This window comes from Cajanus cajan, chromosome 1 (genome assembly GCF_000230855.2).
Source record: "Cajanus cajan strain Asha chromosome 1, NIPB_CcT2T_4, whole genome shotgun sequence".
NCBI classification, from domain to species: Eukaryota; Viridiplantae; Streptophyta; class Magnoliopsida; order Fabales; family Fabaceae; genus Cajanus; species Cajanus cajan.
Genome location: NC_138517.1, coordinates 84826090 through 84898178, shown reverse-complemented (window position 1 = coordinate 84898178; position 72089 = coordinate 84826090). Strand labels below are relative to the sequence as shown.

Below are 72089 nucleotides of genomic sequence, written 5' to 3'. Positions count from 1 at the left end.
AATAAAAATTGCACACAAACCTTTGCACACAACAGTTCCCTCTATACCCGGGGGCATGAGTGGTAATCCATAGGGAGTGGATGTTAGTACGGCCGGTTGAATGGGTCTATAGGAGCCTACGAGACCATTGTCGGAAAAACATCACTCAAGGTGATAACCATGAACTCGAGTCCGACAGTGCGTTGGAGCTTTCCATCGACTTACGACGAGAGGAATTGGGTCCCTATAATGGGGGCACCTTGGGGGCCTTTGACCAAGTGAGAACAGTTAGATCCTCCTTGAATATGCACTTTTCTGCAGGAGACCCCTACCTCGTGATTCGCTCGTGACTGTTCGTGGATGAGTGAATTGTGTGTGCATTTTTATGTGACATTGTATGAGCATACATTGCACCTTTTAAACATGCAATATTCTTTTTAAATAAAAAAAATATATAATAAATAGGAATAAGGATCTTCTAAGTACATGGTGTTAACATCTACCTTCATTGCATTCATATAGGTAGTTTCCCTTTTCACCCAAAAATACAAAAAGATACAAAATATCAAAAAAATAATGATATTTACCCAAACCAAGCAATATCATGCATCATGTTAGGAAAATCCCAAAAACATGATAATGCTTAGTTAAATAAACACTATGCATGCATATTCATCTCCATCATCTCATATCATGCATTTTATTGTAGATCATGGAGGGATCTAGGGGAGTGCAAGGGCAATTGAAGAAAGTGGACTTCTTATTGTACCGTGCCGAGAGGTTGGATCACCTCTGTACCTTGATGCCACGAGAGGCTCGTTTGGAGTTCGAAAAATCCTATGGACGAGTTCTCGACTTGATGAAGATTTGTGTGGATCCATCCTTTCTGAGAGCATTGGTCCACTTTTGGAGTCTCGATCTACATTGTTTCGAGTTCCCCCAGTTTGACCTAGTTCCTACTCTCGAGGAGTACGAGCTCATGCTACGATGGCCCAAATCAACTGGGGTCTATATCTTTCATGATAACCATGTGGCCGTGGAGAGAGTTGCCACTCAGGTCAAATTACCATCACGATCAGCTGCCTTAGTGGGGAACGGCAGTATTAAAGGTTGGAAGCTTGCTATGATTGAAGACCACCTTTCTTCCTTGGCTGGTGAGGGAGATTGGTTAGCTTTCAACAAAACTCTAGCGTTAGCTGTATTTGGGATGATCCTTTTCCCCTTTTACGCTAACACAGTGGACCATGCTGCGATGGACGCTTTCTTCGCTTGGGACGTGCACATGAAGAGTCCCGTGCCTGCCATTCTTGCCGACACCTTGCTCTCTGTTCATTTGTCTCAACAGAAGCAAGGAAAAATCATCCGATGCTGCACCTCCTTGTTGTATGTGTGGGGCATCACACACTTTTATGCCTTTAGTCATATGGGGACTTTGCCCGATCCGTTGAGAAGCTTTTCGAAGATCCCCGTACGCCGCCGATATGCTTCCGAGTGGAAGGAGGAGATGGAACAGTGGAGTATTGAGCACTTCACGTGGGTTTGCCCTTGGTTCCGTCCAAGCAATGTATTGATGAGATGCGGCAGTTATCCAAGCATACCATTGATGGGCCTCAGAGGTTGCATAGCCTACTCACCAAGATTGGTTATGAGGCAACTGATGAGGACTCAGATCATTCCTACTATAGAGGAGCTTGGAGGGTTGTGTTTCTCTTTCGATTATGAGCATCAGAAGGACATGCACGCTGTCATGAGAGCGTGGGAGAGACCAACCTATGAGGGAGATCTCGAGCTTGGAAAGCCTCGGGTATCCGTCTCCATTGATTATGAGGAATGGAGGAGCAAGAGGGGGGTGCCTCAACCATCCACTTCTTGTGCAACCACAGCAACAAGGAAGGCATTGCAAGAACAAGTCGACGCCTTGACCAAGAAACTGGAAATCCAAGGAGCTCAAATGAGAGTTCTTGAAGAGAAAAATGAAGAATCCAGTTTCCTCATTGATGGTCTTCAAAGGCAATGCAAGAAGAAAGACCACGAGATAGAGCGGCTCAAGGATGAGTGTGCTAACTACAGTGAGGAGGCTACTCGGATATCCAAAATGCCAAAGGTTGAACCGAGTAGTCAACTCCAAGATGTCAACGCAAGAATAGCACCCCTTGAAGCCGAATATGCAAGGCAGGCACAGTTGATCAAGGACATGCAAGAAGATTTGCTTTTGACCCGATCCGATGCGCAACAATGGCAGGAAGTTGCTCAACGACAAGCCGCAAACCTTTCCAACTTCCGCAAAAAGGAAAGGGAAGGATTGGCACAAATGGCCAAACTCCAAGAGGAGAAAGATCGGGCCGAAGACGAGCTTAATGAGCTGCAGGCCATGATCAACTATCATATACAAAAAGCGAAAGATGCTCAGAAAATCAGCGATGATATGAGCCAAGCGGTCCATACTCAGATTGAAGCAATGGGCCGCCATGTTGAGGAAGCCGAAGATGAATGGCGAAGACATATGAACCCGCCTGTGGGTTTTTACCGGCTTTTCTCTTTTTGTAAAAAGTTGCTTCAAAGCATTGTATAAAAGTTGTACACTTTCTTCAATTAATAAAAATCGTATTTTTGAGATTTATTGCCTTTGCATCTCATTAGTCATTCATTTGCATTTATCTCTCCTGGTAATTTAATAATAAATATTAATAAAAAGAAAGAATTAATCGATGCGTATGTTCAGAATGGATCGCACACCATTGGTTATTCAATGCAAGCCAACAACTGCGCCAAGCGAAAACGTAACAACTCCGTTGTTGGTAATCAAGACAAACAAAGGGGAAGGTCCAACACCGTTAAGGATCATCGCTCCAAGGCCTTTCCCCTACGAATCAAATAAGGCTGTGCCATGGATATACGACATCCATTCTTCTGCCGACAGCGACATCTCCAACATCGCTGGACTTGGGGGCATGACTAGGAGTGGTAGGATCTACACTCCCGAAAATCTGCACGATAAAGCTCCCAAGAATAAAGAAAAAGAAAAGGATAAAACCAAGGAAAATAAAGAATCCGAGGAGGAGACTGATGAGCTGTTAAAGTTTATCCGACAGAGCGAGTATTCCATCGTGGATCAACTTCATAGGACGCCAGCAAAGATTACGCTGTTGTCGTTGATCCTAAGCTCCGAACCGCATCGGCAAGCTCTGTTGAAAGTCTTGAACGAGGCGTATGTGTCGCATACCATCTCCCAAGACAAGTTTGAGGGGATTGTTAGTCACATCACGGCTAGTGATCACCTCTCTTTCACCGATGAAGAGATCCCCGCTGAGGGACCAAATCATAACAAGCCCTTGCACATCTCTGTAAAGTGCAAGGAGTATCACATCGCGAAAGTCTTGGTGGATAATGGATCTTCCTTGAATGTGATGCCAAAAAGAACTCTTGATCAAGTGACAATCAAGGGAGTCCAAATGCGCCCGAGCAACATGATCGTTCGAGCTTTTGACGGTTCAAAAAGAGAAGTGGTGGGAGAAGTCAATCTCCCAATCCAAATTGGGCCCACTATCTTTAACGTCGAATTTCAAATAATGGACATTACTCCTGCATACAGCTGTCTCCTCGGCCGACCTTGGATTCATGATGCGAAAGTTGTACCCTCTACGCTCCACCAGAAAGTCAAGTTCATCGTGGGTGACAAACTGGTGACCGTGCAAGCTGAAGATGACATACTCATCAGCAAGCCATCCACCATACCTTATGTGGATGCAGCAGAGGAAGCTTTGGAAACCGCCTTCCAAGCATTGGAAATTGCCAATGTTGAAACGTTTCCCCGAGAAATGAAGAAGGTAGCTCATATGCTCACAAGGAACGGATACTTGCCAGGACAAGGATTAGGCAAGGACTCCCAAGGAATCCCGGAGCTACCCATTATCAAGGATAATCCGGGGAAACAAGGGTTAGGATACAACCCTGTTAAAGATCAAAGAACGAAGAGGAATCAAGATCCTTCTCGACGTTCTTTAAGCCAGATCTTTAGGAAGGCTGGTTCACAAACGTCAAGGCCAGCTGTCGTCATCAAGTGTCCTTTTCCTTCTAATAGGGATGTGTAAATTCAGTGACTATTAGAGATCACTCCTCGGGGACAGCCCGACCCCCGAGCCTCGATAGGGCACATGTTTCCATTATGATTATAATAAAATCATTCTTCATTATTTCTTTATTGCTTCTTTTCTTGCTTGCAATAAAAATCTAAACCACGTTATTTAACCCTGTTTGAATAAACATGAATGAGGTTAAAATCATCTTGATAATAATAAACCCGTATCATTTTTATGTGGAAATGTGCATAACGACTTGGAGCACCTTTTCTTGGCCTCAATAAGTGCCGTCATGGATAAAGGAAATCCATTCAGGACAAAAATCCTAAAAAATAAAAAGCTCGGCAGGAAACCCAAAAAGGGGGCTGCACAAAAATAAGAGCAAAAGACCCGCTAGGAATCCCACAAAAGGGTGACCTAGGCAAAAATTAGGGTTACAAAATAATGAACAAAAACAAAAGCCTGCTAAGACATCACAAATGGGTGTTTTAGGCAAAAGTTAGGGCCGTCAAAAAAAGAAAAAACAAAATAAATCCATGATGGTACCATCAATTGAATTCAACAAGGGGCTCAAGAAAAGCTATCCAAGTTGACAATCATTAATAACAAAGATGTGCTTAACCTCATAAGTGTTTAATCGAACAAGCCTAAACACATAAGCCTACCATGGCCAGACATTCTTACAAAAACCATTTTTCAAAAATAAAATAATCCCCTCTAAAACACAAACTTGTGAAAAATATACCCTTTCCTTCTTTTCTCTCTTGTCCCAACGATTTTTGAATAATCTAGTGGAAACATGGAGATATAGTGGTCAATAGGAGGGTTGACACATCTTCTAAAGAAAGGGAAGAATCATTTGGTTGATGACACCAAAATCAAATATGCATCATTCCTCGGTAACAGAAATCGGCAGAGCACAGTCCGTCTGGAGGAATGGCAAAATCCAAACACAAAAACGCATCGGTTAATTCTTTTGAAAAAAGAATCAAATAGAATTAGGTGCATCATACTGCATACATGCATACAGATGATAGGTGTACTAGAAGATCACTTATTCTCTGTTTATCTTCAAAAAAAAAAAAAAAAAAAAATCAAAAATCAAAAATCAAAAGTCAGAAAAATCCAATACGCCCGTATTGGTATTAATACGGTCGTATTGGAGTTAACGTTAAGTACAACGTTTCAACTCCAATACGGGCGTATTAAAATCCAGTACGCCCGTATTGAACCCCAATACGGTCGTATTGAATCCAATACGGTCCATATTGATTGTAAACTTTGTACATCAACGGAAAGGCCAATACGGCCGTATTGAATCCAATACGGGCCGTATTGGCGGAATTTTGCCTATAAATAAGACCTCCCCTCCCTCATTTTGCATACCTTTCTTCTTTCTCCACATTCCTTGCTTGTGAGTGCATTCCTACAAAGATTATCAGAAATGGCAGAATCTTCTCGCAAAAGGCAGAGAGCCCCGGCCAGACGTGTAATGACAGATCGACACCGGGACCGGCTACAGCTTATAGAGACGTTCACCATCGAGCCGTCAAGGGTGCTCGACTTTGAGCTTCTCCGAGCAGTGGGCTTGGAGAATGATGTCAGGAGCTACTTCGACGCCATAGGATGGGGATTTCTCCTTAATCCACCATCCCAGCTATATTTGACGGCCACGAAGGAGTTCTTGGCTACAGTCGGCGTCACGGAGTCGACTAACAGCTATGGGGAGGATGTTTGCGCGGTGGATTTCTGGATGAATGAAGGATACCGCTCGCTGACGTTGGACGAGTTCAACGTCCAGGCAGGGTTTTTCAGCCGCACTGATCAGCTGGCATTCCGAGATGCCATATGCGAGTGGCCTGATCAGTGGACTCCGGTTGAGATGTGGAGTTTGCTCACTGGCCGACGGGATTATCATTCAGGGGTGAAGGGCTCCCGGCTCCCGACTGCTCTTAGGATCTGTCACAAGATCCTCACCAGTACTATTCATGGCAGGTCCAAGAGTCCGGAGTCGATTACACGGCCGGATCTGCTGGCCTTATATTGCATGGCCACCGGCCGGAAGGCCAATCCTGGATATTTCTTCCTCGAGAACGTGAAGAAGCTTGGGGTACGAGAGGGAGGAGAGTCCAGACAGGGGTACATCTTGGTTGCCCCACTCCTCTCACAGCTGGCGGAGACATGGGGATGTCCCGATGGTGCAGAGCCAGGGGCATTGGCGCCGAAGCTGATTGGTGCCTCCACCCTGATTAACATGAAGATCATCGCTAGATCGCCAGGAGGGGGGTTTGTGCGAGTAGATAGTCTCGAGACCTTCGACGACCTCCTCAACAACCTCGACTTTGAGGGAGGCGACGCCCCGCAGCCAGAGGCTAGCACATCACGGTCGGACAGGGGATACTTTGACGCCCGCTTCGACACACTACAGCAAAGCATTGACACGCGATTCGATGCTTTTCAGCAGAGCATCGACACACGATTCGATGCTTTTCAGCATAGTATCGGTGCATGGCAGCAGAGTACCGATACTCGACTAGACAGCTTGGTGCAGGGGTTCGACAACCTCTTAGTCTGGCTCCATAGCCACTACCCCACTCCTCCTCAGGATCCGCCGGCCGATGAGTGAAGACCGGATTGCTTCCTTTAATTTTTATGTATTTAGTTTGTTTGGGTTGTGTCCCATCTTTTGATTTCTTTTGATTTCTCTCGTACAAACTTATTTTCTATTTAATGAAAATTTCCACTGTTTGATTTTAAATTCTCTAGCAATTTGAATTCTGTACAGCAAAAGCCAAAAACATAAAAAAGGCAAAATACAGAAAAAGCCAAATCAGAAGAAAAGGCAAAATACAGAAAAAGCCGAAAATGAAAAAAGGCAAGGATATAGAAAATCCAACAAAAAGATTGCACAAAATAACTGAGCCTGGAGAGGCTTGCCGAAACAATACTCCTCAGTAAACAGAATAATTGAGCCTGGAGAGGCTCGCAGAAATAATACTCCCCAGAGGGAACCTCAGCTCAAGCTCACAGAAAAATCCCCAGCGAGAGCTATCAAAGCAAAATCGACGCAATCCCCAATGGAAGTGCGATCATCCAAAACAGTATATACAAGTCAAAGGACTTAACACTTCCTCAGTGGAAGATAGCTCTCCGACTCAAAGTGCTGAGCGAGGCTAAGCCTGTAGAGGCTTCCTAAATAATACTCTGGGATACATAAGATCCCTCATTCCCCAGTCGCCTACTCAGAGGCATCCCTACAAAAGGAGAAAGATCAAAAATATCAATAAGTATTCCCCAAGCGGAATCTGGCACTCAGCCGAACACTGAACTAATCCCCAATCGCCTACTCAAGAGGCATCCCTACAAAAGGAGAAAAAATAAAAAAAATCTCAATAAATATTCCCCAAGCGGAATGCGGCATCCAGCCAAGCATCAAACATCAAGATTATTTGCCTAACAGAAGAGGCCAGTCAAGAAATGAATGACAAAATCCCCAGTGGATAAACAGCCTACACAGAGGCTACAAAATCAGAAAATTGAAAAGAGTCACCCAAATAAGGACAACCGGGATACTCCACCAACGTCAAAGGACGTCAGCCAAACAAAAGGCATCGCTCAACTCAAAGAGAGAGCATCTGTGTCCACACCCCAAGGATTCAGAAATTCCCCATGGGTACCAACAATGCAATGCAAGTTGGGGCACAGAAACCTATGAATGACTGCACATCCCCTAGACGGATCCCTGCGTTATCCAGCCCTCAGCGGCACAAAATCAGAAAAAACTGTCAAAGCAGCATAGTGGACTGTGGAGACAAAAATTATCTCAAATCCCTGGAGAGGGTAAACTCACCTGCCGATGTTAAGACGCAGTCCCTGGAGAGGGTAAACTCAGCTGCCGATGTTAAGACGCAGTCCCTGGAGAGGGTAAACTCGCATTGCCGAAGTGATCAGAAGACACGGACGCAGTCCCTGGAGAGGGTAAACTCAGCTGCCGATGTTAAGACGCAGTCCCTGGAGAGGGTAAACTCAGCTGCCGATGTTAAGACGCAGTCCCTGGAGAGGGTAAACTCAGCTGCCGATGTTAAGACGCAGTCCCTGGAGAGGGTAAACTCAGCTGCCGATGTTAAGACGCAGTCCCTGGAGAGGGTAAACTCAGCTGCCGATGTTAAGACGCAGTCCCTGGAGAGGGTAAACTCACCTGCCGATGTTAAGACGCAGACCCTGGAGAGGGCAAACTCAACTGCCAAATGTTAAGCGGCAGAGCCTGGAGAGGCGGGTACTCAATCATCAGGGTGATGTTAACACACTGGTGTCTAGCTTCCGGCTCGGGCGTCGAGTGAGGCTAGGTCTGGAGAGACGGTACTCAACCATCAGCGTCATCAGAGGTGCGTTGATGTCCAACTTCCGGCTCGGGCGTCGAGTGAAGTTGACCCTGGAGAGGGTAAACTCAGCTACCGAGGATGTCAGAAGCGCCGAGGTATGCACCCACCTGGAGAGGCTACTCAACAATTTTCCGCCGGAAGACATTACAAGTCAGAAGGTCGGCACATCACCCGGACAATTGGGTCAACTCCTTTACTTGTCAGCCGGTACACCAAAAGGCCGTCCGACTAAGTAAAGGGGGGGGCAGCTGTAGACCCCTAAAATTGTCCGGGTCGGAAATAAAGCTTGAAGACTCTCGAAGACTGAAGGAAGATCAGCCAGAAGGACTCCTGGAAGGCCCTAGGAGGGTTCTCTGTAGGTCTAGAGGTCTTAGAATAGCTTAAAATAAGGAAGTGGAGGGAATGAAGCCCAATACGGCCGTACTAAACTTAATACGGCCGTATTGAAGCTTCAATATGGTCGCAGTGAACTCAATACGGCGTATTGAAGTTTCTGAAACTTCAATACGGTCGTACTGAAATCAATACGGCCGTATTGAAGCTTCAATACAGCCGCAGTGAACTCAATACGGCCATATTGAAATTTCTGAGCTTCAATACGGCCGTATTGAACTCAATACGGCCGTATTGAAGTTCAAAAATTTCAATACGGCCGTATTGCTCCTGTAGGCCGTATTGTGCCTATTCCCTATAAATATGACGTCAATTGGACGTCATTCCACACTTTTTGAGATAGTTTCAACCCTCTCCTTGAGTATTCTGGGGTTTTTGAGCAGTGTTCTGCCCTAGAAATCACTCGGAGAGTTGATCCGACAAAGTTCTTGAGCCCCGAGCCATTTTGCTTGAGGATCGAACCTAGTCGAAGGGAAATCCTCCGGATTTCCATAGTTAAAAGTTTTTTTAGGAAGGAGCGAGCGAGCTTGTAGAGCGAGGGAATGCCAAAAAGCTTCCCAGTTTTACTCAATATATAAAAGCACGCTTCAAGAGGTTTCTTCTTAAATCCTTCCTTTTACTGCTTTCTGTGTGCATATTTAAACTGTCATCATGTAGATAGTTAATTTATAATCGCTTATAATAAATAGGGGTAATTTAGTAATTTTACGCTATTATTTTAGAAATAATCTGTCATAGGGAACCCGAAAGGGGCGCTGTGGGGTGCTAACACCTTCCCCACGCGTAACCGACTCCCTTACCCGACTCTGGTTGTAATGGCCAAAGTTGATTTATAAAATCAATTGCCTTATCTCTTTTTCCAATGTTTTGAGTAAAACATTGGTGGCGACTCCACGAACCCTTCTACTACGAAAACCACTAATCCATGGAGGGTCCCGCTTGGGATTAACATGGATTGGTGAGACTTTTAATAAATAAATTGGATAAGATCGACAAGATCTCAGTTTGAGAATAAGTCGTTCTAATAATCCAATACATTTTCAAAACTAAAATAAAAAGCGAGCTCGACCGTCTTCGCGACCGCCGAGGCCCGTTTGGGCCGGTGGCGACACCGATATTGCTTTTGTTGTTAATGCTTTAGGGAGATACTTGAGTGACCCCGGTTTGGGTCATTGGAAAGCCGTTAAAAAGGTCTTTCGATATTTGCAGGGAACTAAGGATTGTCGCCACCCGTCGAAACGGACATTGGCATTCGCGACGATGGTTGGACTCTTTTTTAGTTTTGAAAAATGATGGATTGTTAGAACGACTTATTCTCAAACTGAGACCTCATCGAACTAACAATTTTGTTAAATGATTCTCACCAATCCGTGTTAATCCCAAACGGGACCCTCCATGGATTAGTGGTTTTCGCAAAAAGGGGTTCTTGGAGTCGCCACCAATGTTTTACTGAGAACATTGGAAAAAGACATAAGGCAATTGATTTTCGCAAATCAACTTTGGCCATTACAACCAGAGTTGGGTAAGGGAGTCGATTACGTGTGGGGAAGGTGTTAGCACCCCACAACGCCCCTTTCGGGTTCCCTATGACGGATTATTTCATAAATAATAGCGTAAAATTACTAAACTACCCCTATTTATTAGAACGATTATAAGTAAACTATCTACATGATGAAAGCTTTAAACGTGCAATGCAACAATCAAAAAGCGATAAATGAAAGCGGTAAAAGAAAGGATTTGGAAAGAAACCTTCGAAGCGGGCTTTTATATATTCAAAAAGGAGTTAGGAGGCTTTTTGGCGCTCCTTCCCACTACACGTTCGCTCGCTCCTTTCCCTAAAAATAAATATTAACTATGGAAATCAAAGAGATTTCCCTTCGACTTGTTCGAGTCTCAAGCTAAAGGCTCGTGAACTCAAGAACTTAGTCGGATCAGCTCTCGGAGAGATTTCTAGGGCAGAGAATAGCTCAAAAACCCAAAAATACTCAGCCAGAGGGTGGAGAAATGCTCCAAATGTGTGTAAGGACGAGCCAATGACGTCCTATTTATAGGATTGAGGCGCAGTACGGCCTAAGGAGTCAATACGGCCCGTACTGAGTTTTTGAACTACAGTACGGCCGTACTGAATTCAGTACGGCCGTACTGAAGTTCAAAAACTTCAGTACGGCCGTATTGATTTCATTATGGCCGTATTGATTTCATTATGGCCGTATTGTAGTTCAAATGGCTCAGTACGGCCGTACTGAACCTCTAAGAGGGCGTATTGAGCTCCAATCCTCACACACTCTTATTCTAAGCTACTCTAAGACTTCTAGACCTACAAAGAATCATCCTAGGGTCTTCCAGGAGTCCTTCCGGCTGACTTTCCTTCGGTCTTCGAGAGTCTTTGAGTCTTATTTCCGACCCGGACAATTTTAGGGGTCTACAGCTGCCCCGCCCCCTTTACTTAGTCGAACGGCTTTTTTTGGTGTACCGGTTGACAAGTAAAGGAGTTGACCCAATTGTCCGGGGAGTAAGCCATCCTTCCGACTTGTAGTGTCTTCAGGTGGGAAAATTGTTGAGTAGCCTCTCCAGGTTGAGTTTGCCCTCTCCAGGGTGAGTATTAGTCGTCGCCTCTCCAGGCTCGTGCATACCTCGGTGTTTCTGACGACCTCGGTAGCGTGAGTTTGCCCTCTCCAGGGTCTGCATGCCTCCGTGTTTCTGACGACGTTGGTAGCTGCATACCTCCGTGTTTCTGACGACGTCGGTAGCTGAGTATTAGTCGTCGCCTCTCTAGGCTCGTGCATACCTCGGTGTTTCTGACGACCTCGGTAGCGTGAGTTTGCCCTCTCCAGGGTCTGCATGCCTCCGTGTTTCTGACGACGTTGGCAGCTGCATACCTCCGTGTTTCTGACGACGTCGGTAGCTGAGTATTAGTCGTCGCCTCTCCAGGCTCGTGCATACCTCGGTGTTTCTGACGACCTCGGTAGCGTGAGTTTGCCCTCTCCAGGGTGAGTATTAGTCGTCGCCTCTCCAGGCTCGTGCATACCTCGGTGTTTCTGACGACCTCGGTAGCGTGAGTTTGCCCTCTCCAGGGTCTGCATGCCTCCGTGTTTCTGACGACATTGGCAGCTGCATACCTCCGTGTTTCTGACGACGTCGGTAGCTGAGTATTAGTCGTCACCTCTCTAGGCTCGTGCATACCTCAGTGTTTCTGACGACCTCAGTAGCGTGAGTTTGCCCTCTCCAGGGTCTGCATGCCTCCGTGTTTCTGACGACGTTGGCAGCTACATACCTCCGTGTTTCTGACGACGTCAGTAGCTGAGTATTAGTCGTCGCCTCTCCAGGCTCGTGCATACCTCGGTGTTTCTGACGACCTCGGTAGCGTGAGTTTGCCTTCTCCAGGGTCTGCATGCCTCCGTGTTTCTGACGACGTTGGCAGCTGCATACCTCCGTGTTTCTGACGACGTCGGTAGCTGAGTATTAGTCGTCGCCTCTCCAGGCTCGTGCATACCTCGGTGTTTCTGACGACCTCGGTAGCATGAGTTTGCCCTCTCCAGGGTCTGCGGTTTGCCCTCCCCAGGGTTGCATACCTCTGTGCTTCTGGTCACTTTGGTAGCGTGAGTTTGCCCTTTCCAGGGATTTGTGATGATTTTGTCTCCACAGTCCACGATGTTGCTTCGACGGTTATTTTTGATTTTGGTGCCGCTGAGGGCTGGATATCGCAGGGATCCGTCTAGGGGATGTGCAGTTACTCATAGGTTCTTGTGTCCCAACTTTCCATTGCGTAGTTGGTGCCCACTGGGGAAATTCTGATTCCTTGGGGATGCAGACACAAAGATGCTCTTTCTGAGGTGAGCGATGCCTTATGATTGGCTGACGTCCTTTCGACGTTGGTGGAGTATCCCGGTTATCCTTATTCGGGTGACTTTTTTGATTTTCTGGTTTTGTTGCCTCTGCGTAGGCTGTTATCCGCTGGGGGATTCTGTCGTATTGATCTTGATTGGCCTCTTCTGTTAGGCGGATTATCTTGACGTTCGGTGTTTAGCTGAATACCGAATTCCGCTTGGGGAATGGTTATTGATCTTTTCGGATTTTCTCTTTTTGAAGGAGTGCCTCTGAGTAGGCGAATGGGGATTGAGGATCTTATGTATCCCAGAGTATTATTTAGAAAGCCTCTTCAGGCTTAGCTTCACTCGTCGCTCGAGTTGGAAAGCTATCTTCCACTGAGGAAGTCTAAGTCCTTTGACTCTGATATTTTGTTTGGATGATCATGCTTCCATTGGGGAATCTTGCTGATCTTGCTCTGATAGCTTTCACTGGGAATTCGGCCCAAGAGTGCAAGCTGAGATGTCTCTGGGGAGTATTATTTCGGCAAGCCTCTCCAGGCTCAGTTATTCTGTACGATTGTTGGATTTTCTGAATTTTTTGCCTTTTTTGTCGATTTCGGCTTTTTCGGCTTTTTCTGTACAGAAATTAAAGTGCTAAAGAATTTTGAACTCGAAAGTGGAAAATTTCATTAATCAAACGGAATGAAATTTGTACAATGATGATAAAAAGAGTGGGGCACAGCCCGATCAATCAAAATAAACAAAAAGCAGGAAAACATAGCAAATGGCCGGTCTTCATTCCTCTGCCGGCGGATCCTGTGGAGGGTCTGGGAAGCGACGATGCAGCCAGACTGACAGGTTGTCAAAATCCTGTCTCAGGGCGTCAATGCTGTGCTGCGCATTGTCGAATCGGGCGTCGATGCTCTGCTGCAACGCGTCAAAACGAGCATCAAAGTAGGCCCTGTCTTGCTGCGAGGTGTCGGCCTCTGTCTGCGGGTCCCCTTCACCCGGGAGCTCGATGTTCTCGAAAAGCTCACTGAAGGTGTCGTGGGTGGTCGCACGTACATATTGCCTCCCTGCCTTAGCAATGATCTTCATATTGAGCAGGGTGGCAGCATTGATAGGCTTGGGCGCCAACTCCCCCGCATCTACGCCATCAGGGCACCCCCAAGTCTCGGCGAGTCGTGAAAGAAACGTAGAGACCAAAATGTATCCTCGCCGAGCGTCGCTGCCCTCTCTTGCCCCCAGATTCTTTATATGCTCGAGAAAAAAGAATCTGGGGTTGGCCTTCTGCCTGGTGGCCATGCAGTAAAGAGCTAGCAGATCCTGCCGCGTTACTGACTCTGGACTCTTCAGTCTGGCGTGGATGGAGCCGGTGATCAGCTTGTGGCAAATCCGGAGCGCAGTCGGGAGCCGGGTACCCTTTACTCCAGCGTGATAATCCATCTGACCCGTGACCTCTCTCCACATCTCGGTCGGGGTCAGATTATCAGGGCACTCACAGACGGTGTCCCGATATTCCAACTGATCGGCTCGCCGAAAGAAACCAGCCTGGACGTTGAATTCATCCAGTGTCAGGGAGCGGTATCCTCCCTTCATCCAGAAGTCTACAGAGTAGACCGTTGCGCCGTAGCTATTCGTCGACTCTGTGACACCGACGGTAGCCAGAAATTCCTTTGTCGCGGTCGGATAGATCTTAGGGTGGGGATCAAGGAGGAACCCCCATCCTATGGCATCGATGTAGCCTCTGACCTCATCTTCCCATTCCATTGCCCGAAGGATGCTGAAGTCGAGCACCTTCGACGGCTGGAAGACGAATGACTCGAGGAAATCCAACCTCTCTTGGTGCCGCGCGGTCATTTCAAGTTGCGCAGGGACCCTCTGCCTCTTCCTTGAAGACTCGGCCATTTTTTCGGAATCGGAGGGATCTCAAACACACTCACAGATAAAGTATGCAGAGGAATGAAGATGTTGTGATGAATGAGAGGAGGAGGGACGTATTTATAGAAAAAATTAGGTCAGTACGGCCCGTACTGAATTCAGTACGGCCGTACTGATCTTACTGTTGATGTACAAAAGAATGGGCCAATACGGGCCGTATTGAATTCAATACGCCCGTATTGGTGTGGACGTTATGGCCAATACGGCCGTATTCATTTCAGTATGCCCGTATTGAGTTGAAAATTTGTTCATAACCCTAATTTTAGTACGGGCGTACTGAACATGGTACGGGCGCATTGTTTTTTCTGAAGTTCTTTTTTTTTTTTTCAATAAACAGAGAATAAGTGATCTTCCAGTACACCTATCATTTGTATGCATGTATGCGGTATGATGCACCTAATTCTATTTGATTTATTTTTCAAAAGAATTAACCGATGCGTTTCTTTGCTTGGATTTTTGTCATTCCTCTAGACGGGCTGTGCGCTGCCGATTTCTGTAACCGAGGAATGATGCGTGTTATATCGAGATTGGTGTCATCAACCCAGTGATCCTTCCCTTCCTTTAGAAGACGTATCAACCCTCCTATTGACCACTATATCTCCATGTTTCCACTAGATTATTCTAAAATCGTTTGGGACAAGAGAAAAGAAAGGAAAGATATTTTTGTTCAAAAGTTTGTGTTTTAGAAGGGATTATTATTGTTTTGAAAACGGTTTTTGTAAGAATGGCTGGCCAAGGTAGGCTCATGTGTTTAGGCTTGTTTGATTAAACACTTATGAAGTTAAGAAAGTCTTGTTATTGACGTTGTGATTCGACAACTTAGATAGCTTCCCTTGAACCTTTCTTTTTGAATTCAGCTCATGGTACCATCATGGATTTCTTTTGCTTTTTTTTATTGTCCTTATTTTTGCCTAAAACACCCCTTTGTGGCGTCTCAGCGGACCTTTGTTTCATTTTTGCAACCCTAATTTTTGCCTAGGTCACCCTTTTGTGGGATTCTTAGCGGGTTCTTTGCTCTTATTTTTGCGCAGCCCCCTTTGTGGGTTTCCTGTCGAGCTTTTTTGTTTTTAGGATTTTGTCCTTAAAGGATTTCTTTTTTATCCATGATGGCACTTATCGAGGCCAAGGAAAGGTGCTCCAAGTTGTCACACACACTTCCACATAAAAATGATGCGGGTTTATTGTTATTAAGACGATTTTAACCTCATTCATGCTTTTTCAAATAGGGTTAAAAATAATGTGGTCTAGAAATTTATTGCAAGCAAGAAAAGAAGCAATAAGAACTAATAAAGAATGATTTTATTATAATTCTAGCGGAAACATGTGCCCTATCGAGGCTCGGGGGTCGGGCTGTCCCCGAGGAGTGATCTCTAACAGTCATCAGGTCTATACATCCCTATCGGAAGAAGAAGAGCACTTGATGACGACGACCGGCCTTGACACTTGTGAACCGACCTTCCTAAAGATCTGGCTTAAAGAATGTCGAGAAGGATCTTGGTTCCTCTTCGTCCTTTGATCTTTATTAGGGTTGTATCCTAACCCTTGTTTCCCCGGATTATCCTTAATAATGGGTAGCTCGGGAATTCCTTGGGAATCCTTGCCAAGTCCTTGTCCAGGCAAGTATCCGTTCTTGGTGAGCATGTAGGCTGCCTTCTTCATTTCTCGGGGAAACGTTTCGACATTGGCAATCTCCAATGCTTGGAAGGCGGTCTCTAGAGCTTCCTCTGCTGCATCCACGTAAGGTATGGCAGATGGCTTGCTGATGAGTATGTCATCTTCGGCTTGTACGGTCACCAGCTTGTCACCCACTATGAATTTGACTTTCTGGTGGAGCGTAGAGGGAACAGCTTTCGCATCATGAATCCAAGGTCGGCCGAGGAGACAGCTGTACGCGGGAGTAATGTCCATCACTTGAAATTCGACATTAAAGATGGTGGCTCCAATTTGGATTGGAAGATTGATTTCTCCCACCACTTCTCTTTTAGAACCGTCGAAAGCTCGGACGATCATGTTGCTCGGGCGCATTTGGATTCCCTTGTTTGCCACTTGATCAAACGTTCTTTTTGGCATCACATTCAAGGAAGATCCATTATCCACCAAGACTTTAGCGATGTGATATTCCTTGCACTTTACAGAGATGTGCAAGGGCTTGTTGTGATTCGGTCCCTCAACGGGGATTTCTTCATCGGTGAAAGTGAGGTGATCATTAGCCGTGATGTGACTAACAATCCCCTCAAACTTGTCTTGGGAGATAGTGTGCGACACGTACGCCTCGTTCAAGACTTTCAATAGAGCTTGCCGATGCGGTTCGGAGCTTAGGATCAACGACAACAGAGTAATCTTTGCTAGCGTCCTATGAAGTTGATCCACGATGGAGTACTCGCTCTGTCAGATATATTTTAACAGCTCGTCAGTCTCCTCCTCGGATTCTTTATTTTCCTCGGTTTTCTCTTTTTCTTTTTCCCTTCCTTTATTCTTGGGAGCTTTATCATGAAGATCTTCGGGAGTGTAGATCCTGCCACTCCTAGTCATGCCCCCAAGTCCAGCGATGTTAGAGATATCGCTGTCGGCAGAAGAATGGATGTCGTATATCCATGGCACAACTTTATTCGATTCGTAGGGAAAAGGTCTTGGAGCAGTGATCTTCAACGGTGTCGGACCTTCCCCTTTATTCGTCTTGATTACCAACAACGGAGTTGATGTGCGTTCGCTTGGCTCGGTTGTTGGCTTACACTTAATAACAAACGGAGTGCGATCCATTCTGAACACACGCATCGATTAATCCTTTCTTTTTATTACTATTATTAATGAATTACTAGGAGAGATGTATGCAAATGAATGACTGTGAAATGCACCTAGATCCCTCCATGATCTTCGATAAGAATGCATGATATGAGATGATGGCGTTGAATATGCATGCATTGTGTTTATTCAACTAAGCATTATCATGTTTTCAGGATGCTCCTAAGATGATGCATGATATTGCTTGGTTTGGATAAATAACTTTTTTTGGGTATTTTGTTTTTTTGTATTTCTTGGGTGAAAAGGGAAACTACCTACATGAATGTGATGAGGGTAGATGTTAACACCATGTAATGGAAGATTCTTATCCCTATTTATTCTTATTCTAAAAGGGGAATGTTGTATGTTTAAAGAATGCAATGTATGCTCAAACAATGTCACATAAACAATGCACAAACAATTCACTCATCCACGAACAGTCACGAGCGAATCACGAGGTAGGGGTATCCTGCAGACAAGTGCATATTCAAGGAGGTTCTAACTGTTCTCACCGGTCTAAGGCCCCCCAAGGTGCCCCCATTATAGGGACCCAATCCCTCTCGTCGTAAGTCGATGGAAAGCTCCAACGCACTGTCGGACTTGAGTTCATGGTTTTCACCTTGAGTGATGTTTTCCGACAACGGTCTACGGGCACCTATAGACCCATTCGACAACCGGTCGTACTAACATCCACTCCCTATGGCTTTCCACTCATGCCCCCGGGTATAGAGGGAACTGTTGTGTGCAAAGGTTCGTGTGCAGTTTATATTTCAAACAATTGCGAAAATTTAAACATCCAACAGTTATTAAAGCCAATTAGGTAAAACATATTGTCATACAAGCGAGGGGTAATGAAGTAATTTTAAACTATCATTTTAGAAATAATCCATCACTAAATGGGACTGGCTCTCGAGGCTTCCCCAGTGAAGTCGCCATCTGTCGCCACCCGCCGAAACGGACATTGGCATTCGCGACGATGGTTGGACTCTTTTTTAGTTTTGAAAAATGATGGATTGTTAGAACGACTTATTCTCAAACTGAGACCTCATCGAACTAACAATTTTGTTAAATGATTCTCACCAATCCGTGTTAATCCCAAACGGGACCCTCCATGGATTAGTGGTTTTCGCAAAAAGGGGTTCTTGGAGTCGCCACCAATGTTTTACTCAGAACATTGGAAAAAGACATAAGGCAATTGATTTTCGCAAATCAACTTTGGCCATTACAACCAGAGTTGGGTAAGGGAGTCGATTACGTGTGGGGAAGGTGTTAGCACCCCACAACGCCCCTTTCGGGTTCCCTATGACGGATTATTTCATAAATAATAGCGTAAAATTACTAAACTACCCCTATTTATTAGAACGATTATAAGTAAACTATCTACATGATGAAAGCTTTAAACGTGCAATGCAACAATCAAAAAGCGATAAATGAAAGCGGTAAAAGAAAGGATTTGGAAAGAAACCTTCGAAGCGGGCTTTTATATATCAAAAAGGAGTTAGGAGACTTTTTGGCGCTCCTTCCCACTACACGTTCGCTCGCTCCTTTCCCTAAAAATAAATATTAACTATGGAAATCAAAGAGATTTCCCTTCGACTTGTTCGAGTCTCAAGCTAAAGGCTCGTGAACTCAAGAACTTAGTCGGATCAGCTCTCGGAGAGATTTCTAGGGCAGAGAATAGCTCAAAAACCCAAAAATACTCAGCCAGAGGGTGGAGAAATGCTCCAAATGTGTGTAAGGACGAGCCAATGACGTCCTATTTATAGGATTGAGGCGCAGTACGGCCTAAGGAGTCAATACGGCCCGTACTGAGTTTTTGAACTACAGTACGGCCGTACTGAATTCAATACGGCCGTACTGAAGTTCAAAAACTTCAGTACGGCCGTATTGATTTCATTATGGCCGTATTGTAGTTCAAATGGCTCAGTACGGTCGTACTGAACCTCTAAGAGGGCGTATTGAGCTCCAATCTTCACACACCCTTATTCTAAGCTACTCTAAGACTTCTAGACCTACAAAGAATCATCCTAGGGTCTTCCAGGAGTCCTTCCGGCTGACTTTCCTTCGGTCTTCGAGAGTCTTTGAGTCTTATTTCCGACCCGGACAATTTTAGGGGTCTACAAGGATCATATGTTGACCTATAAGAAGTCTGATCAACTTCAGGTCATTGGTTATTCTGATTCTGATTTTGCTGGTTGCCCTGACGATCGAAAATCTACTTCCGGCTTTGTTTTTATGATGGCAGGAGGAGTTATTTCTTGGAAGAGTGTTAAACAGACTCTTACAGCTACTTCTACCATGGAAGAAGAGTATGTCGCTTGTTATGAGGCTACTTGTCAAGCTGTGTGGCTTAAAAATTTGAATTCTGGCTTTCATGTTGTTGAAAGTATTTCTAGGCCACTTGTGATATATTGCGACAATACTGCTGCTGTGCATTTCTCTCAAAACAATAGAAGTTCTACTCGCTCGAAGCATTTTGATATAAAATTTCTATTTGTTAGAGAGAAAGTTTTGGATTCTCAGACTCGAATTGAGTATATTGCTACAGAAAATATGTTAGCAGATCCAATGACTAAAGGCTTAGCTATTGGAATTTTTCAAAATCATGTAACTCATATGGGTGTGGTTAAGTTTTTTGATGTATTGGATTAGTGGGAGTCTGAAATTTACATTTTATTATTATGGTTTTCATGAGATGTAAATTTATCAATGACGTCGTTTTCATTACATCTCTTTTAGCATATAAAATTGCTTGGACCATTTTTGGGATCACATATTTTATTATGTTTCTCATTATCCATTATTTATGAAATATAAGCATAAGGTATGTATCCCTATCGGAAACTATCTTTGTGATTCATGTTTATATTTCTTATATTGTTAATTGATATATGTGCTTGTGTAGTAATTGGTATATTTAATTTATTGATTAATGTTATCCAAGTGGGAGAATGTTATATTTATTTATATAATTATTGTCTATTTTTATTATTATTATTATGGATTGACATTAATTAATAAATTATATTTATATATTAATATCAATTATATTGTATACTATTGTCAATTTATGGATAATGCTTATTGGGCTTTTGATAAATAGTCTGTGATGGGTTGGACTATTAAGTAGCCCGTTGAGATGTCCCTGGTCTCTACTGGTAAGGATAAAGAACTGATATCCCATTAGTCAGTTCATAAGAAGAAATACATTTTGTCTTCTATTTTTCTACCTCCTATCAGGAAGAGAGCAGTCTTCTCTCACGTTGTTCAAGATCGATAAGAATGGATCCCTCGTTGATTCCGGGTACGCAATTCGTTCTAAATTCTACTCGTACATACTATAATATTGTATCTTACGTTATTCATTCTCTGATAATCACTATAATGTATAACATTAAATTGAACAAATTGCTAGAGTGCTTATTGGCAAATTCATTAACCAATAACTTAACTTTTACAGCTTTTTAAAAAGTTCCACAACTCGTGAGTTTGCTCAAGTTTGTTTATGATTTTGGGTACTTGGAGTTTAAAATTATATATTTGTTTGTTATTATTATGAGGTTTGTATTTGATGAAACTACATTTATTATCATATCTCCTATGGTGTCATTGAGTGGTTTGGACAAAAATGTAAACCAAAATTAAGGATAAGAAAGTAGCTCCAAACCCATAAACTTTAGCTAAAAAGAAAGCGAAAAAAGACAACAAAAAATAAAATGTCGAGTTTAAAATCCATTCATAAGTGGATCAAACAAAAGCACCCGCTTTTCATTCAGAAAGGTTTCTTACATTGGTAGAAATAAAAGCAGAGTCCAATTCCAAAGGAAAAATAAAAGGGGGTTACAATGGAATACTTTATAAAAGAAAGTTGTAAATTAAAATGGATGAATAATTTGTTGCGTAAATGTTAAGGGTTTATCTTCTTGTGTGCCTAATGTCCATAACATGTGAGTTGTGGTTTTTCTTGCTGTCTTTTATTTATTGCTTTAGTCCTCATTTCTTCCTATATTATAAATAAACGACCCTGAGATATGTTTAACGGTGAGAAAAGAAATATATGAGAGAAAGAATAAAGAAGAAAAAAAAGACGAAATTAAAATGTTTGATTTAAGAGAAATGAAAAAGAAATAAAAGAGAAATAATATTAATATATATTTAGTAGAATGAAAATAAATAAATAAGAAAAATAGAGAAAATAAGAATAGATAAACAAAAATAAGTAAGCAAAAAATAAAAGAATTAGAGTACGAAGAAATTTTTAAAATGTTTTAATTAATTATTTTTTAATTTAATTGATTAAATCTTTTGATTTAATCGAGTATAAAATGTTTTAACCGATTACTGATAGGGATAGGTAGATGGATCCGAGTCTACCGACTGGTCCGTAAGCCCTTGGGCTTAATAAATTATGGATCTGTTTTTGTTTCGAATCCGTAAAATTATGATTAATTTTTGAGCTTGATCCGTGAAGTTTGCAGGCTTGACAAATTTAATCCACGAGCTTGTGGGCTAGTCTGCAGACTTTACTAATTAATATTTTTAGATAGTAAGATTTTAATATTAAATTATATATTTAATCTTTTAAATTATTATGACACTAAAATTATATTTAGTTTGTATGTATTTGTCATTTGGATTATTTTTATGACATTTTAATGCTTTTATTATTGAAAGTTTGATACTATTATATAAGTATTTGTAATTATTTTTATTTTAATATTTTAATATTTAGTATTATAAATTATTTTAACTATTGATAAATTTTAGTGTGATGAAATTTAACTTATAAATAAGAAAAAAAATTCTAATTTTATGCATTTTTATTTTAAAAAAATACATTTTTATGAATCATTATTTAAACTCGTAAACCGATTTGTTTATCTACAAATTTTAGCAAACCAGATACGGACTTGAAAAATAAGTCTATTTATTTTATTAATCAGACTTATTCGATCTGTATAAAACACAGATTTTACAGGTCAGACCTTAAACAAACCGAACCGACTCATATACCCGCCCCTAATTACTCATCATGTTATATCAATTAAACACATTGAACTAAACTATTAGTCTATTAAAAAAAAAAGGTCACTCTGTTGCGTATTGAAATGCTTTAATCAATTAAAATTATGTTTAATTCATAGTGATCAGTTAGCGAAGAAATAAAAGTGATAAGTCTCACAATTTTTTTCTCTTATTTGTTTTCTATGAAAGACACCTATTTTTTAAGTTCTTACATACATGGCGTATTTCTCATTCATTTATTTTAGAGGAAACACTCCTTAAATGTATTTGGTGTAACATTTTAGAGGTTGGTAGGTTTTGATATGAAACTTCTCCAATCTCCACAACTTAGAAAGCGACTGGACGAGACAAAAAGTAAATGGTCTGCACACCCAAAAGCAGAAATGGAAAAGTGAAAGTGAAACACCTCCAACATCACTCAGACATGACGTTGTACAACAAAAAATTAAATAATAACAACAATAAATAAATAAATAAAAAGATAAGAAGAACATCACGTACGTAGGAAAAGTTGCAATCCACAAATGTGTCCGTTACTGAACGTTCTGTACCTGTAAGACAGTGAATGTAAGAGTGTATTTACTATTTACAATTTATTTGGATTTTATTCTATAATCTTTGTGAATTTTTTACGTAAATATTATTTTTTTAAAAAAAAATTACCTAATTAACCACTGTGCAGGTTTATTTACACAGATAGAACTATTCACTGTTCAAGCTCAGAATTCGGTTCCCGGAGAACCGAATTTTGAGCACCAAAGTGTATTTTTTTTTGTTTTTTCAACTTAGAATTTGGTTCTCGGAAAACCGAATTTTGGGTTGATTTTTTTTTTTTTTTCCGTGTTCGCAGGGAAACGTGGAAGATGTTGGAAGCGGAACAGCCCGTTCCGAAAGCAGAACGGGCCGTTCTGCTTAAAGGAACAGAGTGAAATTTCTGAAAGTGAAACGGGCCAAGAACGGCCCGTTCTTAACGCTGGAACGGCCCGTTCTTGTCCTGTTTCACTTTCAGAAATTTCACTCTGTTCCTTTAAATAGAACGACCCGTTCTGCTTTCGGAATGGGTCGTTCCGCTTCCAACATCTGCCCACGTTTCCCTGCAAACACGAAAAAAAAAAAATATATATATATATATATATATATATATATAAAACCAACTCAGAATTCGGTTCCCGGGGAACCGAATTTTGAGTTGAAAAAACAAAAAAAAATACACTTTGATGCTCAAAATTTGGTTCTATCTCTGTAAATAAACCTGCACAATGGTTATTTGGGTATTTTTTTTAAAAAAAATAATATTTACGTAAAAAATTCAATGTTTGTCAAGTGTGTCAGATACTTATAAAAATAAATTATGACATATTCATAAAATGTTTTTAATTTATTTCAATAAATTCTTAAAGATAACCTTTGAAAAACAACTTAAGATTTTATAAAAATAATAGTGCATTTTTTTATATATTTTTAATTACAAAACTGTCTTGTCATGTTTTACTTAATCTCCTATTTCAAATATTTTTCACAGTAAACAAAGAAAATGTTAAGAACATCTCCAAACAATAACTCAATTAAAGTTTCTCTTCTATTTTTTAATAATTTTACAATTTTCTACAATGTCACGATATATTATTTATTTTAAACAATTTAATTAACTTTTAACTTCAATTAAGAAACTCACTAAAGTCTCATAAATGGATTCCACAATAGATTTATTAAACATGCAAAAAGTACAAAATATCATTTTTATAATATATTTTGAAACATGGGCCCACAACAAGAGAAGAGAAACAAATCTCTTCCAAGAACCTTACTTCTGAAAATAAAACTCAAAAAGTTATTCTACATAAAAAAATTATTTTTCAAGTCTCTAATACTGTTCACGTCAGATATAGAAACCAAAACATATCTTGAGATTAAAATAGTTAAAAGACTACATTAGTTGGTCTTAGATATTTATTTTTTAGTCTTACATATTTACCTTGTAATTATATTATTTTTATTTTACTTTTCTTAAAATAATATAATGTTTACGTATGGATAAATATTAATCATTGATTGACATTTATTAATCATTGATTGAGATTTATTAAGTTATGTAAGTGTATCATTCATTAGAAGTTATCATTAGTAAAAATAATATTTCTATCTTCATTTTATCTTCTAATATATGTAATTGTAAATTTAAAGTATTTCTGATAGTCGTGTTGGCTCATTCCAACATAAAAACAAAAAATTGTCTATTTTTGTGCAAATCTTTGAAAATTAAAAATAAGATAACAAATTTGTAATTAAAAAATGAGAAAACTTTTTTGACATGTCTATACTTTAAAAAATTCAGCACTCATATTCCTCTTAAATCATGTCAAGATTATCATTTCTTTTATAAAGTAATAATTTACTGTCGACCAACGCTGCGAAGTGACAACAAAATCTGTCATGTCATGCAAGATATTAAATTTATAAACCTGAAACTATTTTTGTTAAAGCCTTAGTAATTTTAAAAAATGCTGTAAATACAGGACACTAACAATTTTGTAGCATGGCAGTTAGAATAATTATCAACAGTATCTAGGACTTAAAAGCAGCATTTAAAGAAAATTCTTTTGACAATCAAAATTACAGTACTAGGTAATTAAAAATTCTATTCCCCAAAAGATTGTAAAAAGTTCTTGGTTGATTTTCTTGACCAAGAAATATACAAAACAGGATCTTATTGCATTTCCTACTATGTCATAGCTCAGTTGTAGTGCTATGCACCCAGATAGAGTTAGCAAAACCTTGAATCAATCAACTTGATCGAAGTTATTTGTTATGTGTAGACAGAGCAGCTATCTGAAGTGTTGCAACATTTCCTACATATCAATTTGATCGAAATTAATTGATCTGTCCTCAAAACTGAAGTCTGAATGGAGTCTGTTCCTGGCCAATCTGCTCATCATAGCAAGACCTAGTACAAGTGGCAGAAGGGATTCGGTTACTTTAAACGAGAATATATAATTATCTCCAACCGCATTCAAAATCGCAAAATTATTCGTGAATTTTTTTTTTGAAATGCAAGTCAGTCATGTTGCATTTAATGCTGTCTTCATAAATTCGTATGCATGAGGAACAAATTTATTGTTTTCAATTTTATTAGGACATATTTACATGATAATTCACTTTACACTGAAATATATCCGGTATGATTTAAATTTAGAAACATGAATTCTTAAGTGCTCTATGTATTGGTGCTATATTTTCATTTTGATTTGAATAATATCTATATACAAGAAAGATATGTAAAAAAATAATTAAAACAATACCTTCAATCATTTTATAAAGAGATGACCACCAGCCCTCTGGTGATATTTGGTGATGCTCTAAAGATTTCTCAATTTCTTTATCATGCTTCCTTTCCAAAACCCCCTGCAAAGTTATCAAAGCATCCTTTGTCTTCTTGAGAATACTATTCTCGTCTTCAACTTCTAATCGTTGTAGATCATTGTGGGATGAGGTGAGACTAACAGCAAGAGCAAATTGGGCTGCAGCAGCCCACCGAGAAGAAGCCATCCATTTTCTCTGGCCATCTAGATGCTTGTTCTCTTCTCTTTCTGATTTATCCCCACCAAATGCTAAGCTGCGTAAATATTGGGCATTTGCAGCTCCTGTGCTTTGAACCATCTTAGAGAAAGAACTACCTTCATTTGACAGCAGCTCTTCAGGAGTATCATATTCAAGAACCTTTAAACATAAAATGCTAGCATTAATATAGCATTCAAGAATGACTTGTTCAAATTTTCAATTTTCAATTTTCCTAACAAGAAAACTTTCTAGTTTTTATTGGTATTATATATTTGTTTGGCTTACATTTATTTGTTTATTTATGGGCTAGCTCAATTAGAGCAAAGACTAGACACGCACCATCATCAAACAACATGGTGTCATTTCATCCATACAGCTATTGAATCAAAAGATAGTTGATCATAAGAACCAAATTTTCAATAAATATTTCGGTAGAAAGAGTTATTTAAGGTAGTAACTAGTAACTTTACTATAACTTATACCAGCCACAAAGAATTTTAACAGTATTGTGAGTTAGCCAGCTCTATAGTTAGAATATTGAATGCATACCTTACCACCATTAAGCAAAAGAATCCGATCACAATCAATAATGGTGTTAAGACGATGAGCAATAATGAGCATTGTACAGGACTTGAATTCCTCTCGAATTGTTTTCTGTATGAGTGCGTCTGTTCTAACATCGACTGCTGCGGTTGCCTCGTCAAGTACTAATATCTTCGATCTACGCAATAAAGCCCGGGAAAGACTCAACAGTTGCCTTTGTCCAACACTGAAGTTCTCGCCTGCCTCAGATACCTTGATGCAACACATTTTCATTAATAAATACTGATTTCCATAATATCTCTCTCTAAAACAAACAGAAAAATTCACACTTCTAATGCATATCCATAATAGAGAGGGTACACCATGTTTTTCACTTTATAATGCCAAAATTAATAAAAGAAATAACATAACCCAAGTCCCAGGAGCTGATGAGAAGTATCAACTAAAAAGGAGCCTCCAATCCCTTCGCATAATTATTCTTTCATAAGACAGAAAAGAAGCCTATCTAAAAGTGGATGTACAGGTCTCTGGCACATAATCTCTTACTATGCTCAATACAAATACACCACAATAAAGCAAAAAGCACCAAGAGATGATAAGTAGTTGGCCAGCTTTGACGATATGTTCAACATGTACTAAATTTTAACAAGAAGTAGTTTTCTAAGATTTTCAGCCAGAAGCTGACACACCAAAATAGATCAAGGCTTCAGCACAAGTTTATCTCACCATGAGCAAGACTAACAAACTAAACATAGGAAACCTACTCATCCTACAAATGATTTGGATACGATTACTAGTACTGGTACTGGAATTGGCATTAGTACAGGGCATGAAACTGACTTGTATATGAGTGATATGTTGAAATCAGATAACTACTCAGGGACAGCAAGATATGTAACCATGTGTAACCGATGAGTACTGGAACCAGAAGCATATGCACAGGTATGACAACCATCTATGAGTACCCACCATGCATCTTGTTCATAGAAAATTAGACGAAATACCAGGAATATATAGCACCCAAATTCTAAAGCCGGCATAAATTCATTTATGAAATTACTCTACCAAATTACTAAAGCTCTCATAAGTCATAAGGACATCATGATTCACGAATCACTCGCTGTAAAAATACTTACAACCATAATGAAAATATGCAGAAAGCATCTTATTTAATAATGAAAAGGCAGATGAATTCAATACATGATCAAGTTCAATTATATGGTGTATTCGAGCAAGACTTATTTAAACCTAATAATATGTTAATAAAGAATGCTTTCATTTTAATTTTAACTAATACTTAATAACAATATCATCTCTAGCAAAAAACCCATCAGCATTTACCTCAGCATCCAAGCCCAAAGAATTCCTCCGTATCACATCCTTCAAATGTGCCCTCTCCAGAGACTCCCAGAGATCAGCATCATTGTGTTCATTAAATGGATCAAGATTAAATCTCACAGTTCCTATGAAGAGTAAGATGAGCTTAATATTACTACAATGACATTGTTTATATTTTAATTACCTACAAGCTACAAAACATTAATTCAGAAGTAAAAAGATTCTTACGTTTAGGAATATTATAAATTGAAAACAAGGTTGAGCCTGACTTAACCACAAAGGTTTAGGAATATTTCTAGATTTGGCAACAGAGCTTATTGAATCATGAGGTCAAGTAGCTCAACTTAAGATAAGAACTGAAACAGAAGCAGTTTCCAGTGGTAGCATATTTTTAACTATCTTTCATGTAAATATGTAAATATGTTTATCCTTTGACTTGATCATTCTTTAAGGACATTTGAAAGAGCTTATTTCAAGTTTTCAACTTATAAAAGTAACTTATGACCTTATAAGCACTTTTTAATTTATTTCATTAAATGTAACAGTCAAAATTATGAACAAGGTCTCAATGGATAAGAGCTTATACAACAAGTGCTCAATTAAATTATTAAATAATAGAAATATATGTCTTTGTCTCTTCCCGAAATGTGACAAAGCCACAGAGGTAGTTTTCAGTGGTATGCACAAAAGAATTTATCAGAGTAAAGAAATCATTTGCATATTACTTATCGTGTCCTAAAATTTTGTCATCCTTAGTTGTTAATATCAATATATTCTTATCATAATTTAATTTAATTCTATGTAGTATTATTTTCTAAGTTTAATTTGGTCTAATACTAATGTGGTGACCCAGACTATTGACTATTCTTATTTTGTTTATTTAAAATTACTTAAAAGGCATTGCACATCACTTCAACTTTATGTTTACGCACAACTTCAAATAATTCCTAATTGAAAACATTTTTTTTTTCTTTTTGTTATCAATTCTGAAACCAAACCCTAGCAATGGTATCAAACACTAAAATATGATTTCGGATAGAACCTAAAAAAAAATAAGCAAATTTTATCTTAAATACCTGAAAAGAGAACAGGAGATTGTGGAATAATGCCAAGAACTTTACGCAAATCAGCGAGCCCAAACTTTGCAACATCATAATCATCAATTAATATTCTTCCTCGTTCCAATTCCACAATTCGAAACAAAGCATTAAGCATGCTGGATTTTCCGGCACCTGTCCTACCAACGATGCCAACCTTATCGCTGGGGAAAATGGTGAAAGACAAGCCATGCAATACAGGAGGAAGTTCAGGCCTGTAGCGAAGAACAACATCTTCGAATCTAATTGAGCCCGAAGAAGGCCAGCCAGGAGGAGGGCGATTATGATCAATGATAGAGGGAGCCTCCGAGGGCAAATCTATGTAAGTGCCAATCCGTTCAACAGCGTTTAAACTATTTTCAGCCAAACTAGCAAGCCTGAGCACGCCAGTAAGCAAGCTAGTAATGTTCAGAGCATAGCTAAGCAGTAACCCCATAGTGGATGCGAATTCTTGCTGGTTCTCAGCTCTCCCATTCTGCATGACAGCAAAAGTTGCAGTTAACCATATCATGAGGCCTCCCAAAGTTTCCAATCGGATTGCGAGCCATCGGTTTCCACTTATGTTCACCAGAGTGAATCGGATGTTGTTGTCCATGGATTTCCCGTTTATATCTGCCATTCGATCATACGCTTTGTAAGCGCGAATCGTTGATAAGCCATTCAGTGCTTCTCCAAACTGTGCATATACCGGAGATCTGCTGATTGAATCTAAGCGCTTCACTTCGCGGGCGGTGCTCTATAACAAAGAAATTAAAGAAAATAACTAATGATTTCAAAATATGACTTGGAGTGAATAAAAGCAAGAATATAGTGGTAATGATGGTTATACCTGATAGTATAGATATGCTACGTAAAACAACACCAATAATGGCAGTATTGCCCACAAGGACATTGTGCTGACAATGCCTATGAGGATGAAGGTTGAAAGAAGCTGGGACACTTGACCTAGAAACATATTCATAAATGGAGCAACATTACGATCAATGTCACCTAGATCCTTCGCGAACCGGTTGATAACTCTTCCTAGTGGATTTGTTTGGAAAAACACCATGGGAGCTCGTAATATGGAGCTCAGCATGGCTTCATGCAACCTTCTGGCTGCATAAAGACTTGATATGATTATCCAGTAAGAATTTGTTAAAGTAACCAAGACCTGAAACACAATTCCAAATTAATAATATGTTCCAGATGAAATTCAATCAAATACAGGCTGTAACGGTGATTTTATTAGAGAATTTTACCTGCCCAAATGATAGAGCTGCATATATCATATTGTAGAAGGCGGGGTTATAACCCTCTGTAGCACCCTGGTCAGTCCAATGGCTTAACCATGTGCTACTTGATATTCGTAATGTTTCCGTTAAGATATAGCATGCAAAGAGCACCATAACAACCCACAGCCCTCCTAAAGCATTTTTGTACCTAAAAGGGTACCAAGTCAATTAAGATTAAACAACATTTAATAAAAATAGAAACGGAGCAAGTGGAAATGAAAGGAATAAAAGTTGCACCATATGCTGCACCCGCACACATTTTATATCAATTCATTTACTCTCCTTACCTGATTAGAACATTCCAGCTAACAACACCTGTTTCTCGTTCTTCTTGTTTGATAAGGATGGATTTTCCTTCTTTTGGTTTACTTCCACTCTTTGCATTGTCATTAACTGCTCCATTGGCCACGGGTTTCGAAGAGGGCTTCTGATCAGTGGTTTCAGTATCTACCTTATCTTCTTCATACTCCTCCATCTTTCCTGCATTTTCCATAAGCTTTTGGAACAGCGGTCCCTGGTTAGAGAGTTCCTCAAAAGTCCCCTCCTCCTTCACCATACCTTCATGGATCAAAATGATTCTATCAACCTCGGAAAGGAAATGCAGCTGATTTGTAACAAGAACTCGGGTCTTCCCCCTTAATTCTCCCTTGATGCATTTATCAAAAACCTGAGAAGATATTTAGTGAATATTAGACAATATTAAGATGATTTTAAGATTGTAAATTGGATATTTCCATAGCAATAGTCAAAACTGGGGAACTAATTGCATACTGTTTTCAGTATATCTCAGAACATGATCATGATAATTTCACCAGTATAATTGACGACACTGCATATTTGTCATTTTTACATTGTCAGTTATAAGCAGGTACATGTACATACATACATTATATGGGGAAAAAATAGAAAGAATAATTTATTAATTTAAATATAGAAAAAAGAACAATAATATAGAACAAAAGAAATGTAAATAGAAGGCATTCTGTTAGGGATAGGTATTTCCCTATTGGATAATCTCATCAGATAATTAAAGAACAAGACTGATAGGGGAATTCTATATTACTGAATTACCGAACAGGAAATACAATACTCCTATAACCTATTACTGCAGCTCTAGGTTCTCATTAACAGAATTTCCAACCAACAAACAGTACTATTGATCCCCTCTTATTCATAACCAAGACTACCCCCACTGCCTTACTAAGTCCCTTTCTTATTCCATGAGTATAAACTATTTGGACCCATCTATTATTGGGCAGAGCTTGACTCCTACTTCCTATGAGTCTCTATTATAAGCAAAAAAACATACATTTTTTTGTTAAACATAAGCAAATTTCAACTATTTTTGTCTCATTTAATGATATTCTCCCTAAAATTTCTCACTTTAAATATATGACTTTATAGTTACACTACATTTTTTTTGCATTCAAAATAAGGATAATTTAGGAAGAATTTTATAAAATTAGTAAAATTTAATGGACATAACCAATATCCTTAATATGAGTGAAATGGTTTTTTTTTTGCTTATAATAGAGAATAGAGAGAGTAAGTCCTACCACATGCTATATGTTATGCATGAACATAATATAAGTGCCAAATCCTGTGTATATACAGTCCTCAAGCATTCCAAACAATTTAATCTGGTTCCTGGAGGGAATTAGTGGTCAATATTTAACAGTCCTAATTTACATACATACAATGACCAAAAAACAATGACATAGGATAGATTACTGTGGAGTTAGAACATTGAAGCAATAGAAATGACAGCAGGTTTGCCTATAGTGGAGTCAGTTGGCATGAAGGTAACCTGTCTAGCCACATGCGCATCAAGAGCACTTAGGGGGTCATCAAAGATGTACACGTCAGAATTGGAATAGACAGCTCTAGCCATGGACACTCTCTGCTTCTGGCCACCGCTGATGTTTACTCCTCTTTCACCGATTTCAGTAAGATCACCACCCTAGTTATTAAAGATGTGAGAGAAGGAAGGAAGCAAGGGCCATCAACTTAAAAATCTAAGAATTAAAATGAACATTCATTGCATGCACTTAAATGCTATAACTCATATACACTCACAGGCAGTAACTCAAGGTCATGCTGCAGTTCAGTCACATTTATTGCTCTTTGATATCTTGTTGGGTCAAAGACAGAGCCAAACAAGACATTATCCCGTACCTGTAGAAATAAAAATTATCAGCCACCTCCCCACATTAAACAGGCATGATAATAATCAAATGGCTAATAGGATAAACTCACGCAACTTTATCATTAGTTTAGCATTCTATTAACTTCTGTAATGTAATAAATATGATAATATGATAATGACCAAATAACAAACAGGATTAAACTCGCAACTTTATGAATTAATAACAACCTATATATGGTAGATGCAAATTCATTAGAAAATCCATCTTTCAGGACTTCCTCTTTTTCAATCTTGAAATCTACAAAAGAATCCAAATATAATCCTTTGACTAAGCTCAAACAGAATTTTATGAAGGACAAAACTTGTGGGCAGGTACTATACATAGGTGCTTTTGGTGTCATTTGCAAATTTTGGAGTTTCATTTCAGTAATCGGTGTTGACCTTTGTTGCATGGGTTCCTAAGGAAAAGCCCAATTTTGATCTGAAATTAAAACCTTTCAAGTTATGACTAAATGAATGAAAAAGATGTTTAATCCTCATGAAAGGGGTGACTGACTGACTGCTCAATTCACATTACTGGACTACACAACTACAGGAAATGATCAGAAAGGGGCATACTGGTATATTAACATCTCTTGAATTATCTTAGAATTTGAGCTAAGGGCCTAACTCATTCCGACAAAATTAGTTTATAAAGTGAGGAAGTGAGGACTATCCAAAACTTATCAAACTGCACCAGTTATAAATCAAGTCAATCTGGGATCTCAACACACTGCTAGAACCACCGACACCCAGGATAGGACATTAGGAGCATAGACAAATGCGGGAGGTCCAAGAACAACACGCCCTCGTGCCTAGGAATAGACATTCAGAGCATAGACAAATACAAGTGGTTCAATAATGAATTTAGGATAGATTTAAATACCATCGTAGAATTTGGGCTTTTATAAGGTAGGTATTATCCAAGCCTTATAAGGACTGCATTTGTCATATCCCTGGACAATGTGGGATTTTAACTTATAACATATGGGAATACTTCTTCCCCACCATGCTTGCAAGACAATTTTGAATAAGAAGGTTAATGTGAAGAGAGTAGAGTAACACAGAGTCTTTTTGAGTAATTGTAATGTATCCTAAATAAAGGTTATGAATCATTTGTTAGTTGGTTTTTTAGTACCAACAGGAATATATGGTTAACTTAGCATTTCATATTCACCATTTTTAGCGGGTGCTTATTTTTAATGTATCCAAAAAGATTATGAGTCTTTTGTTAGTTGGTTATGCATACACATTGGGGTTTACATTCAGCATCTTGTACTCAAAATTTGGAGCCTGTTTAATGCATTCCCATTTAGTTCCCAACTTATTCTCTCTCTCAACATCTTCCTATCTTCTTTCTCCCTGTTCTAAGAAGTGATGAACTATTTTAAATAGAATATATTATTAACTTACAGTTGCATTAAAAATCCATGAAACTTGGGGTACATAAGCAACTGTTCCTCTCATTACTACGGATGTATCTGCTGCCATTGGAGGAAGTTCTCCGAGCATTGCAGATACTAATGATGTCTTCCCTTCTCCTGTACTTCCAACAACTGCAACTAGGGAACCAACAGGTATATCCACATTTATGTTTGACAATGTGGCCCTCTCTGCCTGAAGAAAAATGAATCATCAGTTTTTCCAAGAGAATTCAAGATATAACACCGTCACAGTTCCTAATGATATCAAATGTAACAAAATTCTGTATGACCAGCAGATGATTCAGGGGAAATTAATTTTAATGCTACAGTAACATGCAATTATTCAATTCCTTCCACAAGATAAAAAACAATTTGACACTTGACAGAAAGCAAACAGGTAAAACAGGATACAAAAGACAAAAATGTTTTCCAGCATAAAGGTACTAGTGAACAGATGTCCTTCCTGCAAGCACATGGATATATGCATATAGATATAGTAATGAAATATACGAGCTTAAGGATGTCAAAAGGATATGGACCTTTTCATCCCAAGAAAAGTATCCATTCTTGATCGAGATGGCTGGTGACCTTGGCTCAAGAGGTGGATTTGGCAGAAGTATTCTCTCTTCTGCTAAGAGTAAATCTTCTAGTCGCTTCAATGATACATTTGCGTTAACCACCTTCAAGACAATAGAAGAATTAGGGCAATGTGAACTACATTGGTGAATCTTGAATTCTCACTTCACTCATTTAAGAATATAACAATAAAAATAAGCAAGTTTTTCAATTTTTTTTTTAACCACCATAAAACTAAACAAGTTAACTCATGTTCTTTGCATATACACAAATTAAATTTTATTAGAGGGAGAAGAGGAAAAGAGAGAGTACAAAAACATAGGATAAGGCATCCTGCGGAAAAATCAAAGAAACAAAAGAAAAGTACAAATGGAGAATAACCTGAGTTATAGTATTAGGAAGCATGAAGAGAGGAAACCGAAGCACAGCAAACAGTGAGAGTGATGTAAAAGCTCTTGCAGGTGTCAGATCCCCCCCAAGCAAGGTGAATACTCCAAATGTAATCACAGTTACAAAAACTGGGATGCTATTTAGTATAAATCCATTCAACTGCCAAAAACAAATTCAATAAATACAAGGCTGTAGTCAAGAAGGAATATCTGGGGACAAAAACTACTGCTTTCCGTGATCTACACTTGTTTTCCATGCCTAACATTTATATTTCACGAAATTGCAACAGTTTAAAACTGTAAATCAAGATAATACTTCAGCATTACAATCTTACAGTAATTATTTAACTTATGCTTTTCGTAGAGGGGTCTCTAGGACCTTTCACTGAAATTTTACTTTATTTAAAAAGGGAAGTGAAAGGCAAAGTCATTCCTTTAGAAAGTTGGGGTGCCAAGTAGTTAAATGCATTTCTTTGTTTAGAAATCATGCGTATGTTACTTTTCTCTTACCTTTGCATTGAAGGATTGATGCCAACAACTACACAATTGAGCAGCTAATCAATTTCAGTTTTGGAGGAAAGGTTTAGAAGCAGGTTCCTCCCTATACCTCATACTCACTCTGTTACGGTCTATTATGACTCTGTCCAGTATTTTATTTCTTTACAATTTCAAGTCACTTTCAATTTTGTCAGGGATGTTCATTCAAATAGTTGTCTAGAATCTTCTATCTTATTCATCCATCAAACTTCATCATCAGGCGTATTTCATTTATAAATTTAATTTGGTGGACGGGAAGCAATCCATTATGGCAATAGATTGAACACGATTTCTTCATTTAATGTTTTAGGTAGAAACAATTGTAAGTGAAACAAAGTTAGAGAGGATATCACTTAATGAAAACTATATGTTACAGATATTTAGAAGTTTCTGATAGGTAGGTATATTTATATAGGCCCACAGAAGTGCAATCTGAAGTTAGTTATATTATAACTGACACAGATAGATATATTACAGAAACAGGTTTTTTAGGGAAACTGAAGTTATATATTCAAGGGAGAAAATATAAATAAACAGAAAACTAATAATGATTGGAACATTAATATCTTCAATTGGTATACCATACCGCTCCAAGTAACGATGCTTTTCGAAACCATGATAATTCATCATTTCGGGCAACCTGAACTTTAGACTGGAAACTACTCTCCCATGCATAATACCTAAGCCAAGTCCAATAACAAAATTGTTAGAAATTCAAAATTTTATAAGTAAAAATAATATATTTATATATATATATATATATATATATATATATATATATTATGTAGTTATGAATATATATATATATTCATAACTACATAATATACATGCAGTTAATCTTTTTTAGCAAAAGACATACTTTACGGTGTCCATAGCAGCCAAAATTTCATTCATGAGACCAATTCTTTTGTCAGTACGCTGTAAACCTTCCTTAGAAAACTTCTGCATTCTGCTGATGATAAATGTCTGCTACCACAAAACACATCACAAAATTCAGAAAATCAAACTAATTCATGTTTACAATAAGCCTCCATAATGGTACACAGGTCAGACCAAGGATATCAACTTACAACACATTTACTGATCTAGATTAAAGTTACTTATTTGGTGCTTCAAAAAGCAGTTTTATATCAGAACACCTCACTACCTCGATGGGAAGGTTATAAAATTGAGATTCAAATGCAAATTGGCAAGAAAAATTTTTAATCGTGAATCATAATATCTATCAATCCATAAGGTTTACAGACAACAACAATAACTTCAGATATATTGTACAATGAAAACCTATATTTTGGAAGAATGGAGAGGAAGCAATGAAACAGCCGAATAGAGTGCATACATGGAATGAGTTGGTGACAAATAAAGTAGCGGAAAAACCAAATAGGATGGATAAGTTTAAAAGTGTTCCTTCAATTCTTTTTCATTCAACAATTTAAACTTTGATGACTTCACCATTTCTTCCATGAGAATTGATACAAGAAAAGTAGAAAGAAAAAATCATGAATTGCTGGATTGTGTGATTTGTATCTATGATAGGAAATTGCACCGATTCATTCATGCATCGCAAAAATTCATAATGATTTGAGCTTCATCTTATGATATGAATCAATAACTAGCTGAATCATGCAATTCAAATCATGAATTGTATATTCTAACAACTAAATGAAACTTGAGGATGGAATAGAATGAAAGGTTGGGAGGAAGGAAAGGAAAAAATTATACTGCAATGTGATACACTAATTTAATTTAATTAACCTTCCTGAGAGCATATTTATACTAACAAAATATGGTGCAGTGAAAGTGTCGACAAATTAAGTGACCGACCCCTGTACCTGTAACGGAAACATAAGAACTAGCATCAAAGCACCAAGAAGGGAAGCAACACCAAGTTGTTGGTAAAGAAGAACCATAGCAACAATAATCCGAAATGGAGCTGACCACAATGTGTGAAGAGACTGACATATTTGCTGTTCAAGGAGAAAAAAAATAGAAATATATATATAATTGATTGTGAGGAGGCAGTATGACAACATCAAGCATATTGCTAAGTCAATTTATAGCATACAATAATTTCAGGAAATTGTTTATGAGATATATTATATTAGAACTTTTGGACACCACAATCATTTATTCATGTATATTCAAATTTTCAAGAATGGTGCATTCAATTTTAAAAACATCAGAACAACCAAAAGTTGTTTCAGGTATGCCTTTAATTTGTGGTGTTTAGGGCTGTCCTCCACTGTGCACCGTTTATTGGTGCATCACATGTTACTGGTCTCAGAACAAACAAATAGCAAAAGTTTATTTTATACTCTGTAACAAACTGGTTTTGAATTATGTGAAAAGTTATGAGCATAATCCGAAGGAAAAAAGTTTTTCATCTACCAGCAAATGCAGGGATAAAATCATCCTATAAAAAAATTTCAAGAACCAACCATCCTAGAAGTTGAAGTTGTTAGATGAAGACACGTGAATGGTTTTACCCTATATCTTTAACGTAATCCCTCATTCAAGAGCCCTTCTTGAACTGTGTATAATGTTAAAGCCCACCTACCTAATTAACAGCTTCAAAATTAAGTGGTTCTTTGACACCTATCAGCAGCACCAATTAGAATAGACATCAGACACTACAGAAAGACATACCTGAAGTGCCTCAGCATCAGTAGTCATCAAGTTGGTTATTTTTCCAGTTGCAAATTGCTTTCGTGCTTCATGTGTAAGCCGTAGAGACTTGCGGAATACAGCAGCCACCTACAAGGAAGAAAACAAGCAGAGAAAAACAAATGGAACATCAAACTCAATATGTTAAATGCAACTACTGAGTGAGATGAATTTCAGTAGAAACATGCACAGCCACTCCTGACACAAGGTCACATGACAGACCCAGAAATATTGATATAGCTAGATTTTCAGCGAAGGCATGATACTAATGCTCCAAAAGCTGTTTCAAAGATGATACTCTCAATAACGTGATTAAGAAATTGTGTTTTTGGCTGCTGGTAATTTTGAAGCTCAGTTAAGGTCTTTCGGATTTGGATACAATTAAATAAAGAAAAAGCCTATCCCACAAGGCGAGTGCAGAAAGCAAAAATTTATTTAGAGAGGAAAAGTGGATAGTACAGCAAAGGCAAGGGAAAGATGGGTCAAAAACAGAAAACTTCAAATATAACAATAGTTCAAAGTGTCTACTTATGGATAGTTTGGATTTAACTCATGAAACCATTGTTGACCATTTAATTTTTTAAAATTTTAAGGTCAAGGAGTTCTTTGACAACATACTAAACAGGAAATAAAGGTGTGAATATATATGTAAAAATAAAGAAGACTTACCAATGTTGATCTTAACCGGTAACCAACACGCATGCAATTCTGAAAATATTGAGCTTCACATAACACCCCAAAGACCTATCAAAGAGAAATTTAGATAGGCTCTTAATAAGTCTAAGATTGCAAAAGTTATAAATTTTTTGCATGTAATTCCATTAAGATGCCAAAGAGGTCAGCCTAATTTTCTAAAAGAATGTCTTTTAGCATGAAGAAGCAATTGCTAAACAGGTACTAGAATTGTAGTTAAATCTTAGAGTCTGCAACAAAAAGTAATATCAAATACAGAAAATTAAAAATACAAGCATCAGAATTCAGAATTGCTGGCTTCACAATGCATTTGATCAAACCAAATATCATCAATCAAGAGTTTAATCAGATTCGCATCATACCACTCCAAGAAATATTGAGAAGGCATAAACATAGCCAGTCCATGATGGATCCCCATTTTGCATAGCCTGCAGACAATTTATTGGACAAGTCAAATGACATTCCCAAAATTGTTAATAATAATAATATTAAGATATTTAGAGAACAATATTGTCAGTTTGTGTGTAATAGATTTTGGGATGGTCTTCTAGTAGTTGAATATACATGCACTAGAGATACTTAACCAGCGACAATTCAGTAAAAGAGAAACTAACCTGTAGCAGCTGATTCAGTATAAGAGGGCCCAAAAATTGGGAAATATCATTGCCAATCTACATGTTGTAAGCAGAAGAACAAATAAATCAAATGTGAAAATTTTCAACTAAGCAGTTTAACCATAGTAAATGCACAGTTTCAAATATTAAAATGCACAGTTTTTCATAGATTTCACACTGGAAGTATAACATGAAATTGCCAATGAAACTGTGAAAGTCTAAACAATTAGATAGCTTCAAAACCAGATGATCACTAAATGTCAGTGAACTCTAATACCAACTTAAGTTGATAGTGGATATTATGGTACCATCTCGATGGATGCATAAATATTTTAAACATGATAATGTTCAGCAGCAGATACATAAAAATAATCCCCAGTTTAAAATGTTCTATATATTCTTGCTGTAAAACAGGAAATCATTTAGTTTGGCATGGAACAAACATTTGTGTATCCAAACCAAACATTGGAAGCCAAAGGCCATGTTGCAACCTTTTGACCCAGTTGTAGATCATAAATCTAGTTGTGACATAATCAATTTATGGCATACAAATTATTTGCCTTAATTGAGAAATCACATCATATGTTGAATAAAAAAGAAAGAAAATCTTCCTAACAAAATCATGGAATACTAAAAAAAAACCAATATATCCTATTAAATCCATGTTTCATTGCAATATCTTATTAAAAAAAGAATAAAATAAACATTACCTTGCAAAAGCCTCCCCACCAAAACCTACAGAAAGCAAAATGAATATAAATGAAATGAATAATGAGGGGGAAAAGCAATTATAGTTTTATACTAAACAATGCATGCATTCCTCATATTGAAAATATTTTACTACATAAGAGTAGATTGACCTGTTATATTCAACTTCACAGCTCCAATTACTTTTTGCATGCATTTTCTTTTCTTTTATTTTGTTGTGGGTTTAAAAAATCATTCTCTCTATTTTATTTGTTGAAACTCTTCCTCTTTATAAACTCTCATTACCTATTTTTCCTCTTGCAAAATTATTTCTTATCATTTTAACTTTTTCTCCCACTTCTTTTTATTGTATGTCATATATAACTGCATGAAATGTTAATTATTTTATTGATTTTTTTAAAGTAATTTAATAAAAATTTATTTCCTTAAAAATATTATTGAATAATATATAATGACTTAAATATTTTATCATTTATAATTTAAATTTAAATTTTCTTAATTGATATTATATATATTATTTGCAAATCATCATTTTAAAATAAATTTATTAATTAAGAAATTTTTAACATTTTAAAAATTAAACTTTTAATATATTTTTATTTGTTTTTATCATTATTAAGATGATTTCATGTAATATTTTTTATTTTATAAATATAGTTTTTCATTGGATGAGATAACTAATTTTATATAAATTTGAAGATTTTTTATCAAAAAAATACCAAATAACTTATAGCTTAAAAGGAATTTTTAAGCTAAAAAAATTAAATTTAACAAACAATTTCTATTCACATTTTTAAGTTCCTATTTTTAAATTTAACTTACAAATTACTTTTAAGTGAAAAAAAGAAAAGTTGGGCCCTATAAGATGAGGATTCTTCCCCACTTATTTTTCTTTATCTTGGCCATAATCTAGTACTGAATATCTCGAGCATGAAGTTTGAAAGACTAAACACTTACATGTGATCCAATAAAGGCCGATAGCAGGTGGTCTAGTAAATCCAAAAACACTCACTACAACAGGCTTTGATATCATTTTAGAATGTGGGTTTGGGTGGGGCCCAATAGAGTCCTACAAAACCAGTCTATAAGGTGAGGATTACCCCCTACTCATGTTTTATTTTGGTCATACCACCAATTGATACAGCTTAATTCCAACAAAAGACTTTTCCTACTAGGTGAAGTCAGCTTCAAAGATCATTTAATTCTCCCAAACACCTAATCTTTAGAAAGGCCATTTAGTTCTAAGTCCTTTTTATTGGTTTTGCTAAAGATTTTTTCTTGGTACTTCCTCTGTATTTAATTATTAAGCTTAAAATTATAAATTGTACAAGAAAATATATCATAAAATTATAAATTATCTCTCGGTTGGACATGCTGGGGATCTCCTGTATTAATGTCTTTGGCTTTATTTGTTTTTCACTTGTTCTCATTTATCGTTACCTAGCTAGGGATATATTATCATTTTCTTTGTATTTCTTCATTGAAATTTGATAGAGGAGGAAATGCAAAGAGAAGAGAAAGCTCTTGAGGTGAGTGCTATGAATTAAGGAAGACATAGACAATAAAATCATGCAGGATCTATGGGACATTCACTGGAGGTGACTGATGTGAGTTTGACTGAGAAATAATTGATTGACAGATTATGCTTGTAATCTGATCTGACCCAAAAACAAAAGAGTAGAACCTAGAACAAACCAAGTTAATTGAGGTGTAGGCTAGGAGTCGTAATATAAAGAGTATTGAAAACTATCAAAAATAAAAGAAGTATTATGAATTAAGGAGGTATTGGTACTAAATTAAGGGTGGTTAATTCTGGATTGATTTTTGGTGACTGATGAATGATCCATTCACAAAACATCACCATAATATTCATCTAGCATCTAGTATAAGTTGAGATATCTGTAATGGGCATGGGGCAATTAACAGAGATTCTGCTTCAGCCTACAGTTTCTATTTTGTCTCCATCTCTCTTCCATTTTGCAATACTCTTATTTTCTCGGTCTAGGCTCTAGTTTTTCAACAGGGAAAATAATATAACAGAACAAAAAGGACACTGATCTGTAAATCCTTATTTATCATACCTTGCTCCAAGGCTTGCATTTAATGCTCTTAAAAGCCAAGGTTTTGGCTTTCGAGACTCCTCAACCCAACATTTCTGGAACCTACAGAGTCAAGAGGCAAAATAAAGTAAAACTTAAAGGTGATAAATTAAGCAGAAAAAAAATTGGGGGGGGGAGGGAAGTATACTTATTGATCAGTGTCTCTGTCCGTTCCCATGTGTCTAATTTCCATATATCTTTTTCTGTCAGTGGTCTTTCATATCCTAGTTTCATGAGAGGATTCATCCAAGAAAACGTTAACCCTGCCAAAGCAAGAAGGAATCAAAATGAGTTACCCACCGAGTATATTGTAATGGATACTGAACCACAATATTTTTAGCCATTAGAAAAAATTAATAGCTTATTCAACCCAGAGTTTGTTGTTCTAACCCTCTAAACATAATTCTTAAAGCATTTTCCAGAAGTATCCACAATATTTTTAACTGTTAGAAAATTTTATACAATTGTGTAATACATACTTGACAATATGCTGCCACTCCTCTCAGGACATATCATATCTCCTCCAGGGAGTTCATCATATGCAGCATCAGTAATCATCTCACTTCCAATGGGGGTATAACCTGGATAAGGATCCAAAGTAGGAACATACACAAGCAAAAGTATACAAAACAAAACCTGGACCCAAAAAAAAGAGATAACACATTACTTTTTCTGTAAGAAAAAAAAATCACTAAGGTTCTAAGTGAGGGGAAACACAAGTAGGGAGAGGGGAAAAAGCAAGTAAGAGCTCATTGATGTAGCAAAAGAGCCCAATCAAACTGTAAATGCAAAATAGCATCTCCCTTGAAACAAATTTGAGCAGAACATTAAAGAAATGCTATAAAGACAACCTTGTCCATTAACAGCTTTAGGCATAAAAAGACAACATTAATAATGCAAGTTTTGCACTCCAATAACATGCAGTAAAGAATTAAAGATTTAACACTGCAAACAAATGTTTGCCACCACGTCTGTATAAATTGTAGTTAATCAGATCCACGTTAGAAAGAAAACTAGTAGACAAATTAGAGGCACATTAAGTCCATGAGAAACATCAGCAAGGAACAATTCATGTGTAGACTGAGAAGTAGGTATCTCGTACTTTTATGAAGGCTTTTTGTCAAAACAAGCTGTGTTACATTTGTAATAAGCTTGGTATAATTACAATCCAAAATCCAGCTCAGGGAGAGAGTTAAAGTGTCAGGTTAGTATGAGTTTTGGGATGAGCTTTTACAAGTTGTACTACACATAATTTACTTGTGTAAGCACACACATATGTGGCCTAAGTGTAACAAGTTATTACATCCCTGTATACTGCAACATACAGACTCGGTATTCTCTCTATATACATTCCTTTCTATAAAACATTACAAGTAACAAGACAATGCAACAAAGAAACCTCATATTTCCAAAAAGGTTCACTACGAAGTCTGAACAAATTAAGAAAGTCAACAATAACTTCAAATATACAACATTCATTTTGAAAGCTTTACAAGGGCCACAAGGGTCATTAGTAACCTCAAGCTAGCCTCAAAAGTGTATTTCAGAAGAGCAAAAGTGATATTAAGTATCAAACATCCAGTTTCAGTTAGTTTAAAAAGAAAAGCATAATCATTGATCCCAAGACACGCTAAATTGAAAAGCACAGAATACCTGGCTAACCACCTCACTGATGTACAAATACATCACAGAGCTGCAAAGGAAACCAAAATGTCAATTTTCGAAAATCAAAAGAAAGCAAAAACATGTGGTTTTAAACATAACATAGCAAATATGATATGGTCAAACCTGCTATAGAACTCCTTCACAGAAATGATGAGATTGAACATTACAGCATCCCCAACAATAGCATAAATCAAACCAAATCTGACAAACCATCGGAATTCCCGGATGTAAACTTTGGTTTCAATCCCAATCAAAATCAACATAGAGCACCAAGCAAAAGCCTCAATGATCAGTGAAGTTATCTGTCAAAAGATGATATTATAGCTTTAATTAACAAAATGAATCTGGCAAAAAGGGATTAACCAGAAGAAATAAAAGGTACTAGATGTAAAAACAATAATTCAAACAAGTTGAACAAATGAAAAACCTTAATATTTGAATTCTAGCAACGTATAAATAAGATAGAATAAATAAATTATAGCAACGTATTTGCAGTAATCAGAGTCATAGCTGACCTCAAATGGAGCCAGTTGAGTCTGCCCATCTAAATTTAGAAGTGATACGCCCATGATCAATCTGTATAAGGGCTCTGCCACACAATATAAAGCTAACAATCCCAGCATATAGTTGTAAAGGTTTGACCTCAAACAGAACCTCTTGACTTTGAAATCCTTCTGAATCAACCATATGCGGTAAATGCACAGGCCTAGAAGTACCAAGTGAGAAACGGAGATGACAAGAGAGTCGACTGCACAAGGAGTGTAAACACCAAACGCATTCTCCACTGCTTTGCTCCATGCTCCATTAGCAACCGGCCGACAATACCAAACCAATGGCTCAAAACCCATTTTTATTATTATTCTTCGAATACACTCCACAGTCTAGAGTGTAGACCAAATTTTTCGAGCTGCACAGAACATTAAGATAAATAAATCAACACAACACACAGCATGAAATAAGAGACAGATGAATCAACATGATTTGAGTGAAGGAAAGAGGAACGGAGAAGGAATGAAAGAAGAGTGGAAAAAGAGGGAAAGAGAAAAGGTTAAAAAAGTTGGGGGAAGAAAACAAGGAGGATTGGAGGATAAGGCAGAGGGAATGTTAACCTAGAGCTAGAGTGAAGAGGTGTGGTGGAGAAAAAAGAGTGGAAAAATAAGATTCAAAGTCTGATTGCGTTGATGAAATGAAATAATCAAAAAATGTGGAAAGGGAATTGAAAAAGAATGCGCTGCGTCTGCGTACTCGACTCGACTCAGTCCCAAACTATGGTTGGTGGTAGCTGACCTGACCTCACTCTGTCTCTTTCGATTCTTATAAAGATCGTGTCAACTGTCATACGTCACAGCTTACGCTTTCATAATGCTGCTTTCAGCCATTTCTTAGTACTATATAACTTTCTAATTTTCCATATTCAATATCAATGGGATCCCACTCGAACTCAACCTAAACGATCATCACAAGAATATATATATATATTGAAAAAATATATATATATTTATTAGAATGTTTAACCCAAAGCGTGTGTTTCAGCGGTAGGAGTTGATCCACGCTTAAGCAAGGTCAGGGGTTTGAATCATGCCTTATTTATGCAGCCGCGTTAAATCTTGGGGCCAGCTATCCCATCCTTTGAGGTGCATCCAACGTAATGAGGAGATTAGTTACTACTGTTGGCAGTGGATACTCCAGGGACGAATCAAAAAAAAAAAAATTCAACCAAATCTTTTTAGAAATATTCTCATGAATAATATTATTGATTATATTGTTTTAGTCTTCTTCATTCTATGACGTAGAAATAGGTAAAGATCGTGTTCAAATATGATAGAAATAGGTAAAGAAACATAAATATATACCTAATTGAATGGGGGCATATTACGATAAATAAAATGCATCAGCTAATTCAAAATAACTATAATTAAAATTTAATAATTAAAAACTTAAAAGGCGATAAATAAAATGCATCAGCTAATTCAAAATAACTATAATTAAAATTTAATAATTAAAAACTTAAAAGCGAGAGAAAGCTATTGTCTTTGACGTTATCTACAATTTAACATAATTAAAATTAAAATCATAAGATTGATAATAATTAAAGAATCGGAGAAATTTAAAAGGGAAAATGTTAATAAATTAATGGGTAAATTATATCTTTTATCTTATTTTTTAAATTTATTTTAGTTTTTTTTATTAAAATATTTATTTTAATTTTATTTTTTATATTTAGATTAATTTAGTCCATTAAAATAATATCATTTTTAATTTTATAATACAATTTTGAATCAATTTTTAATTAATTCAATATGTGAAACTTATAATATTATATTCATCTATATGAATATTAAGAAATTCAATTGGTATTTGAATTCATTATAATTATAGTAAAAATTATGTGAAAAATATTTTTATGAATAATTACAAAATAATAAGAAATTTGATTATTGAAATTTTTTAGTTACTTTTTGGACTTGTATATATTTATATTATTTTTATCATGTTTATGAAACTTTATGTTTGAATTTTAATTGTTTTTCATCATTTTCATATAAAATGAAATTTAATGAAACAAATTTCAAGATTTAAATTAATAATAAAAAATTAAAATTATATCTCAAAATTGAAAATAAGTATTGTTTCAAAAAGGTTAATTTGATCTAAATTTAAGAGATAAAAGACTAAAATTAATATCTTAAAAGATAAAATATTAAAACAAATATTAAAATAAAATAAATGACTAAAAATATAATTTAATCTAAAATAATTATAAAAATATTGGGATAAGTGAGATAAAATAATCAACTAAATTAATTAGGGAATTAAATAAAATAAATAAAACATCAAAAGAAAATGCGCAATAAAAAATCGAGAAGAGATTGTAATAAGATAATTTTTTTAAAAACTCAGTTAATTTAAATTTCGAATCCTTTATCTAACATTTTGCATTTCATAAATTTACACAATTGGGACGTCTTTGTCATTTTCAATAATTGAAATAGTTTTAAAAACTTAATTACCATTTAATTTCATTCAATTTTTTCCTTACAATTTACTACAACTCACAAATCATAAATAATTAACAAATAAAACGTGTTAAATGTAGGTCAAGAGTCCAATAATTCAAGAAGTCATAGACATTTAATCCAAAAACTTTAACATGACATTTTATTTATTTATGTGAAAGTTAAAAATTATTATAAATATTAGTAAGGTCGAGACACTCTATATCTCTATATTTATTTAAAGATGTTAAAAAATTTATATTTATTTAAAAATATTTAATAATTACTAATGTTTGTTTAGTGTTCAAACTTTGAGTTTAGTTTAATTTTAATATTATTTTTATTACTTACAAAATTAAATATAAAATAGTAAAAATTATGTACACCAATCAATATATCATCTTCATAATAGATGTAGATTATTAAAAATTTATTAACAAATAAATTAATCTCAACACTCACATATTTTATTTATCTCATGGATTGCACATGTTGAAAATCTAGTTTATTAAGAGTGAATAAGTAAATAATTTAATTGATAATATTAAATTTATTTGTTTATTTTCTAAAATTACTTCTGAGTTTCAATATTAACGAGATTCGTATTTTATAGAGTTAAGAAAAATAACATTCATTAAGGATATTTATTATGATAAGAAATACTTATTATTCAAAAGACATTTTAGATGAATTCTACTTTAGATATTTATTACAAGAATAAATAATTATTGTTCAAGATGTTGTAGATTAATTCTTATTTGTATAAGAGAAATCAAACAACATTTTGTCTCATTCTATAATTAAAGTGGTATTTTCAGTTAATTGACTTCCACTCCCATCATTAGTTAAAGAACACAAGTATTACCACTTGTGCTAACAACTATTAGCCAAGTTGAAGATATTTGAAATGTTAGTTTTGTTTTTTTTTTAAATAATATTTTAAATATTATAATTAGAGTCTCTTTATATAATAAGAATAGACTTAAATGTGATTTTAGTGTTTGAGGAAATTTTAATTTTGGTCCCTATAAAAAAATTTTATTTTTTATCCTTTAAAAAATTATAAATATTATTCTTGGTCCTTATAAAATAAGTTAATTTTGATTTTTGTCTTTGCAAAATATTTTTCTTTGATTTTTATTTTTATAAAAATTAAAATCGCTATTTTTTGTCCTTAATGACTATTTAAGGTATGCATATAGCACTTGCTTTAAAAATTTATTAAAAAAAATTATAAGTGTCACGTGCGAATAAAGTATCACAAACGATTATGAGTATCACTTATGATGGTCAAATAATCTTCTAATGAACAAATAAGTAGTTAAAAAATAGTCACATAATAGTAGAGACTAAAACCATAGTTTCAAATTTTAGAGAGATGAAAAACAAACAAAAAATTACAAGAAACAAAATCAAAACATGCTCATTTTGTAGAAACTAAAAACATATGTTATTAATTTAAAATATCTATTATTTTTGTTAATAATTTTTTTTTATCACTTTTAATAGGAATTCTCTTTCTGGTCATAATTTTAGTAAAAAAAATTAGTATCGTACCTTACTTAAAAAAATATATGGATTCATTTTTTTTATTTATAAAAATTATAATAATGATATAAGATTTACAACTAAGACTTTGTCCATATGAATCCATTAGTAATCAATGTCATGTTATTGATTATCAAAATTGAAGGTAGTATGAATGTTCGAAGTAAAATACATAGGTGTATTTGGTTTGGTTATAAAATACTGCATAACATTATATAATTAAAACCATTGAAATTGTGATTCAATTAGCTTGAGGTTGTTATTGTAAAAATATAATTTTTTTATTGATGTTTGTTAATTTTATTAATTTGATTGATTATGTGATTAGTTTTAAAATTGTTATAGAACTCTAAAAAATAAAGAAATCTCATGAGTTTAGTTGTTTTAAAGTTGTTTTGAATTGAGTTCAAAGTTGATAAAGTTTAAGGAAAAGTATATAATTTTTTTTCAAAATTTGAATTTTATAAGTTTATTTTCTTAAGAAAACTAGAGAGGAATTAGGAAAATGAGCTCTAGAGCCAAAGAGGTTTTCTTTTCTGGAGTTAGTTAAGAAGTCTTGTCGAGATCCGAAGCTTCTATAGCTAAGAATCAGGTTGAAAAGTTGTCGTACAAGAACTCGGCATTCTTAGACTTCCTTCCTTTTTCTACTTTTTCTATGGGGGAATCGAGGTAAGGGAAGTTTGCATATTTGGTAATTGTTGTGTTACAAATGTTGATTGTAGCTTGAATTCATTTTATGGCTATGTTTTGAATCAAGTATGAAAGTATATTGTTTTGAGCTCTTAGAGATTTTAGAGAAAGGTTGATGAATCATGAGTTTCCTGAGTTGCATGTGGAAATTGTTGATTCACTTGAGTTACTTGTGGTGTGTACTTGTGACTTTGTGGGTTGCATGTTGTTTTGGTGCCTGATTTTCAAGTGCTTGGAACCAATTCGTGATTCAACCAATACATAAATCATCATCGCGTTGGGCGTAGTTTCATGGCATCGAGCATGATGTATGGTAAAGGTTCTTTATCTCACTAACGTTGAGCTTGGGATTGGTAGAGTTGAGTGTGAGTTAGAGGAAAACTCTCTAACTTGGTCATGTCAAGTGTGAATAGAGGGGAGACGGGCATGATTACCCTTAGATCTCTTTAACTTGATGACATCAGGCCCAAGGTACGTGGAGTCATGCGTGATTAAGTCAACGGCTCTCTACCTAAATGATGTTGGTTGTGAGTTTTGCAACATCGAGCATGATGTACTTAGAGACTCCATGTCTAAACCATGCAAGAGCAAGTGGTATGGCGTCAAGTGTGGGCAAGCCAGATGCTTTCTACCTCACCAATGTCGAATGTGAATTGAATGACTTTGGGTATGACTCTGATGAATGAAAATCTCAACTTAGTTTATTTTAAATGTTGAATTAGGATCATAGATATTTCATATGTCAATGTTTTGAGTTGAGTAACTGATAATTGACTAGTAATAGAGTTGTATGATGATAGGTTGTATAATGTTGGATGAAGTTTTGTCGTAAATGTTTGACATGTGTAGTTGTGTTGTGTTGTTGAATTATGACTATATAAGAGGTTTTGTTTTAAAAAATGAATATCTCATTGTGAAGATATAGTATTGTGGTGTTTTGAGAGTCCAAATATTGAAAAACCTTTCTTAAGTATAGTCGCCTCTTACAGTAGAGTGTTGAGTCTTTTTTAGAACCTTAGTTGATAGCATATGGGGGCAAGGTCGAGCCTTACTAATTTAGAAGTGACCAATCAAATAAGATACAGGGCCAATGGACAAAATTCCATACTAAGTACTTGAAGGGGTGTAGTATTTAAAGTGCAATCAACGAACTAATTCCACAAAGGCTTAATTATGCACGTTGAGGTCATAGTAGGCTTGCACTTAAGTTGTTCTATCCCTGCCATAAATACTAGACTTCTTAATCTAAGTAGTTAAATATGAGAAATCATGTTGTGTTATGATTTATATCCAAATTTTTTTGTTGATTTAGCAAATCTAAAAAGATTCTGTTGTAAAGTTGATTTAGTAAGGTCAAGTCATTTAAAATGTTCACCTTGTTATAAGATATCTCTTAGTTAATATGTTAACGACGCATTAAGTTGTATTGTAGTGTAAATCAATGTGTTATTTAGTTGCTATGTGACTGTGTTGTGGATAAGTTGAGTTATTTATATGTTATGTTGACATGTTGCAAGATGCTAAGTAGAGAGTTGTATTGAATGTGGAGTTACGGTGTTATTTATATAATATGTTGATGTGCTATATATATACTAAGTTGATATTATAGTAGGTTGTTTAAAAGTTATGCAAGTTGAATTGTTATATTGTTATGTGTTGCTAAATTGGGCATTGAGACATATTTGTGTTAAATTGAGGTTATGGTTTACAACATTGATATGATGGTATTGATAACATAGTTGTATTTTTCTTTTATATTGCTGTTTTATCTTCTGTAAGGTCACTCTTGCAATTTTCTTGTTGTTAGATTGTGATGATCATATTCATGTGGGAGCAAAACAAGACTAAACTAAAAGATTGATTATTTTAGTGTTACGTAGGAGATAACACTCTTTTTGTTGGATTGCTACTCTAATGTAGCTTGTTGTAGTTTGTATAAAACTAGTTGCTTAACCAACAATTTAGGATTTATGCTTTCAGTTTGACTTATTGAATGTGTGTATACACATACATAGTTCATAATTGTAATCCTATTGAGGAATTTATATTACATTTTAGTTGATGAATTTTATACATATTTATTGTTGCTTGCTTAGCCAGGGATTATTTGCATGTTAATTCAAGCTAAATAGATTTATGTTTTCTGCTATTTAGAATCTTAAGCTATAAAATGTAGTGACTTGTCAAGTCGTTATAGTTATAATATGACCCATGAGATTGATATAACTTGATCGATGATCTTAAATTTGAATTTTGAATACATAATTAAGATACATACGGTATAAATAATATGTTAAATAAAAAAATATAATATCTAATGTATTGAAAATATAAAACATAATAATACTTTCCATTTTGTGTGTGTATAATACAGTTTCAATAATATTAGAAATAAGATTTTATACACATTAACATGTTATTAGGTCAATTGTAATGGCTATCAATTTTGTTTTAGATATTAAAAGTGATAATCTTTTAGAGTCAAATACAATTATTATAATAGATAAAAATAAATATATAGTATTTAACGTGATCATGTATTCAAATACAAATTTGAGGCTGTTAGTTAAATAATAATAAAAATTATGTTAAATTATCTTTTTCATTTGGCATTTATGCTTAACATGTGAAATAAGTAGGGATGACAAATATATTTGTACCTGCAGGTAATATCCGAACCCGTCCCGACTTTGATGAGGAATACCCGGTTTGACCGGGTACGGGTACGGGTACGGGTAAAACCCGATACTTTAAATCGGGTACGGTTACGGGTACATGTATGTACTTACCTGCCCCGTACCCGTACCCGTACTCGTACCCGTTTTTAATTTAATTATATTAAAGAATTTTAATATTTTTTTATATGTAATTATTTATTATAATATGAGATAGAAAAATAACTTAATTATAATTATATTATAATAAAAAAATAATTTAAAAATATCATATTTTTTAATAAAAAAAATAAAAAATAAAAAAATTGACGGGTACGGGTACGGGTACGGTATACCCGATACCCGACGGGGACGGGAATGAGGATGAAAATCACATACCCGACGAGTACAGATACAGGGACGGTGATGGGTTTGACTCGTGGGAACAAGAACGGGTATCATGAAACTCGTACCCGACCCGCCCTGTTGTCATCCCTGGAAATAAGTAAAAACATACACAGATCCACATGGATCATAGTGGGGACATTTGCTCCACCAACATTTTTTATAGTATTTAGTTTGGGATGAAATGAAAGAGAGGGACAATGTCCGATTTGTGATGGATCATGGATGGACCCGCCCACTAATGCATTCCATCTTGACTCCATAACTTATGCTGCCAATCGTTTTCCACTTTTTTTCCGGATAAGAAGATAGCATTGCTATTTGCCGCTGCATTTTCTTCTTTTGCTTTATTTCTTTCCAAATTAATGAACCAATATTCTACGCTACTCAAATATATATCCGTATTACCTTACATATGTTGGTTTAATTAGAGAAATTCATTTGATAAAAAAAAATCATTTTAATATACTCAAAATCTTGAAAGAAATTAATTTTTAATAAAATTGATAAATACTTTCATAAAAAAAATACATATCTGTATTAATTGCATATTAAATGCTTTGAAAATTTGTGTCCAGTTTTTATTATACATGAAGAGAGAAATGAAAGAGAAACAATAAAACTAGTGTCGCGTGTAGGATAATCATACCACCGAGTCAACTAACAAAAAGTTATTCACAAAGTACGCCGTCCGAACACAAGAATCAATTTAATAATAAAGATTCAAAGAATGTATACAAAATTTTAAAGTTTAAATTTTCATGTCATAATTATAATTTTTATAAAATATTATAAAATAGTCGTCAAAGACCACGATATAACCTCAAGCGTATGGTACTCTTTGATGTCTCTCTCGTAACGAGATATTAGTCACTACTATTAGTGGTAGATATTCAAAAAATGAAAAAAAAAAAATCACGATACTTTCATAAAATAATATTGAAGTAAGTTCTAAATTATTTTTTAATACTTATTCACTTGCAGTTATTTTTAGTATTTATTGATTATTTTCTTATTTATTATTTTATAAAAAAATAATTAAATATGTCAAGTGTCTTGCTTTAATTAAAAGATTTTAATTAAAGAATTTTATAAGATTGAATTGTTTGAAAAGTATTTAACTTCAATTTTTCATAAAAATAATTATTAGTCGATTTTTACTTATCCCTCAATTGAATCAATTAATTTAAGATTAATTTTTAAGATAGTAGTACAAAATAAAAATAAAGAAATTTAATGATTCAAATAGTAAATTAAAATATAAGAGTTGAAAAAAAAATAAAGATTCATGAAAAACTAATATCAAGTTGATTTTATTTTTGAGTTATTTATTTATTTTGGTTTTACCAAACACGGTCCATTGTATCTTAACTGTCCTTACCCCTGAAGAAAAATTCAACGACCTAGTCTCCCACCTAATACCTACCATGCATGCAATTGCTAATTTGCTACTACACAATACACATTATTTATTAATTTTATTTCATTTCAACATCATTAATTTAACAATAATACTTACATAAAAACAAAAAAAAACATGTTTTGCAAAAAAAAAAAAAAAAACTTGCAATTATAAAATAGATATAAATATTCATTTTAGTTTTACAATGGATATATAAATATTCATATGTACTAAATACGCCATCTACATCAAAATTAAAATATAAAAATATATATTCAAATCATAATTAATTATTTCGTCAAATAAAAATATTTTTGAATAATTGAATGTTATATATTCATTTATATTTTTCATCATCAATAAACTAGAAAATTTAAATACATTTATATTTTTCTTCATATTTTATATATTCACGATTACTTGTTAATATGTATTTTTAATTAATATATTAATAATGATCATTTATCAAAATAATTAATTAACAAATTACATAATAAAATTAGCAATTAATTGTCGCTAACTTACTGATCATGTGCTAATTATATTTAAATAAGTTAATTAACTGCACTTAATTACCTTAATTGCGTAAAAGTTAAATTACCATATTATCCTTAGTTTTAGTTTAGGTCCGAAAATTTGTTGCAAACCACCCTTTTTTGATATTTTTAATTGATTATCCAATCAAGGAGTTTTTTATTTTAAAAATATTTAAATTAATACTCAAATTTTATAATTAATATTAAATATGACATATATGTTTAAAATATAACTAGTTTTTAAAATTCATAAATTAAATTGAATTAAATATATTTTGAATTCCTGCAAATATGTTGCTGCCTTATTTTAGTTTTTGCAAATTTTTTTGTTATTTTTAGATACATTTATCTAGTGTTCTATTTTAATTTTTATCGCTAACTCTGGTTAGTTTAACACTAAAATGACCACAAAAATAAATAATATTAATTAAAAAATTAAGGTAACAAAAAATATTTTCAATTAAGATACTTCAATTATTTTAAAAGAAAAAGTTAATTAATATATTTTCTGTTTGATATAAATAAGGTGATTAAATATAATTTAATTTAATAATTTATTTTTATTTTTTAATATATTAATATTTTAGTATGTGTAATGTATAAACATATTTATTATATCAAATTATATGTAAAAATAAATATTATGTTTGAATATATAAATAATATTTAAAATTTGTATAAATAATTTTTAATTATATAAATTATATTTTAGATTTATAATAAATAATTTATATTATAACAAAAAAAATTATTTTTATTTATCAGTAATTTATTTTAAAATATTAATATTTAGTTCATAAATAATATAATAAATAAAAACTGAATTAAATAAAAAGTTAAAGAAACTCTACAAACCTTCGTTCAATAGAAACTCTTAAAAATTGTTTTATATTCATGTTTAATATAAAAATATTGATTAAAAATAGTAGTTTTAATAATTTTTATTGTATTTAATTAATATTATAGCCTTACTTTTTAAAATTTTAATTTATTTTATTTTGATGCTTCTAATTAATGTACTTTTAATGTATTATTTTAAATGTTGTTATTTTTACATTTCAATTCATAAATTTTGATTCATTGTAATATAATTGTTTTTTCAATATATTACAAGCAATGATTTTATCAATTTCACTAGTTGGCAGCAACTATGAGGTTGATCACAACTTCCCTCAATCATTGAAATACCATTTTGAATTTGACTCAATATTTAGTTTATTGAATGCCCTAGATGAGGCAATTTGAACTCCCTTAGCAATGCCAAGAGCTCTGCCTGAGATATAGAACAATCTCTTTAACTTGTAAGCAAAAGACCATTATGATCACGCATCATCTCCCACAGGTAGCAATTCCATTAGCTGATATAACACCATGACAATAAAAGAACCTTTCATTGGTGGCTCCCAACAGATTGGTGTATATGGTGTTGATTTGTATGCGTTTGACTCTACTAGGAATTCTTCACCTTCCAAAATTATTATTATTGCTTAATACTAATCACCATTCTGCGACCTTTCACACAAAGCTACTAACTGTAGCCAGATAAAATGAGAAGACAACGTCATTTCTATTCTGCAACATCAGATAACATGTACTCCGAATTCGATATCTCATTCATTAACCACTCCAGTATTAAACGGTGCAATTCATTTTTAAGCTTATTGGGCCTAGTTTTGGGCTTCATGGGCCTTTTGACTTTTGATTGTTTTTGAACTTAGTGAAATCAATTGGTTTGGTGGGCGTAAGGTTCTCTTTACTTGGGCTTTACATAGATGACCACCTTTCTCATATATTTGGTAGTACAGGAGTTTATATTATTTGGTCTTGTATTATAGGCCTTAGTATAAGACTTTTTGAGTTTTAAGCTTATTGAGCCTAGTTTTGGGCTTCATGGGCCTTTTGACTTTTGACTGCTTCTGAGCTTAGTGAGCCCAATTGGTTTGGTGGGCGTAAGGTTCTCTTTACTTGGGCTTTACATAGATGACCACCTTTCTCATATATTTGGTAGTACAGGAGTTTATATTGTTTGATCTTGTATTATGAACCTTAGTATAAGACTTTTTGGGTTTTAAGCTTATTGGGCTTAATTTTGGGCTTCATGGGCCTTTGGGCTTTGCTTTGCTTCTGAGCTTAGTGAGCCCAATGGATTTGGTGGGCCTAGAGTTCTCTTTACTTGGGCTTTACATGGATGACCACCTTTCTCATATATTTGGTAGTATAGGAGTTTATATTGTTTAGTCTTGTATTATGGACCTTAGTATAAGACTTTTTGGGTTTAGGGTTTAGGGTTTATAATAGAAAGTTTTGTTTGGTATTATTTTCTAATTAGAATTAGAAATTTACGTATATAATTAATGTAAACCTCTAATTCTAATATAAAAGCATTATCAATTGAAAAACTATACTTAAATTTTAAATGTAATTTAGTATAATGAAAAAAAAAATTATTTTGCTTAAAAAAAGGTCTTATGAAAAATATATAGTTAGAACGACCCGTTCCGAATTCAGAACGGGCCATTCTGTTTTAATTAATCATGTCTTATTTTTGAATTTAGAATGGGCCGTTCTGATTTCGGAACGGGCCGTTCTGATTGCGGAACGGGCCGTTCTGATTCATTTTTCATGCGTTTTTTTTTATCTGGAACGACCTGTTCTGGTTCATTATTCATGTGTTATTGTTTCATCTGGAACGGCTCGTTCCGAACATGAGTAGCAGTTCCTCCAGTTCTTCGTAACACGTGTTTTTTTTAGTAATTAGAAAAATATATTTCAGTAGAAAATTCGAAAATTTTTATCCTATGTGATAGTATTATATAAGTTATTAATTTAGATGAATCTTATGGTCAAAACTAATGGTTTACCATGCACCACTTGTTAAAGTAGTGTATAAGAGATGCCACCTTTAAATAAACTGGGGACTATTATTTAAAAAGATATAATTAATGATGGTTAAATAGTAAATATTAAAATTCTTAAAAAATACAACTTTTGACAAAATTAACACATATCATCCTTTATGTGGTCCTAGTCACATAGGGTATTGGTACCCTCTAAAATAAACTTGAATTTTCCGGTATTAAACGGTGCAATTCATTTTTAAAGAATGAAGAGTCTAGTAAACCTTCAATAATCTTATGCCACACTTGCATAGCAAAATGACAGTATGAAGAACCGATTCACAAGCATTTTGACACATTGGACACAATGCTAATTAATTCTAACTTAAACAATCCTGGTGGAGAGGGGTTTAGGATTTAAGTTCACCTTCAGTGTTGTTGCCCTAATAATTTTTACAGATAAGAAAATGTTTATTTTAAAAAAGTTAGTGTAATTAATTATGTACACCTAATATGTCATTGATTTGAGTGAAACTGTATTCAAATCCTTTAAATAAGATATTACATTCAAATTTTGTGGATAAAAAAAAACATGGTTAAGGATATGGTTCCACCAAAGACAATCAATCACATTATGCAACAACGTTTAATCATCATCGAAGTTAATGGATGTTTTATATTAATACTATAGTAATTTTAGAAAAATAAATTCTCCCAATCAACCTCTATATATTAAATATGATTGATTATCTTATTATTTTTAAGAGTTACTTTTCAATGAGAACATTTTTAGAGATTCTGTTTACTTTTTCATTTATTCCATTTTTTATTAGATTTATTTATGAGTTAAATTTTAATATTTTAAAATAAATTTAAAAAAATTAAAAATCATCTTTTATCACAATAAAAATTATTTATCTTAAATTTAAAATATAATGTATTTATTTTAAAAAAATATATTTATATAAATTTTAAATATAGTTTATATATTTAAATATAATATTTTTTAAATATTTAATTTATTAAAAAAATTAATAATATAATAATAATTTAGTCTGTAAAATATACGTACTAAAATATTAATAAATTATATATAAAAACTATTAGATGACAGATTATTTATAATTTTGTTTGAACAAAATAACGTATCATTAGATTAGTTTAGAAAATAAAATAAGAATGAATAATTTAGCATAACATTTAGGTGAGGATACATCATACATTAGATCAATTTTTACGGTTAATTTTTGGACCTATCCGTTTGGTCAAGATGATTTATCGCAAAATGAAATAGATAGGAGTTAATTTCTAGGTATTTAAAAAATATATATATATATATATATATATATATATATATATATATATATATATATATATATATATATATCATTGTTTGAAGGTAGTGATTTGAGTGAATTTTAAAAAATAAAATTGAGAGAATCTAAAAAAAAAGCTGTCTTAACATAAGATCATTTGTATGAAAATCAGAAGAAAAAAAAAGTCATTTAATCATCCCTCATTCAATTTGATCATATTTACAAAAAAAAAAAACTTATCATATTTGATTATGTATATACATAATCAAATATAATCGTTAGTCGATCGTAATAATATACAATCATCACATTCATAATTGAATATTTAATCAATTTTATACTATTTTTATTTATTTATTTTAAATAAATAATTTAAAATATAATTAAAAATAATTATTATAAAAATAAATAAATAAATTGAATAATTTATTTTTATATATAACATGTTATTTCAAAATACTAATTTTTCTCTATTTTTCATTTAATTTCACTCTATATATCAATCAATTACAAATTTTTCTCTTCCAGTTTTGCCTCCTCTTCCAAGCAAATAGTTAAGAAAATTTTAGGGAAGTGCATATTGGGGCTAAGAGACAAATAAACAATGGAGAAGGAAAAAAATTGATTTATTTTTATCTAGAAATTATAACAATGACAATAAAATTTGAACTTAACACATATTACATACTACACCAATAATTTACCATTAAGCCAAACTTAGTGATTACAAGAGAATTATGTTAATACAATTTTTTTTTTAATACAGGAGGGCAATAGGAAATGCTCAACGGCTTGTTACTTTAAGGCATGTTTCACATCAATACAAAACTATTGGGTTTGAGAGTTTAAAATCAAGGAGCACTTCAATGGATAGTGAGTAAATTAGATAAGTGAATTTGACACTATAACATAATATAAAATCTTAAGGCATTAAATAGGTAGATCTTTCTTACTCATATACTACGTATAACTTTAACTAATATGGAACTCATTTCATACTTGAGGGGGAGTGTTGAGTTCAAGTGTGAAATGAGTCCCATGTCGATTAGAATTGGACATGTTGAGTAGTATAAAAATGAAAAAGATCCACCTATCTAATATCTTAAGGTTTTAGGTTATGTTACGACTTACTCATTATCTATTGTACGGAGTGCTTTCTGTATAAAAAATTTTCATCAAAAAAATACTTTGATTCTCACTTGAAAAGGAGGGAGAATGAATTAATTTACAATTATATTCTTATAATAGATATATAAAAATATTTGGTTTGGTTATGAGTTTTATGCATGTGTGAAAGAATATCTTTTGAAAGAAGTTAGTCTATTATATAGATTTTTGTACCTCATGAAACTAATCTCTAACTTTTAATGAGATATATTTTGAATTCAAAAGAGAAATAAAATTAAGCTCAAGTGTTATGTAAAGAATAATCCAGTCACCACAATACAATATTTTTCCTCCCATCCAAAATCTGCTAGCACTGGAGGCAAGGTAATAAAAATGAGAAGGAAGAGAATTTTGGCTCCCTCTAAATCTTGAACCAACAAATTAATTTTATAAGAACACTTCCCTCCCCTTCTCTTTTCGCTTCCATCTTTAGTTTCGTTCTATATCATTATTTCTGAAATCAAATATGAAACGGATATTTTTGTGTAGTCTAGTCTTTTATAATTAATCAAGGCACCCTTAAAAATTATCCCAAGATAATGATAAAATATGTAAAATTTTGTAAAAGAGAGCAACTACAACTGACATGAGTCAAATAGCCTTGTTACTGTTCACCTTTTTGCAATGACATTTGCTTATGCTGTGACTCGTTCTTTTCTAAGGTGTGCTTTGATCTTGATGGTAAATCTAGAGGTGTTAAGTTTGACTTGATAAAAAGCTTATGATAGCAAGAAGTGTGTCATGAATCCTCTACGGAAAGACACTAGTTTACTTTGGAATTTCAACACTTTTCCCTCCCTTTTAATTTTCATCTAGCTTTGGGGCATGCATATCTTTCATATATATGCAAACATCCTGTGTTTAGCCTCAAAGTGTATTTATTTATTTATTTAGAGGAATTATGGTCTTACTGTTTTTGTAGGGAGCTGCAAGCTGTTTCCCCATCTTGCTTCTGCAAAGGGGAGGATGTTTTAAGATTTCCTATAATATCTGGGTGTCACGTGTTGAGATAATCACTTAAATTTATGCCAAACATAATTAGTTAAGTTAACATAGGTAAAAAGTAGTGGTTCCGAAAAATAAAAAATAAATATTTTTTTGATAATAGTCAAAATTATTTTTTTATTTTATAACAAAAATGTATTTAAGTATTTTATTTTTGCAACATGTTGTTTGGAATTGTGCCGAGACAGCGACAATCCTTTATTTCTCTGCTCAATGATAGTATCTTGTGTTAGGAATTATGTGCAGTTGGGTAGATAGCAACGTGGGTTTGTCCCTGACCCTGGTTGTATTGCTCTTGAGAAGTTCTTCCCGTGATTTGTTTCTTAGACAACACTCTTCAAATATGTTTATTTATTTTTTTACCTTAACTTTTGTTTGACTTGGAGAGAACGTAATGAAAAAGGAAAATGATTTATCCTCTAATTGTCCGAAATATCATCTTACTTATTAAATTTTTGAAAAGCCAAACATGTTAATAGACAAATATAAACTTTTTGAACATTTGAAAAAAAATTCGACCAATTTTTTCAAAGTATACAGCACTGGTCAATGAAAAAATGTCTGCAAAAAATCAGTTGTACAACTAATTTCGATCTTATCAACCAATGGATATTTTTTAAATTGGTTAACCGATTTAGTATACTAGACAATTGAATGTTTAACCAATTAGGTACGTAATAATACGACCTCTTAATCTCTTAATCTCTCGTCATGAAGCATCATTTTTTACTTTAGTTGTTCATCTCATCTCTCTCTCTAACGGACACACAGATTGCACAAGCACACACTACTCTAGTTCTTTGATTTCATTGGAACTCTTTTGTTTGTTCACATATTTTTCTACTTTCATTTACTTTACCTCCTTTTTATTTCTGTAATTGTTGTTACACACTATTTCCTTATCTTTAAAGTACAAGTTACAAAACCTATAAAATGTTACAATCACTTTGATGGGGGAGAAAGGAAGGGTCATGGTTGATGGCCTTGAAATTGTTTAATATAATTTGAATAGAAAGAAAGTGTTAGGTTAACTTAATATTACTAATTTTTTAAATTTTTTAATTATTAAAAAAATATTGAACATTGAATATGACTAGAAAATTTGTTTTAACTTGACTTGACTCGTTACCGAAACAACATTCGACTTCCTCAAATTGAATGTCTTTTTCAGACAAATTTGGGTTCAAAATTAAATAGTGCGAGTTTATTCAAATTGAGGTTTTTGGATCTAAAATCGTTGAATGCCCGACCCTATATAATATACCAAATCAGTTGTGTGATAATTATTTAAAAATGATGATCATATATTTATAAAAAAAGGCCATCGCTTTGAATGTCTAGGAACTAATGTCATATTGTGACTTGGTATTACTTTTTTGCACCAGTGGGGGAGGATCTGTTTGGTTGAAACGAGATGAGAGGGGAGAGATTTTAATGGAGAAAAATAAATATTTTTTTTTATTATAGGGGAAGAAGATAAGTTATAAAAATGAATTTACCTTTGTATCTTATAATTTTAAGTTTTAAGATATAAATAAATATACTTTAAATATTATATTAAAAATATTTTTAAATCTTTCATCTCCTTCAAATTCTCTTAATATTAGAAGGAAGCTAAAATTAGATGAGAAAAATTGTGCTTCCTTAGTTTCTTTCATTCTTCTCTCCTAATAAAAATTAAGTCAAACAGTTTACAAAACCCTTCTACTTTCTTTCATTTTCCTTCAATCAAGCATTATGTTAAACAAGTGTTTTTTTTTTGTTAAAATAATTTTTGAATTTTTATAATTTTACGTATTTTACCTTTTAGTCCCTGTAATTTAAAATAGATATTTTTAATTTTTATACTTATTTTTTTTAATTCTTTTTAGTTCTTATGGTTTGATATAGATATTTATAATCACTATACTTGCAAGTTTTAATTTTTTTTAGTTCATATCATTAATTTCTCTTGTAACGTTATTTTTTGTGTTGACATAGTAGAGATTTTTTATTTTATGAAAATAAAAAAAAAGTGTCTTAATAATGAACGTTACAAATGAGGATAAAAAATACAAAATATCAAAAGACTTAATTTAGAATAATTTTAGTAAAATAAAATTCAATATCAAACACACAAAATTAAATTAATATATTTGTCACATCAATACAAAAGGGACAATACGTAACAAAAAACTTAATAGTAGAGATTATAAAATGATTTAAAACTTGTATGTATAAAATCTAAATATTTATTTTAAATTATAAAGTCGAAAAAGGATTGAAAAATATAATTATATAGACTAAAGAAGCTTATTTTAAATTATAAAACTAAAAGATAAAATAAATAAAATTTTAAATAAATATTTTAACCTTTTTTTTATGATTCTAGGCATAGAATTAAAAAGGAAATGAATGAAACAAAGGTCATAAACTATATAGCATGGGAAATAAAAAGTGTTGGTGACATTCACAATAGTAATCACAATATAATAGTGATAGTTAGTTTTTTAATATAATTACATTTTTAATTAAACAATACTTAATTCTCATCATCAACATAAAAATTATTTTAATTTGATATGATTACTGCAATAGAATAAACTTTTAGTGACATTTAATATGATTTTTATCAGTAATTAATTTTGTATGTTGGTAAAGACCCTTATAATGGTCAAAAAAATTAATTTTTTATTCTAGTTATTTTGTTACCAACTTAGAATAGTAGGTTATAGGTCTGACTCAACCTTACAAAATAAATTTGTAATAGGAGAGTTATTATCCATTTATATACTATTTAATTATCTTATTTATAGTCGATGTGAAACTTAAGTTTTGTCTAATAAATAATTGTTGCTAATAATAAATTTTAGTGTGATAAAAATACATTTTAGTGGTCATTATATATTAGTCATTAATATTTTTATTAAATAATTAATAAAATAGAAATAATTAATTTATTGTTATTAAATAATTATCGATAATATTAAATTTTTTTGTAGTAGATACTTATAACATTTATAGATTTTATAATGCTTATTTTTATTTATTTATTTATATGATAGAGTGATATTATTTATTTTTCTTTTTTATCTTTACAATCCCAATTTAATGATAAATAAGACTAATTTAGGAGACGAAAGAATGAAAAAAAATGGATTTTGTATTTTCATTACTTGTGCTAAAAAAAATTCTTTTATCTATTTTACATTTTTAATTAAGAAAGTAAAAAAATATATAGAGAAAAATACTCCTTTCTTACAAAATGGTTGTAGTTTTAATATTTAGAAAAAAAATAAATAACTAATTTTCTTAATTTTTAATGTAATATTAATTTTTTAAAATGTATCCCTGCATAAAGTACAAAAATTTTAGTTATTAAAGTGATGTATTTATTGAGAGTAAAATTATTTTAATAAAACCATATAAAAAAGATAATATATTTATTGTTACTCTTAGTATATGTATAAATAGTTTAAACTATAATTATTTTAAGACGAAAAGATTACAAACAATTCTAAAATATATCAAAAGAAAAAAAAATCAAAGGAAATTGAAAGAGAGGAATTGAAACCCTTGTTACAAAAGTTCGTACAACCAATAATGAGTGCGTAAGTGTGAGCTTTTAGACAAAGGATTACACCGATTCACATAGTATTCTCTTCAAATTTATTGCAAGAGACCAAGTTTTTTTTTAAGAAATCAAATTCCTAATCACCTCATTAAAAGCTAAGAAAATTTAGTTTAATTAATAAGAAACAAACGTATATCTCATTAAAAATGTGTGTTCGATTTTTAGTAATATGAAAATTTTATATTGGTGAATAATTTATAAATATCTTGATAAAATTTCATAGAACTTTCAGACCTATCATAATCTTAATGAACTTTCAGAATTTGATGAGTTACCTAAACTTTAAAGCAAAAGAAAAAAAAAATCAACCTCATTAAAACACCATACACAAAATTGGAAACATAGGTAGGCACACCTATGTTGAGTGGCATGAATTTATTTATTTCTTTATTGTCCCAGACTCCGTGGAGTACCTACAATTATGTTATAATAATGAAATTAATAAACATTTATGGAAAAGTTTGACCTCCCAAATCCTGTGTTAGTCATTTGAAATCGGGATTTTAAAGGGGGAAAAATATATGATTAGTTGGACGAAGGTAAAACAAAGTTTGATATTAAAATTACGTTTGAGTAAAAGTGAAAAGTTGTAACTTGTTTTGAGATGAAAATTTTATACTAACTTTTACAATAAAATGTAGTTTAAAAAAAAAATTATAAATATGATATTTTTACTTTAAGCTCATTTAAAATAACATTGCCTATTCTTTTCAAAATTAAGATTTGAATTAAAGGCAAATACACTTTGAAGATCCATGATGAAACCCACCTGAGCTGCTTCATAATTCAAATACACTTTGGCTGCTTTCTAGTTTCTAGTAGCAGATTTTGTACTGCATATATATATGACCTATGTGCTAAAAGACACTACTACTCATGTTTAATTTATCTACTTAATATTTAAAGAAGGAAACGAATGTCGATAGTTGTGAGATAGCTACATTAATGTATTAGAACCCAGAAGCACTTGAATCAAATATTTATATATATAAAAAAGATAATATACTTCATATTTGTATTTTTTATATGCATAAAAATTATAATAATGATAACAAAATTTGGACAGATCATGTATAAGTTGTACAAGAATTTATATAATTAAAATGAAAATTTAAAAGCATAATAAAATATATGATATATGACATGTATAAGTTGTTATATTCATTTAATGTCTAATGTTTATTTGACTTGTGGAAACAGGCTTGGTTAATGAACATTTATTATACCTATAAAATGGGATCGTTGATATGTAAAGAACCATACCCATAAAAATAAAGTGCATTAATTTTGAAAAGAAAATTGAGATAATAAGAGAATTGCCCTATTTGCACGGGGTTGAGAATTTGGAACCTATAAAACACATTAACAGAATGGGTTATTCAATATCCTTTACGTGACAACGGACCAAGCTAAGACTACTAGACTAGGAGTCTAGGAGTGTTTATTTTCTTTGGAGTCTTAACTATAATTTTTGGATTCTTAAAATCCTCATTTTTTTTTTCATTTATTTTAGAGTAGTTTTAACGGGAGTATCTTAAGTTAGGGTTTCAGTTCAAGACACTTCTTTATAGATTAGCACCAGTAAAGTTGTGTGAATTAGCACACTTACTATGCAACTACATCTTAAGATATTTGGAATTCAAAACTCAGTGAAAGATCCCCACTAACATTAACTATTTATGTCTAAAGGTTATATTTTTTTTATCTTTTTTATTTTTCCTCCATTAAATAAAAGAAAATACAAATTTATTTATATTTTTTTCTATCTTATCAAGGTTTTGAGAACAAAGGAAAATAAAAGAAAATCATATCAAAGGAAGGGAGTAATTAAAAAAGTGAGACGAGTTTTTAGGCTGTCTAAGCTAAAATATACTCTTATTCTTTTATTTTATTATAAACTTTGTTTTATTCTTTTATCTTTTAAATTATTTTAGTTAATTAGTTTTTATATTTAAGTTAATATTTTTTTAAAAAATAATGATTACTTTTTATTTGAGGTGCAATTTTGAACTCTATTTGCACTTATTCAAATTGTGAACACTTATATATGAAACTCAATTAATTTGTAAATAAAAAGAGTTGTAAACATTCTAAAAGTCGCATGAAAATTGAGTTTCCATATAACTGGAAAATTGATAAATACGAGGTTTACTTACATTTTGTCCTTTAATTTTATAAATTTTAATCTCTATAATTAAAAATATTTTATTTTAGCTTATGTACATATTATTTTTTTTAGTTTTAATAGTTTAATAAATTTTACTTTTTAATCTTTATAATAATAGATGACAAAAACTAAAATGACTTAAAAATGATATGCATAAGAATTAAAGTATAATTTTTTACACCTTCTACTCCAAATTATTTTAATAAAATATATTAAAAAATAACGCATGCTAAAAATAGAGACACACAACATTATTTTTAGTTAATAAAACTTACAAATAAAATAGGACATCTTAAAATTTATATAAACAAAAAATTTTAAACATATAAATTATACTTTTTATTTATGATATATAATTTATATTACAACATAAAATTATTTTAATTATTGATAATTTATTTGAAAAATATTAAAATTTAATTTATAAATAAAATTTGAAATAAATAAGATGTTAAAAGAATCTGTAAAGGTTCTCTGATAAAAAATATAAATAAATAAAAAAACGTTTAAAACATTTTCATTAAAAAATTCTTAAAATGAATAAAATTTTATATCAACAAGTTCTATATCTAAAAGTGGATATCCACAAATCAACAAATTTAATTGGTCAAGAAAGATGAATAAGATTTAATATTGATAAAATTTAAATAGTTAAATAAAGTGTATGAGTCATAAAACTTTAATAAAAAATTCAATTAAGATGTATGAAAAAAATTCAATCCTATTTAAATAGACTCTTAAAGAATGTTACCACTAATATATGAAGATAATATATTCAATTTATTTTAAATAATAGCTCTACATACTATATTTACAAGCATACCGCAAAGAAAAAACAATTAAAAAAGCTTTTCAGCACAACAAAGAAAGGTCACCCGCTTTAAAGAAGGCCAATGGCACATGACAAAGGATCTACTAAAGGAAAATAATAATAATAATAATAATAATAATAATAATAATAATAATAATAATAATAATAATAATAATAATAATAATAATAATAATAATAATAATAATAATAATAATAATAATAATAATCCTGTACCAACCAAACAGAAATCTGGCAGGAAGATAAATTGGAACATGTGTTCCTCGAATAAGAACAAAACCCATTTATATTAATTTGACTTTATTATTATTGTTGTGGTGGTAGTTGTTTTTTTTTATTACAAAAATTAATTACTCATGATAAAATTGACAAATACTTTATACACATAAGAAAATAAGTTAAAATAAAATATTTTAAATAAATATAAATAATTAGTGAATTATGTTAATTGAAATTTTCAAACTCATTTTCTCTTTTGTCACTCTAGCATTATATTTCTCCCTCCACACCCGTTAAACTACCATATATAATTCCTAATTAAAATCAAATGTAGTATACTAAAATATTAATCAAAATAAAATAGAAAGTGTAACACCCCAATTTCCTTAAAAGGATATTTTTATTAGTAATGGCATTTTCGTAATTATTGATGGCATTTTCGTAATTTTATAAAGGTATTAGGGGCATTTGAGTAACTCGGAACGGGCTGTTCCGAAAGTGGAACGGGCCGTTCTGAGCATTTAAAATAAGCTAAAATTTTAGGTTGGGAACAGGCCCAGAACGGGCCGTTCCAACAAGGAGAACGGGCCGTTCCGGAGGGAGAACGGGCCGTTCTGCTGGGTTTGAGAACGGGCCGTTCTGGTTTCAGAACGGGCCGTTCTGCTTTTTGAGAACGGGCCGTTCCGAAATCAGTACGGGCCGTTCCAGTTGAGAAATTTGCCCACGTTTGAAGGATCCGGAACGGGCCGTTCCGAAATCAGTACGGCCGTTCCGGTTGCGCCAGGAGGCCTATAAATAGGGGCAGGGGGGTGAAAATTTTATATTCAGTAAGAAAGTGAAATCTTAGAGAGAGAAAGAGGAGAGAGAGAGAGAGAGAGAGAGAAAGAAAGAGAGAAAGAGAGGGAAGAAAGAGAGAATCCAGAGGAGGCCCTGCCCAAGTTCCAGCTCCTGCTTATCCAGGTAAGGGGGGGAGTGAGAACCTCGCTCAGGGGTGTGGGGATAATTGTTGGATAGTTGTTTGTCGGATTGGCCCCCAATCCTTTGTCGTTATTCTGTTTAATTTCTATTTATTCTACTTTGCTTTTTGTTGAAGGTGCCGTTGTTCTGTCTAAATTTCTATTTACTCTACTTTGCTTTTTGTTAAAGGTGTCGTTGTTCTGTCCGATTTTCTATTTATTCTACTTTGTTTTTGTTGAAAGTGTCGTTGTTCTGTCTGATTTTCTATTTACTCTACCTTTTTCTTTGTTGAAGTAATAAATGAATATGACATTAATGTTAATAATACATGAGGTTTAATATGAATAAGAATGCTCTCTGAATCTCTGTGAATACCTATGCGGACCTTATGAGGAGTATTGATGACATGACCATGTGAAATATGGACAAATGACATGAGACCTAAGAATGGACTATTGAGACAAACTATGATTATGAGACTATGACAAATGAGGACATGATGTACTAAATGAAATTATGTAACAAGTTAAATATTGAGTCAATGAGATTATGATGGTATGACATGCATCATACGCATATATTATTCCAGGTGTGCCGCTGAGGCCGCATACCAGTGATGTAACTTGATAACGAGGTGTACCTTGGGGTCACCAGTGATGTAACTTGCTAACGAGGTGTACCTTTGGGTCACCAGCGATGTAACTTGCTAACCAGGTGTACCTTCGGGTCACCAGTGATGTAACCAGGTGTACCTTTGGGTCACCAGTGATGTAACCAGGTGTGCCTTAGGGTCACCAGTGATGATATGTGAAACTTCCTTATGGCGCCACATGCATGCATTTATAAGTCAAGATCATGACATCATTGCATGATAAATGAATATATATGTGATATTGATGATGTATGTGTATTATTTATAAGTGACTTATATTGGTTGTGTGTGTGGGTGCTATCTAACCTTTATTTCTGCATCTGAAACTGAGTGAGATGTTTCTCACTCCCTTGTTGTTTTTGTATATGTTTTAAATTATGTTGCAGATGATCAGCATCATGAGGATGTTGGTAATGAGGCTTAAAGGCTTCAATTGGGCATGCTCTGATAGGATGTGACATCGGGGCATAGTTATTTTTAGTTTAATATGTTATTGTTTTAATAACTTTAGTTTCTCTTCTTTGTAATTTCTAACGAAGAGATAACGTAGATAATTCAAGGAAAATGTATGTTAAGAAATTGTAATTTGAACGTTCTTGATAAAAGACCAGAATGAATATCCTTGTTATATTTTATTACATGATTTAGAAAATATAAATTGATTCCTAACTAGGAGGCACTGCCACCTTTACTGGAGTTAATTTATATTTCCTTTATTATTATTTGTATATATATATGATTTCTTGTTTTACACTAAATTGTATTGAAAATCTTAACTTCTTTTCTTTTATAATTTCTACACTGGAGTTATGATTTATGAGTTACGAATGTGAATCTTCTACCTTGTGATATTTGAAATATTTGTCAACTATGAAAGATTTTATTTACCCAAAAAGAAGAAAAGAAATATTTTATTGTTACATTTGTTGTATATTAATAATGGGGTAGAGGGTGTCACATTTAGTGGTATCAGAGCAGGTCGATCTAATCGACCGTGAGTTATGAGTTTACTATGCTTACTTGATTTATTATGTTTATTTGGTACATGAATGATGGACTAAACTGATTGTTAAACTTGTTATGCTAGTATGATGATTGATTATGTTTATTGATTGTATTATTTTCTTAGACTATGGCTGGTAGAAATGATCGTGCGATTGCCGATGCTCTTCAAGCATTAGCACAAGCTATGAATAATAACAATAGGACTGAAGTTACTCCTAACTGGTTGGAGCAATTTCAACGAAATCACCCACCTACCTTTAAAGGAGGATATGACCCAGATGCTGCTATGAATTGGCTAACAGAAATAGAGAAAATTTTCAATGTTATGGATTGTCCCATCGCTCAGAAGGTGAAGTTGGCCACATTCATGTTGACTGCTGATGCTCACTTTTGGTGGGAAGGAGCACTTCGGAGGATGATTGATGGAGGGGTGCACTTGAATTGGGACAACTTCAAGAAGGTCTTTCTTGAGAAGTATTTCCCGAATGATGTGAGAAGTCGGAAAGAAATGGAATTCCTTGAGCTGAATCAAGGGAACGACACAGTGGCTGTGTATGCTGCCAAATTTGATGCTTTGGTTCGTTATTGCACACACTACCATGGTGAGGGTGGTGAAAGAGCTAAATGCATAAAATTTGTAAATGGTCTGCGTCCGGAAGTGAAAACTGCAATTAACTATCAGGAGATATATCACTTTCCCACTCTGGTCAATAAGTGCAGCATTTATGATCATGACAACCGTGCTCGTGCTGCTTTTTATAAAGGAGTTGGAGGTCCTATCCGTGTTGTGAGTTCTAGTACTTCGGGTAGGAGCAAGCCTTACTCCGCTTCTAATAGATTTCAAGGGAGTAAAGCTGCTGCTAATAAAAGCAAGTTGCTTACTAGAGGATCCACTGTTAGTGCTACTGGAAGTGTTGGAGGGTCTGTGTCCACTCCTTCAGTAAGATGCTGGAAGTGTGGACTTGTTGGTCATAATCAGTCTGAGTGTCGTGACAGGGAAGTTACCTGCTTCAACTGCAATGGTAAAGGTCACATCAGTACCCAATGTCCTGAATCACAAAGAACACGTGTTATTGGATCGGGTTCGCAAATTGAGCGTCCAAAGACTGTAGGGAGAGTATTTGCTCTTAGTGGTGCTGAAGCTTCTCGGTCAGAAAATTTGATACAAGGTACTTGTTTCATAGCTGAGACTCCTTTGGTTGTACTATTTGATTCTGGTGCAACTCATTCCTTTATTTCTGTCTCTTGTGTCCAAAAATTGAATTTGCCTGTGTCTTTGTTAGATTTTGATTTAGTTGTGGAAACCCCTACTAATGGTCCTGTGACTACATCCCTAGTGTGTTTGAAATGTCCTTTGACAGTTTCTGATAAGCAGTTTCTAGTTGACTTAATTTGTTTGCCTCTTAGTCAATTAGATGTAATTCTTGGTATGGATTGGTTATCTTCTCACCATGTCCTTTTAAACTGCTTTGAGAAATCTATTTCCTTTGGTGAATGTAAGAGTACGGAATTTCTTAGTGCTGCTGACATTAAAACTTGTTTAAAAGACAATGAAAGAGTGTACATGATCTTAGCTTCTTTAACACTTGAGACTGATAGTAAGCTAGATGAGATTCCCTTAGTGAGAGAATTTCCAGAAGTATTTCCTAAGGATGTGTCTAGTTTACCACCTGAGAGAGAGATTGAGTTTAGCATAGACTTAGTACCAGGTACCCCACCTATATCTATAGCACCCTATAGGATGTCCCCTACAGAGTTAGTTGAGCTTAAGAAACAAATAGAGGAATTACAAGGAAAACAATTCATTAGGCCTAGTGTCTCGCCTTGGGGAGCGCCTGTTTTGTTGGTTAAGAAGAAAGATGGGAGCATGAGGTTGTGCGTAGACTATAGGCAACTGAATAAAGTGACCATTAAGAATAAGTATCCTTTGCCTAGGATAGATGACCTTATGGATCAACTAGTTGGAGCTTGTGTGTTCAGTAAGATAGATTTAAGGTCAGGATACCATCAGATTAGAGTGAGAACTGAGGATGTTCCTAAGACTGCCTTTAGAACCCGCTATGGGCACTATGAGTATTTAGTTATGCCTTTTGGTGTGACTAATGCACCTGGTGTTTTTATGGACTACATGAATAGGATCTTTCACCCTTACTTGGATAGATTTGTAGTGGTCTTCATAGATGATATCCTAGTGTATTCCAAGACTAGGGAAGAGCATGTTGAGCACCTTAGGATCGTTCTTCAAGCCCTTAAGGAGAAACAGTTGTATGCTAAATTGTCAAAATGTGAATTTTGGTTGGATAGTGTGAACTTTCTAGGACATGTGATATCCAAGGGT

The 72089-nt window shown here is 34.0% G+C and overlaps 1 protein-coding gene across 3 annotated transcripts; it reads right to left on the bottom strand.

Annotated features, from left to right (window-relative positions):
* Positions 1-24955: 24955 nt before the first annotated feature.
* LOC109815306 (ABC transporter C family member 2) lies at positions 24956-45111 on the bottom strand. 3 transcript variants are annotated; one of them, XM_020379990.3, is made up of 28 exons: positions 44999-45111; positions 44269-44660; positions 43877-44055; positions 43742-43781; positions 42568-42724; positions 42237-42351; positions 42071-42151; positions 39992-40016; positions 39282-39338; positions 39030-39095; positions 38644-38718; positions 37957-38064; positions 37143-37277; positions 36170-36276; positions 35897-35990; positions 34766-34933; positions 34348-34488; positions 33798-34001; positions 32276-32374; positions 32007-32159; positions 30487-30866; positions 30167-30347; positions 29755-30078; positions 28905-29661; positions 27832-27953; positions 26497-26742; positions 25689-26106; positions 24956-25333 (listed from the first exon to the last, which is right to left on the bottom strand). In XM_020379990.3, exons 2-28 carry the CDS (start codon positions 44599-44601, stop codon positions 25239-25241), a joined length of 4860 nt encoding a protein of 1619 aa, XP_020235579.1. In that variant the 5' UTR covers positions 44602-44660; positions 44999-45111; the 3' UTR covers positions 24956-25238. The 3 variants fall into 3 exon arrangements, with proteins under 3 accessions (XP_020235579.1, XP_020235577.1, XP_082921822.1); XM_020379988.3 differs by having other exon boundaries at positions 44863-45004; XM_083065696.1 differs by lacking the exon at positions 44999-45111 and having other exon boundaries at positions 44269-44855.
* Positions 45112-72089: the final 26978 nt, after the last annotated feature.

Coding starts and splice junctions, on each gene's coding strand:
- LOC109815306 (XM_020379990.3), bottom strand. CDS start 44,601: ATGGGTTTTGAGCCATTGGTTTGGTATTGTCGGCCGGTTGCTAATGGA. Junction 42,352..42,567: donor GAGTGGCAGCATATTGTCAA/GTATGTATTACA, acceptor TTGCTTTGGCAG/GGTTAACGTTTTCTTGGATG. Junction 39,339..39,991: donor GGTGGGGAGGCTTTTGCAAG/GTAATGTTTATT, acceptor TACAACATGTAG/ATTGGCAATGATATTTCCCA.